The sequence below is a fragment of the Urocampus carinirostris genome, chromosome 2 (genome assembly GCF_059441175.1).
Source record: "Urocampus carinirostris isolate Australia breed hairy pipefish chromosome 2, RoL_Ucar_1.0, whole genome shotgun sequence".
NCBI lineage: Eukaryota > Metazoa > Chordata > Actinopteri > Syngnathiformes > Syngnathidae > Urocampus > Urocampus carinirostris.
Window position 1 is genome coordinate 42,862,336 of NC_142350.1, and position 72,089 is coordinate 42,934,424.

Genomic DNA, 72,089 nt, shown 5'->3' on the forward strand with positions numbered 1-72,089 from the left:
GAATATATAGACCAATATTTCAGCAATATTATTTTGTATAATGTACGATATTTTTGTGAACTGAAAAATCTGAAGTGATAACTGCTTTGTATTACCAATTAAGTGTGATGATTAAAACTGAATGAATATATAGATTTATTTATATATTTGTCGCCAATTTACAATTTCAACCTTGATAACACTACATTTTGGGGACCCATAGATCTCTGTTGGGATCCATAGATTTTTGAGCATGCGAGTCCCCGGGACCCATCACTTTTTCAGAGGTAAAATGAACACTGAGCATAGAAGGCTCACCACCACCTGAAACAATGCAGTACTGCATATTCAAGGAAACAAAAACTCAAAGATCACATTTGGAGGGTTACCTCATTATTTATTCAATTTTTTTGCAAAAACAAGACAAGATACAACAGCGTCAAGGTCCTTTGTCAGGTGGAAGATTTTCAAATGCTCAATCCTTAAGGGATATGATATGTCAAGGATTTGCTGCACATATTGTGACAGGATGATGTACTAACATATATGAATTTGTCTTTAGGGAAGCAATGGTAAATGAAGCATACATCACACACAGGTCAAATGTTGTGCTCAACCGGTATTTTTAAAAACTTGTTACATATAAATACAAATAATTCTAAGTTTCAGATACAGAAAAAACAAGATGACAATCTGTTGTTGATTCATGGTTGTTGAAGACAGATCATAATGTTACTTAGCTTTTTTTTAGTACCACGATTTTTTTAAAACCCTCAGTGTTTCAGTTGATATTAAAAAAAATGTCTTCTGATGTCACTTGCATCCACCACTAAACAAATTCTACAACAGTACGAGTCCAAAAATTGAATAACTGGCTCTATTACCAGTTGTTGCCGTGGATGTGTAACCAGCCAACACAACTATTTTAGGACTTAACTACTATGCACCAATGTGACAAAGAGAAAAAGCGAACAGAGCGAGATGGCACCAGTCAGCACAGCTTTTACCAACAACACAGTCCAGCTGCCCAACAGGAAGGCGTGGATGAACAACCTACACGCACAGACGTGCAAGAACAAGTTTACTTTACAGTCTTGAAAGGGAAAATATTCAACAGTTCATGTTACACTCTACGTGTACGTTTTAAGATGCCAAGTTCATGCAGTTTATTCTAATGCCGTCCTTATTTTGTGTAGTCTTAAATAGCCAAAAACCATGCATATAAACTCAATGTATGCTGAGACTAGAGCTGGAACTATTATTTTAATAATCGATGAATCGGTTGGGTATTTTTTCAATTCATCAAGTCAAGTCGTGTTTATTTGTATAGCCCTTAATCACAAGGAGTCTCAAAGGGTTGCAATAAATGATATTTTAAAAACACGTTTTTCATTTTCTCCTCTTTATTCAAATCTTGAAACTTTAGACGGATTAAAAATAAGGAAGTGCACAAAACAATGGATGATTCTGTTATATAAAACAATAAAAAATGTGATTTTAAGTCACCCTCTTCTGGATCAAAGTGGTAATACAAGTATCTGCCCTTAACTTCCCAACTACACTACCTTACATGGAAAATAAATGCACTCTTATTCGCATGGAATTAACGTGCTGAGTGACGCATAAAACGCAACAATTCGATGATGAATTTTATTGCCAATACTTTAATCAATCAATTTTTCACGAGTCCTTGTTGACGCCCTAGTTTAGGCTGAATTACATGAAATTAATTTAATTACGTAAAATCTGTTAAAGATCAGCTAAATGTGAGGCTGTTCAAGTTTACCTGAACACCTAAATTACCCGTGTTGGAAAATGACAAAATTCTTACTTTGATAAAAATGATGTGGGCATTATTGTTAAACTGCGGAACTGTACAACATTTTGAAAAACAGTTTTACTTCACTTCTAGTGAAATACGAGAAGACAAGAAAAATATCCCGTTTGTATAAAACATATCCAATCACACGGACCCAAATTGATCTTTAATAAGAGAATTGCACTCCAAGTCAAGCTTCAGTTGAATATCAGCTGGCACATGAGAAGGTTTAACAGAAAAGGGCGAGCGAAAAACGGCAACTTTGTTCTCAAGTTTACTGGAAATCCAAAATCTACACTTGAGTTTTCGCTTATGTTTGACGCGGAGCGAGCTGTGACATGCCTGCCATAACACTAAAGGACCTTTCAGAAATTATAAACAAAAAAAAGGTGTACTTGTTTTATTAGTTACGAGAGACCGTGGATGGTAGCAATAAAGGATAGTTGTAAGCATTGTGGTTTGAATAATCAAAATGGAGCTAGTGTGACTTCATAACTTTCTACTAGCAACTAAAACTTACCTGGGAATAGTCGTGGTTCAGAGTTAATGTGACCAAAGAAACTTCCCATGTGAGAAAATGAAATGATTTGAGAGTACTTACTCTATTAGGAAAAACTTGTAGACACAGAGAGCCAGCAAAACCGTTACAGGGAGTCTGAAGCTCTTGGGAAGGTCATAACGGGTAAACATCCACACTACTGCTGCCATGGCAATATAATGGACCTGTGTACAGATTCAAAATCCAATCAGAAGGCATGCACAGAACTTTGATTGAAAATAATGACCCTCTGGGACAGGGGTCGGGAACGTATGTCTCGCGAGCCATATCCATGGCTCTTTTCGTGAGCACATCTGGCTTGGAAATGGAATAAAACTCGTGGAAATATTTTCTATATTACAACGTGCAAAGCTGATTTTAGCAGGTGCGAAGTCAGGACAACACTGAGGTTTATGTTAGTCTGGTCCAGTATATATCTCATCTCATCTCATTAGCTGCACCGCTTATCCTCAGTAGGGTCGCGGGGGTGCTGGAGCCCATCCCAGCAATCATCGGGCAGTGGGCAGGGGACACCCTGAACTGGTTGCCAGCCAATCGCAGGGCACACGGGGACAGACAACTCACTCGCTCATTCACACCTAAGGACAATTTGGACCGGCCAATTCACCTGAAATGCATGTTTTTGGAATGTGGGAGGAAACCGGAGTGCCCAGAGGAAACCCACGCAAGCACGGGGAGAACATACAAACTCCGCACAGGAAGTCTGGAGCTGGATTTGAACCCACGCAGGAGGTTCCCATGACTTGAACTGTGCCGCACATGCGCCAACCACTGCGCCGCCGTGCTGCCTCCAGTATATATAGGTCTCAAATAGTTTACAGTCAAACAGTCACACCAAAAGACCCATTTTTGGCTGTACGTCGCTAAAGAATACTTTGTATGGAATCTCATCAAACAATGCATGTTCACTGTTGAGACACTTTATGAAGAAAAGCCATAGAACAAATTGTAAAAACCATCAAAACACCAGCAAAGCACCCAGAGCAATTTGATTGGGAGAGCGGTAGGAACGAGCAGAGCAGTACACACGCAGGCACTTCCCTCTCCTAGCGCTCCTAGGTAAATAAATCGGTATAAAATGTGCTGAAGAATTAGCATTTGTCTGGAGAGTGGGTATGTCAGTTTGCCTTACAATATAATGTGTCTCCTAAAAAAAATGTATAAATATGTATTATATATTTGCTTTTATGGCTCTTTGGGTCAGAAAGATTCCCAACCACTGTTCTATAGGATTAAAAAAACAACAACAACAATGACATGAATTGACACACTCACCAGACTAATGTTGGAGTCAAAGCTCATCTGAATATATTTCCAGTCAAACTCTATCCCTCTGGCTCCAACCCACAGGGGGAGACATCTGAGGAACCACAAGCAAAGAATTGTCCACAAGCATTCGATTGATCAAACTAAACTATTTGTTTATCTTAAATTTCAGATTAAAAGACGCTCCTTTTTTGCTACTTTTTAAACACTGCGGCTTTAACTATGGTGCCGCTTATTCTCTTTTTCCCGTTCCTGTAAATCCATCAGTTCTGCGGGGAATTCCCTGCCCAGTGCCCAAAGTGCTGAGATGGGCTCCAGTGCCCCACGACCCTATTGAGGATAAGCGTTAAAGAAACTGAACGGATCGATGAATTGAACCGCGGTTGAAGTTATCAATCAAAATGCTACATTTCTCTTTTCGTATAATAGGAGTCATTGTTAAATCGCTGGAGTTTCGTTTAATTTACAAGGGACAATGATAAGCAAATGATATTTGGTCCAATATGGCAGAAACCACCATTGAAAACGACGTAAAAAGAATTCTCGTCTCTGTGTTGCAGTCTGGAACCTTTTTCCACAGTATGGTTGCAATGTCGCTGTCATCTAGAAATATCGGGCTCACATTTTAAAGGACACAGCCATCAGTCGCATTTTTTAAGGTGCAATAGTAAATATACACTCGTCTTTCTAATTGCTCAGAAAGTCTCCATCTTTTACGTCACGTTTTTGGAATATGTGACCGTTAACAAGTGGTTGGCAACCACGGGCCATGGATGGCACTGGGTCGCACAGAAAGGAAAAATATAGTTTCCCTTGCCTATGCTTATATCGTATTAATTTGTGTATACACCCATTTTGTAGTAATTGACTGTATTAATCAGTCTACAAACACTGCTGCCTGCATTTGCAAGACAGTAAATCGCATCGTCGAGTGCACTGTTGATAACATTGGAAAAGGCATTACAATTTATCTCATCATCACACTACTTCAATATCGAAATAAATGTCTAATGTAATGGAGCATGGGCATTACAACCTTGTAATGGGGCATTATGGGCACGATGGGAATGAGTTCAGCCAAAACAAGATTAAAAAAAAAAAGATGAGACAACATGGTCCCGCGAGTACAAATACAGTGATGATGAGATGGCACAGTGGAATTTGGCTTATTATTATTATTATTATTGCTTCTAATCTAATATATGGGCTAGACCACAGGAATATTATCAGAAATTAAACCAGTCCCTGGTATAGAAAGGTTTGCGGACCAGTGACGCAAACAACTTGCAATAGAACTGAAAACTGCATAAACTTTGTTAAAGTATGGCACCGTAAGCATTCTTCAACCTTAAGATGTCGACGCCAGTTTCCCCACCCAATTTGAACCAGGTGTAAACTGGCCTAAAGCCTGCAGCTTGTACAAAGTCAAAGTTGAGTTTCGTTTTTAGATTTGAGCATCCGGCTTGTAATCGGGTATGCCGTGTAGTCCGGAACTTACGGTAATGAAATGGCAAATAAGGGGAAGAAGGGTTACCTTGACATTACAAGTTCTGCGGTTGCCCAGCCCATCGCGGCCACCATTATTTTGTACTCTCCTTTGCCGGCATTACGTGACATGACGAGGTGGAGACCCAACAAGTCTGCAAAGTCGACTGTTGATTTCATAAATTCCTGAAATAGAACAATAAACAAATACAGTATACCTATCACTGACGTCGATTTAAAACCGGATGTTCGTTCAACCATCAAGATTACATCATAAAATAAAATACCCACACTTTCCAATTGTTTCATTAAATGACATTTAAACATGAGAACCTATGAGAAGGATTCTTTCAAAAATATGAAAAATCTGTCCGGTGCCAGCCATTTTCAGCTCTCAGATATTTCCTATGCACGCACCCAAAGGAGAATTATGGGCCGAAATCGAAAATGTGAAACACTTGTCCAAATACAAAAACAGCATAATTAGCCCAAACTATTTGTTATAAACTGACTTGCTAAAAAGACAAAACATATAATTATATATAACTGACTAGAATAATATAAGCTGCATCTGTAGCTGCTCCTTTGTTTTTTTTTATTCTCATTCATTGAAAAAGGACTTCAAGCACAAAAAAATCAAGTAAGACCACATAGATGAAGTAAAACTGCTGAGCGATCTAAAATGCAAATAACATAAGCACATTTTTTTCTTTCTTTTGAAAATAGTATGTTTATCTTACCGTTACTTTTGAGTCAAGTAGCGGGTCATGATGAAAAACAAATAGCTTGTAGTCAATATTTGGGGGGCATAATATAAAAATTGGATAAGAGATTAAATGATGACAAAAAAACAGGAAACTGATGATGAAGGTGATGAGTGTGCTGCAGCTTGCGCAGTATAAATGCAATATACAAGTCACAGTCACATTTTCGCCACAGTAAAATTAAAAGAAAATCTACAATGAACCTCGGTTAATCCAGATTCGGTTTATCCGGTGTAGACTATTCAACGTTTTGGTCAGAATTACGTTTTGCAATGTCAGAAAATAATGAAAAAATGTCAAAACATGTCATGTTATGTTTTAAGTCAATCACACAGATACGTTATCTGACTGATAGTGCTGGAATGTGAGGTTGGGGAAGGGGATGCTTGCTAGCATTTGCGCATCAAAGGTTGCCATGACAACTCCCATCACAGGGGCTCCTCCCCTCCCAGGAGATCGGAACACAGAGCTGGTACACATCTTACCTTGCAAGGGCAGTCCGAATTTAGCCAGCCAGAAGGGAGGAGGGCATATCCTAACGAGAATAAATGGACCAAAATCCTGGCTGGTCCTGACCAAGTCTCAATTCAACCGCAAGCCAGAAAACCTTGCCAAGTTAGCAGGCAAGCTTGATCAAGCTCGCGGCCAAACCAGTGGGACAAAGCTAGCGACGTCAAAGAAGCCTCAAGCCACCAGAAGTCAACACTTCAACACTCTGTATCCTGTGGTCCACGTCCCAACCGTCTCTCAAGCCGACCAGGATTCCTCATCCCTTATTTTCACATGAAACCTCAAACATTGTCAGATATTCTGAAAAACGCAGATAGGTTGAAGAGTCAGCACTCAAGTGGTGTGATTTACCAGACATCAGCTAATCTGGATACTCAGATAACTCGGATAGTTTTCCCGGTCCATTTGAATCCAGAATAACGGAGTTTTACTGCATAATAAATTAACTTATTTTAGCGCAAAACTTTGCGCCAGCCAATCAATTTGGGATGAATGTATTGAATGTCTCACACACAATTAAAACGGCTTAACTGTAGATATGTAGCTCTGCAATGTTAACATAATTTGGGTAGCAGCTAACCAAGGGACACACGATCTTAGGAGAAAATGTCTTGATGGTAAAAGCTTGGCAGAGCTCCTGCTTGGATGGTGTTATCCATTTATGTCTCTCTCATGTGCAAAAGGACAAATAAGAAGCGCCATTGTGCCAAACTTTCAGTCGGAAAAACGTAAATGCACTTTTAGTAGTTCAGGGCAAAACAATTTTCAGTGCTGAAAATTTGGTCCATCTTTAGTAAAAGTAAATAGTGACGTTCAACTCTTCAGAAGATCACAATCATTTACTCAGCTTTTGTTTCAAGCCTAAACTCCTTTTTACAAATGCAGTTATTAGTGTGGCCAGTAAATTTAATGACAGTTTGATACTTACCCCCACAAAGTCATAAACTCCAGCGCCACCTTCCCAGGTGGGGAAAAAAGTTGCAAGGAACAACATCTGACAAAGAAAAAGGAAAAAAAATGTATATATTACATACAGCTGGGCAAAAAAATCATGTTATCCACGTTAATTTAGAGGAAGTACTACTACTGTATTTATATAATAACATTTTCTTAATTCACAATATAAGGGAACCCAAAAATGTAATGGTCACTTACTTTGCAGAGCTGGACAAAAAGATAGGTTGCACCCGCCTGGACACATCTCCAGAAAGCGTTGTATTCTGAACTAAAAATCAGACACAGAGGGTGAAGAACATTATGTTATAGCAGGTTTGGGGAGAAATGTAATACAATACACACAATGTTACGGTACAAAAAAAGCTTAATCGTGTAATTGTGTTCCGTTACAGAAAAAACACGTAATCAGATTAGAGGTATATTGAGTAAAAAAATGATTACTTTGCAGATTACAATTTTGTGTCTATCATCATGGCGTCTGGGTGGTTGGCACATATGGGGCACAGTTCTGAGGTCATGGGACAAATTCCAGCTACCAGCCTTCCTGTACAGAGCTTGCATGTTCTCCCTGTGCTAGTGTGGGTTTTCTTCCAGGCGCTACGGTTTTCTCCCACATTCCGAAAAACATGCATGTCAGGTTAATTGGCCGGTTAAAATTGTCCCTAGGTGTGAACGAGTGAGTTGTCCGTCTCTATGTTCTCTGCGACTGGCTGGCAACCAGTTCAGGGTGTCCCCTGCCCAATGGCCGACGATAGCTGGGAAGGGCTCCAACACCCCCCGTGACCTTACTGAGGATAAGCGGTGCAGATAATGGATGGATAGCTTGGCTTTGGGAAGAAAACTCGTGGTCTGGTATAGGGGCCCACTCCGGCCCTGTCTATAGCTATTGCACAAATTGTACAGATTGCATGTTTGTCAGACTGTATTGCACTTTTCTTTATGTCAGCATTTTATTTTAGCTCCAATGTAGCACTCATTTTAGTTGACTTGCCGCGTGCACATGTGAGCACGCGAGTGATGCTCATTTGTAGAGGAAGTTACAGTGTTGCATTTCTAGCAAAAATAAGCACATTTTCAAGTTTTCCCCCGCATAATGTACAGTTTTACTTTCCCTGCAAAGCTGTTGTGTGGTTGCATAAAATCACAAATTTATAAATACACTTACAGGCCGCTGCATTTATACGTTATGAAGTATGGGAAATATGCCAAAGCAAAGCAATTTCCAAAATGAAAAAGAGTCATGGCAGCAGGTCCGATAATCCGGTGACCTAGAGAAATAAGGAAAGAAACAAAACTGTTAATACAAAGTATTTGCAAATGCATTCCCAAATATTGCATGTTTGTGTCACTACAACAATTTTGAAGATTCAATAATTTTACACAACATGGGAAGGGTAAATCTGATTTCATTTCGAGCACCTTGACACGACAGATTACCGAGGCGGAACGAAATAAACAGCACAATTTTCGTAATTTCGTTGCGATTATGTCATGGTTATTAAAAATTCAAATGTGATGTTAAAACAAACGTAATACTGACAAAAGGGTGTTACTTACAACAGCAACAAAAAAGACAGACAGAATACAGTATGTTGAGTAGTAAACGACAACCGGAAGTAAGTGTAGTGCTACATTGAAATTCCTCCGGTAGGTCTTCCGCTGTATTCACGTGATGGAGTGGGCATGGCGTTAGAAATAAGGTTGCATGGACAGATGCTGGAAGAAGTTGAAAGTCTAGGTACTTGGGTTGTAATGTGACTGCAGTTGGTGGAATGGAGTGCGAGGTATTGCACAGAGTGAATCAAGGAAGCAAGGTTTTGGGTGCTCTGAGGAGAGTGATGAGCCACAAGAGTATGAGTATGGATGTTAAGAGGGGATTGTATGAGAGTGTGATTGTGCCAACTGTTGTATGGTGCAGAGACTTGGAGCCTGAACGCAGATTTGAGAAGGAAATTAAATGTTTTTGAGATGAAGTGTTTGAGGAGTATGTTAGGAGTGACAACATTGGATAGATTGAGAAATGAAATTGTGAGAGACAGAACTGGAGTAGTAGTGGAACCGAGCAAGCGTGTGGAAAAGAAAGTACTGGTGGTACTGTTGGTTTGGACACATGGAGAGGATGGATGAGGAGCGAATGTTGAAGAGGATCTACAGAGAATAAGTCAATGGAAGGAGACCAAGAGGAAGGCCGCGATTGACGTGGATGGATGGTGTTATGAGTGCACTGCAGGAAAGAGGTCTAAATATAGTGGAAGCTAGAGCTCTTGTTGGTCATATAAATGAGTGAAGAGGTGTTGTAGAAGGATAGTGGGGTGTTTAGACGTGTTGTAAGGGATGGACAGGGCACCTGTATGATGCGGCAGGGGCAAACCAGTGAAAGCTGTCAGGCTGTGCTGTTGAACAGAAAAGTGTGTTGTTTCTCACCCTGACCCGAGTGACATGGCTGCTTTCTTGTGTCCCGTTTCATCTGGAGGGACAAAAGCATGACTAACTTAGGTGCCGAGTTGCCTAACTTGTTTGGGTATTTTGGCATTTTGGGTTGGCAATGGACCAAAAACTTTTGTGTGTGTTTTTTTCGCTATTTTGTCACTTTTTTATTTTCTTTGTTATTGCATGTGTTTTGTTTTGCTTTCGGTCACCGCTCTTGAGGGATATGACCAAGGTAGATAGATAGATATATAGATAGTCTTCCGCTCTGCTGGGCACAGATATCTGTACAATACCGATACGTCAGCACGCTGTAGAAGCTCGCTAAGTAGTGCGTCTACGTAACGGCCATATTAGTGGGTTCAACGTCCCCGTTAAGTCAATGTACGTATCCATCCATCCATCCATTATCTGCACTGCTTATCCTCAGTAGGGTCATGGAGGTGCGGGAGCACATTCCACCATTTGGGCAGTGGGCAGGGGACACCTTAAACGGTTGCCAGCCATACACATATATATATATATATATACACATATATATATATATATATATATATACATACAGATTAAGATTGCGACACTCGTTCTGTTGGAAAGCAGCGCTCTAAGAAGCATTGGAAAAACGAGTGTGCGCTCACGTTGAGGGGTGTGAGGTACTTCTGCTGAGGAGTCGCAGCCAGCTTCAACTCTCATAAATACTAAACTACAACAAATGTATCATTAATCAAACATACCTCGTAAAATAGGCTAGCTGCAAATCCTGGAATGATTTGAGGGCAGGGTTGGGTAGGGTTACTTTAACTGGATTACTTTCAATTACTTTTGGATTACTCCAATACCAAATATGCTAATAAAAGACAAAAGAAACTAAATATGAATAAAATGACTAAATTTTGTGCAGGCTTGGGGAGTAACGGAACACATGGAACGGCAAATATGATGTTGGCAAGATGTTTGGATTTATTTTCATTTTCTTTCTGTCGCATTTTATGTTAGTTTTGCCGGAGATCAAAGCCAGGAGAGAAAGCTTACCACGTGTTGTGAGTCATCATTTTATTCATATTTAGTTTCTTTTGTCTTTTATTAGCATATTTGGTATTGGAGCAATCAAAAAGTAATTGAAAGTAATCCAGTTAAAGTAACCCTACCCAACCCTGTTTGAGGGCTGCGAGACCCTCCTTTTATCTTCAGATAAACATCGCCATCTTCTGACTCTGATCAAAATTTAAATTAGGCAAAGAACCTTGCTGGTTGGCACATCACAATTTTGAATTTGATAAAAAATGTTTGTGCACATCAGTCGATAATTACATACTCGCCCCAATCTTTTAGGGCTCATTTGAATGATGCTTTTGACCAGGGGTCTGCAAACCTTTTGAGTACCTGGCCAAATTTTGTTACAATACTTGGCCATGAGTCTGATCATGGAAACAGATCCATTTTTTTCCTAATTTACTTCCACACGTTGTGTTTCTTTTTATATTTGTTTTTAATAAAAAACAGTCTCACCCAATTGGTTATGGAGCACTCGTGATTTAAGCAAGGTAATATAATGGGTCATTTTTTTTAAGCACTAAATTTGATATTAAATTCAGTTTGCGGTATTACTGTAGTTGTGTTTTTGTATTACCTGTATATCCATTGTAGGATTTTTATAGTGTAACTAGTATTTTTGTAGTATTTCTATACTACGGTATTTCTGTAGTCGCATTACTGTAGGTTGGTTGGTTGGATCCCTTAACCACTTGGGTCGTAGGGGCATCGTTTCTTGTGGTGTGTCTTGGGCAAGTACAGCCTGGTGGCACCCATTCTTCTCCAGGCCAACATGTTTTCTGTAGTATTTCTGTATTAGTATTTTAGTTGTATTCCTGTATTCTAGTGTTACTCTAGTACTATTTGTCTTAATGTAGATGTTCAAGTAAATTATAAAATCCTGCCTCTGATACTTGTACATCTTCTGGCACACCATTATCCTCGCTGTGATGAATAGCTGGCTTCTTTACAAGTGAGACTGCAAAGCTCTCAACATACCCAAGATAGACATTCAGATCAGAAATCCTTTCTCATCCTGGTGAGAATGCATTTCTGTTTTCAATATATCTTTATATGTTTTGGTTTGTAATACTTTTGACTCGTATCCTTATGTATTTTTAATATGTATATAACTTTAATTCTGTTTTGATTAGGTAAACAAGTGTCAAAGACAAGACTGCCATCATCTGATGATGGGAGTGGGACGCCAACCAAGAAGCTATGTGCACGAACCAACAAGTCATGTGGACACCATTGGATGTCTGCAAGGACCTAATGGCATATTTCCCATTAAAAACAAATAAAGGACGCTGCAGGCATTGTGATAAAGGGTAGACCAGCCTGCAGTCTGGCAAACACAAGGTTCGCTGTGGTAACCGATCATTTCCAATAATCAGGAATGAAAAGTGTAGTTTGGTATCAAATGTTGCGGTTAAGAGAGATTTACATGCAACACACGTCAATCACAATACTGTACCTTTTACAGCACGTCTGTGCCTTCTCTTTTAACTAAAATAACATCAGGATGTTTATTTTCTCAAATATTTTCTGGTTGATTGTATTCAGCAAATGCAACTACAGTGGGTGCTTTGGGAGTGGCTCCTGGCTTTGGGGAAGTTTAAAACTCCACGTGGTTGTTTGACATGATGTGTCTTATTTTTAGTTGGGCTTCTCTTGGCATTGTCTCACGGGCCAGATCTGGTCCTTGGCTATAAATTTGACACCGTTATGTACAAATAAACACGCCAAGGAAAAAACTTCTGTTTTCAAGTTTTATTATTCGTCTCATTAAACTAGTCACTCTGCTCTTCTTCCTCCACTGGTAAAGAAGCCTTTGAAACACCAACATGGAGATGGATACAGCATTTAATGACAGTATTGAGCCATAACACATCTACAAGGGTCATGGAAAGTGCAGAGAGGGGCACATAGACACAAATACTTCCAACAGACAATCATCTCATTAAATGGAAAGAGATAAACTCATAACACGTAACACACAATTTCTTCTTTCTACTTTTGCAGAACAAGAGCTAAGGGGCTGTGATGCTATGGTAGTGTTATGTTTAAGCCTGTGTGGAAAAGAGAAAGGAGGAAATAGAAGCATGGTCTAGGTGGTCCCTTTCTGGATGTGCTCTTAACACATTCTGTTTTACTCCTTGCTGTACATGTACAACAGCAGGTCAGCAACACGGTGGCTGTACCCAAACTCATTATCATACCTGTAGTGAGAAAGAAAGATAAGAGAATGAATTAATGAAACGTTTGCGTTTTAGAAGAATTGCGTCCAAGTGGAGGACAAATGCACGCAAAACTTACCAGGAAATGAGCTTCACAAAGTTGTCATTGAGGGAGATACCAGCCCCAGCATCGAAGATGGAGGAGTGGGTGTCACCGATGAAGTCAGAGGACACCACCTGTTCAAAACAGTGAAGGCATTCAGTAAAAGCTACTATAATTTATGTTTAAAGCCCTGCACATATCTGGCGTGACGCCACTGCCGATTGGCCTTTTACTTTTGGCGTCGGGTGTGCCGGGGTACTTTTGCAGGTGTGCAAACACACGACGCTGTTGCTGTTTTGCAGCCGAAGGCGTCAACGCAAAATTCCCTACACGTTTGGCGCCAGGTGTGTGCTAGGCTTAATGTTTTTGACTTGTTTGATTTACCTGATCTTCAGTGTAACCGAGCACACCCTTCATGGGTCCATGAGCGGCCTTCCTGACAGCTTCCTTAATTTCAGCATAAGATGCAGGTTTGGTCAGGCGACATGTCAGGTCCACCACAGATACATCAGCCACAGGCACCCTGAAGGCCATGCCTGTCAGCTTGCTGGAAACAGACAACATTACAGTCCATCACTTCCCTAGGTATGTCAACAAAAGGAACAGCAAGTATAGTCATGTGATTATGCTTAGGTTTTTACCCGTTAAGAGCAGGAATGACCTTGCCCACGGCCTTAGCAGCACCAGTAGAAGCTGGAATGATGTTTTGGTGAGCCCCACGGCCATCACGCCAGGCCTTAGCGCTAGGACCATCCACGGTCTTCTGAGTAGCTGTATAAGCATGGACTGTGGTCTACCAAAAACAACATAAACACTTAACACCAGCATCAATACAAGCAGATTAATTTCCAATTTAATGGCATATTGTTTACCATGAGGGCCTCCTCGATGCCAAAGTTGTCATGAATGACTTTGGCCAGAGGGGCCAAGCAGTTGGTGGTGCAGGAGGCATTGCTGGTAACGGAAAAAAAACAAGGGATTTTTGGTGATTTGTAAGCAGTGTTGAGACCAACGCGTGAAGAAGGAACAGTTTACGGAAACGGAATTACAGTTTTTTTTTTTTTTTAGTAAAGCGTAACATTTTGTAGCTCTGCTGTTGTTACTACATGGTGCACTATTGCTTTATTCCGCTGCCTATGCTAATCGTAAATTGCAGTTTCATGCATGTCTCTGTGGTTATCTAAACAGAATGAATCAATAAAATGAAGTAACTTAACATGGGGCCAAACTACATTTATATTTGTTATTAATCAAAAAGAACCATGTTGAAATAACATTATGCCTTGAAAATGAACATGGTTTTATTTAATATATCGCTTGTTTATGAATGCTTTCTTATAAAATCATTGCTAGGTAAAATTAGGGACATTGTAGAGCTTGGAATATGAAATTATTATTGTATATGGGCATTTGAAACAGCTATTGAGAGAAATGAAAACGTCCCCTAACAGGGTGGACATTTAGCCTGTGTCATGTTTGAAATAATTGGTAAAAAAAAATGCTACAGTATTATATCTTGTGCTGGACCAATACAGTTCTCTTATTGTTTGAAAGTCCCTCTTTCAGATCAATTGACTAAAACATTGACTACTTTACATTTTTTGAGTGAATGTTACCATGCTGAAGTGGTAAAAACAGCAATTTGTAACTACATAGTTACTTTCAGTGTAACATGCTACTTTTTGGGATCAGTTTTCTGGGTGGGGTAGGGGTTAAAATGAAACACTTCTTTAATGAAGGAACAAATTTAGTTTTTTTAGTAAAGTGCCAAACACTGGTTGCAAAGAATGTAAGTAATGTAATAAGTTTACAAGAAAACAAAATATTACCTGACAATGGTCATGGAGCTATCATACTTGTCCTCGTTCACCCCCATGACAAACATGGGAGCATCAGGCGAAGGTGCAGACACCACCACACGTTCGGCGCCACCGTGGATGTGAGCCTTAATCCCGAAAAGGAAATGGCGCATGTTAGAATTTTCAGAAACAAATCATTATTGACGTGCATGAATCATTTATTTGTGTCCATACAGTTGCTTTTTCCACACTGAGGAAAACTCCGGTGGACTCCACAACATACTTGGCACCAGCCTTGCCCCAAGGGATCTCAGCTGGCTTCATACTAGTGAGAAAAAGAAAAAGGGTTTTAAAAACTGTATCTAGGAATGTTTGATACAATTCTTTTTTTTCAGACCAATACCATTACCCAAATCTTGAGCAAGAATTGATTCCGGAAATGAATATACCGTATTTTCCGCACTATAAGGCGCACCTAAAAGTCTTTATTTTTTTTCAAAAGCTGACCATGCGCCTTATAATACAGTGCGCCTTATTTATGGATCAATATTAAATCGCAAAGTCTTCCAACTAACTTGCAGCCGCCGACTAGATTTTCCCCCAAACGCCAAATAGTCAGCGGTGTATGCTGGGATTTATTTACCGCCGTTTCATTGGCTAACCAATGTGTCAATCATCATTTGAATCGATAACTATTGGCTAAAGTTATTCGAAGGTCAAGAGGCGGATCCTTTTTATCATTTACAGGCTGGCATAGGCTTAAACTGTAAAACGAAGCCTGCAATTGGCCAAAAAAGATGTGTCAATCATCAGTTGAATCGATCATTATTGGCTAAAGTTATTCGGAGGTCAAGGGGGGGATCCTTTTTATCATTTACAGGCTGGCATTGGCTGAAGCGGCAAAACAAAGCCTGCAATTGGCCGAAAAAGATGAATGCGTATAGCACGTGGCTGACGGCATACAGAAAGCATTTTTTTACTATTCTGTATTTGTAAATATTTTATTCTCCTGGATTTACTACACTCACAGATATAAGAGGACCTTGGCTGCACATTATTATGAACACAACGACTTCGGTGAGCTACTCCGGGTTTTATATTATCCCTGTATCTTGTTTCAGACCGATGTTTCTGTGATAAGCGGTGCAGATAATGGATGGAATGGAGTGTCTATTTTTAAATTAAACTCAATTCCAAGTGTTTATTGTCATATGCACAGTAAAGTTGCGAGCGAAAAAGAAAATAGAAACTAAGGAATGGTTGGCATTTCTTGAATCCCAAGCCTTTAACCTTCCGAATGATGGAACGATGCATTTGAGTGACATCGTACGGACACCGCATCCGCACGTGTTCTCGACACGTATTTGCGTCTTTGCAAGCTTTGGGAATGTTAAGTAATAAGTTTGACTGAACTATCTGACTGTTTTGTCGACGTTCCCATTGTAGCGCCTTATAATCCGGTGCGTCTTATGTATGTCAAAAATAGGACCAAAAACTATTTTTTTGGGGTGCGCCCTATAACCCGGTGCGCCTTATAGTGCGGAAAATACAGTAATTTGTAGAAAACATTTCCTTCCCTCTGCAAAGAACGACTGGTAGTGTTAGAGGTTACGTGTCAAAGTCTTTGCCCACCACATCATTTAGAGTGGCCCGTGAGCGCATCAGATGTTCAAGCGTGCTTCGACCAAAAACTAAATGTCCCACAATGCCAGTCGACTAAGATATGCGAGGTTACGGGTAAACACCACTAATTCCAGATTGATACCAATGAGTAGAATTGCAAAAGTAAAGATTCATAAAAATGTCTAAGAAGAATTTGCGCTATATACAAAATTCTTTTTCCCCGCGCATCTTGCCCGTATAGAATTGCTCGAATCTTGAGCCAATTTTCCGAATACAAAATAACTGAAAATCAATTACTTCTTTCCCCACCTCCCTAAAGAAATAGATCCGACAGTGTTTGTTTTCAGCTAATACGAACGCGAGGCAGGCGACAGCCCACCTGCTTTTGTATCACACACACAATGCGTGGCATGCTTGCGGCTTCACGATCAACTTAACGTGCATAGGATAGATTGGAACTGAAACAAAGTTATTCGTCCTACAAGAAGAGTTTTATTTTATTACGCTGCTGTTAGGTCAGGTAGTTGTCATTGAGAGAAGTTGGTAAGTAACTGCGGTCGCTTTACTCGCACTTATTATTATACAACTGAATACTCGATTATACACTGAAAGCAAAGCGCATACACTTTTTACAGGCTTAAACATTTATTTAAAAAAAGATTACTGTATAAAAATGTTTTGGTTTATTTTACAAATATTTATCGTACCATCATCTATAGATCTCATCTCTATATATTTGTCTACATATTTTTGCAGTGTATCAAGATATTGTTTTTAATTTCTGTGGTGTTGTATAGTGGCCAGTTCAATAATGATTCCAGGCCATATTTAGCCCGCCACAGGTAGTTTGGGGACCAAATGCTTACCATTGGAAGACAGAGATGGACTGGCCAGCCACATAGAGTTTGCCATCTTTTGCATGCACCTCACCAGAGTAACGGCCATGAGTGGAATCATACTTGAACATGTAGACCTAGGATGTAAGCACAAGGATATTGCTTAGTATGGACATACTCTAAGCCAAAGTCAAATGGACAGAAGTCCTAATAAAAAAGATCGACGACAAGTCGAGGCCCAGACTGATCGATAGTTGAAAAAGAAAGCTGCTATTGACACTAACAAAGATGTTATATAATGAAATTGTGAATATGTTTGATTTTCGAGAAGGTTTGTTCAAACCTCACTTTGTGTTTGCTCTTAAAAACGTAATATTGGAATATAATATTGTGAATGTGCTTAATTGCTGTTGAGATTGTCATGATTGTTTTCTGTTTTTAGTGTCAATAAATTTGTTCAAACCAAAAACAAAAACCTGGTAATAACATGATAACAACTGATTGATGACATGTAACGTTGTCATTTTAGAAATTCATATCAAACTGGGTGCCCTATGTGCTATTTAGTGACAAAAAGTAGAATAGAATAGAATATACCTTTATTGCCATTGTTACAAAATGGGTTGAACATATTGTGACAACGAAATTGGACGTGGCACTCAAGTTCACATTCAAGAGTGAGGATAAAAGAAAAAAAAAGAAGATAAAGGAACAAAGTAGATAAGGTTATAATTTACACAATATAAAGGGACAAAGAAGATAAAGGTTATAATTTAGTAGTAGCTCTCAATGTTGAAAAAGGTTGGAGACGCCTGCTGTAGAGTACGTCATTAGTGGAGATACATTCAACAAGATGACAAAAGCAATGAAACAAGTACCGTTACTTTAAACCCTAAACGTTCCTGTAAAATCCGCATAAATTTCCAGTCCAAAACGTACCCAAAGTAAATTAAATCCTTGAACCCTTTGGAGAATATGGACAGTTTTGGTCTCTTTAAAAAGGTAAGACTCTGAAGTTCAATCACTACAAATTCAACTAACATGAGTAATCCGAGAGAGAGAGAAGATTTTTATTCTCATCTGAATGTATTGCTAAATTAAACGCCTGCAGATGAGTGAAGCATGGGCATTTTAGCAGAATAACAGGGGACAGACACAATAACATGAAGCCTTACATGGTGCCTTGTCAAATTTGATCAAAATCTGAAAAACTAAACATTTTTCTAAGGGTAGACATAGGCGTTTCCAAAGGTGGCCATTTGCAGACAACCAGTTTACAACACTAAAACTTGAGCAAATGTGTATTTTACCCAAGTCATTTTCTTAGACATTGTTAAAAAGTTGCAAATGTTGACTTCTCTTTCCAGAAGTCAAATCATTGATTGTGCACACTTGCACTTAAAAAGCGGCGTAAAAATGAATCACCAGTGGCGTTACGCACACTTATTTCAAGGTGTAATTTGAATACAATAGGAACATCTTTATATCGATTTATTCAGAATTTTAGTGGCTAACCCATGTGTCAGTCATCATTTGAATCAGTAACTATTGTCTAAAGTTAAAAGAGGCATTGTCCTTTATACCAATACAGGCCCGTATAAGCTAATGTGGGCTGTGGAAGGCGAAAAAAGCCTGCAATTGGCCGCAAGTGAAGTCAATCAAAAGTTCAGAGGCTAACAGCCTATTGAAAATAATTTTACAAGTCGGGTATTTTGTTTCAGACGGATCGTGAAGTTTTCTGTGATGAGTACATTTTAAAATGATGAGCTTATTTTGAATCCCGAGAGTATAAGCTTTCCAATGATATGTGACTAGTGACATCGCACAGAAGCGTTAATAAAGCATTCTGGTCGATAATGGTATAATGCTCATTAGTGTTTAAAATATTCACCTCACAGGTTATAGCCACACGGGGAAAACCATATTTCAGAAATATCTCACCATGTACTGCAGGTCAATGAAAGGGTCATTTATGGCCACAACCTTGATTCCTTTCTGGAGGCAGGCCCTCATCACAAGGCGGCCAATACGGCCAAAGCTTTAAACAAGGACAGAGACGTACAATTACTTTGCATTGCAAAATTTCATACAACGGGTACATTTCACAGAAAAGCCATAATCATTTTAAGCTGGACACATTCAAATGATGTTAAAACTTTTATCGTGAGAATGGCTGCAAAAGGCATGAACTATTACATATGCAACCAGACCAAAACTGTTCCCATTGAACTCACCCGTTAATTCCAACGCAGAGGTCCGACATAGTTTTATGCTTTTTGGGGGGTATAGGCTTACCTGAAAAGAAGAATAAAACAACTGATGAGAATATTCTGTTTGTAATATTAGACACCTGCAGAACAGATGGCCTAGGATGCCAGTTCATTATATTTAGTGTTGTTTTTATTGTGACTATTATCCACCGTTTATTTCTTTGTCCCTATCGGCCAATGATGTTTCTGTTCAATACTACATCATAGCGTAACTGCTTACTGTAACCCCAGAGATTCATTAAAGAGAAAGGGCTGAGGGGAGGATTTGTGATCTGGCATTGTGAATTTTGGCTTGTTTTAGACAGTCCTCTCCTGTACTCCATGCAAGTTCAACATTCATGGATGTCTTCCCTCCTTGTGATCATCTACTAAGCTATAAGTTAGGGATCTTCAACGTGGGAATTAAGTAGGCCCCGAAAAACACTGGAGTAGCTCGCGGACTTGTTTTTTTTAAAATAGCTTACCAGTAACAGGTAATTGATTTTCTAGGAAATTAGATCTCTAACCCATTTTGGGTTTAACCTTACCTCCAATAATTACAACCTGGTAATAACATGATAACAACATAGTAATAACACGATAAAGTGTTTATTTTAGAAATGCATAACAAACTGGTAGCCCTTCTCGCTAAACAGTTACAAAAAAGTAGCCCTTGGCTTCAAAGAGGTTGGTAACTCTTATATAAAATGTATAATTAACATTGGTAGGCATTTTTGAAACATTTTACCATGCTGCAAATAGTAATTGCGTGTGTCTGCATGCGAGTGACTAATAAATTACCACGCAGCTGAGATTCACTAAACAAGTGCGCCATGATTCTTTTCTAGATGAAACCTGAGTAGCTTTTAGCGGTTTGTTACATTGAAAACAAATCCATCAATTAAATAGGTCTCTGTGCGAAGTCAGAAGAGTGCAACAAAATGCTTATCACCAGCAGGTGCTGTGTGGATTGTTATCACGTCTGCAAATTGACCGAGGCAGCATCGGGAAAGAAGGCTGCAGGCCCAGCCTACTGTTAACAGCCAGGGACGCTAGAGTAACAACTCTCTTTACCCACCCCTTTTGAGCCTGTATCTGATCAACGCCAGATCCATTACCCATGAAACAGATGACCTGAAGCTACAACTCGTGGGAAACTGCTACATTCATGACTCTTGAATTTTTCATCACAGAGACCTTGCTGAAGTCGCATTAAACGCGATCCTAGCTTGCAGCTAGCCAGTCGCTCTCTTCATCACTTTCTTACTGAAAAATAATAATAATATTAATAATAATAATAATAATAAAAGAAGAAGCCATCCAATTTCTGCAATTCTGTTTTTATCCGTGGATCTATAATTGTCATTCTGTTACGGTCGTATAATCCGAGCCGGGAATGACGTCATCTCCAAGTTTGCATGACATTATGATCACACGAGCTATTGGAGATGCAAGCAGAATCCTGGAACGAATTAAGCTCGTATGTGAGGTATCACTGTACTCTTTGGATTCATATCAATAAATTTTATGTGAGGGAGTGTTGAAGTGCAGTTGAGGAAAAACAGGTTTTACAGTGAACGTCTTGCAAGTGGTGGTACTGTGACATGCAACTACATGTTTAGAAAACAATGGTGACTTTGAAAAAAAGGTGGGGATAAAGAGAAAGGCTTGGGAATGGAATACTGCAATCAGGTTAGACCATTGGCTTCAGCTCTGTGCTCCTCCTTCCCCATAGTTTTTTTTTGGTCTCCTTTCATTTGTGTTGAGTTGGACCAACAATGGTCGAAGGATGTTGATGCCACGTCCTCTATTAAGTTTTGGCTTTGTCAATGCACTTAATTCGAGGAAATGTGTCGACTAACACACGGGTGGGCAAACTACGGCTCGGAGGCAACATGCGGCCCATCGAGCTTTTTAATCCGGGCGCTGAACGAAATTGGCTAAATATCTTACAATACATATAATAGCAAATACAGTACTACTAATGAAAAATATTTCTGTGCCACCTCTTTGGTCTACTAAAACTATACTTCTACAGAGATACTACAAAAATACTATGAATAACAACAACAAAAAGCTAGATATGAAATTTAGTGTTAAAAACAGGGACCAAATATATTATTTTGGTTTAATTATGGAAAAAAAAAACTTTAAAAAAATCCTACTACAGAGAAGCTACTACAACAATACAACTACAAATACTACTACAGAAATACTACTTTGACACAACAGTAATACAACTACAAAACACTACTACAGAAATACTACAAAAATACTACATACTCTACTACGAAGATACAACTACAGTAATACAAAAACACTGACAAAAATATCATAACAGAAATCCTACAGCAAAAATACTACCACAGAAATACTACTATACGGTCCTCCAAATTTAAAACTACAAAAATCCTACAGAAATACCACAACAGAAATCCTGCAAACACACTACTACAGGAAACCTGCAAAAATCCTACAAAAATACTCGATATTATCCTGCAAATATACAACTACAGTCTTACTGTAATACAAAAAATACTACTACCAAAAAAAAGCGACAGAAATACTACTACAAAAATACTAATACTAAGTACAATTCTACGAAATTACCACTACATAAATAGTACAAAAATATGACAAAATTGCAACAACAGAAATACGACAAAAAATTACTACTTCAGTTAAAACTACAAGAGTACTAAAAAACGAAATCTGAAGTGCTTAACCACGTAATATTTAATTTTGCTTTAATTTTGAATATTTAAAAAACAGTTTGATGGAACTAATCTATTTAATTCAATTGTGAAAAAATGGATAGGTCTATAAGCCGGGTGCTGCCCGTGACTCATTAAACTTGCCCACCTCTGCTCAAACATAATCAATTCAAAAAACTCATTCTTCATCCTTGAAATTTGGACCAGCTCTTTATCATGAATATTCCTTTCAGTTTCAACTTACTAAATCAACAACATTACCAAGGGATATTAGTTCAGTGTCTGAAGTTTCCTGTGCGTGTGTCTCAGGTAACTAAGGGAATGTCACTCTGTCCTTGACACTGGTTGGAGTCACTGTTATAATCTACTTAACTGTTGTAAGGCTACAGGTGGATGTGTATTTGAAAAAAAACTGTTCATCTAATCCAAGATAATCAAATTTAGTATATCAAAATTGATGAAATTGGAATGGTTTCTTAATAACATTTTACAGGGGCTTGCGAAACTATTTGGCCACCTTGAACTTTGTGACCTTTTGCCACATTTCATACTTCAGACATCAAGATATAAAACTGTAATTTCTTGTGAAGCATCAACGATAAGTGGGACACAAACATGAAGAGGAACACACTTTATTGGATATTTTAAACTTTTTTAACAAATAAAAAAACGATTGAGTTAATACTTTGTAGCGCCACCTTTTGCTGCGATTACAGCTGCAAGTCGCTTGGGGTATGTCTCGATCAGTTTTGCACATCGAGAAACTGATATTTTTGCCCATTCCTCCTTGCAAAACAGCTCAATCTCAGTGAGGTTGGACGGAAAGCGTTTGTGAACAGCAGTTTTGAGTTCTTTCCACAGATTCTCAATTTGATTTAGGTCTGGACTTTGACTTGGCCATTCTAACACCTTGATGTGTTTTTAGTGAACCATTACACTGTAGCTTTTGCTTTATGTTTTGGATCATTGGCTTGTTGGAAGACAAATCTCCGTCCCGGTCTCAGGTCTTTTGCGGACGCCATCAAGTTTTCTTCCAGAATTGTCCTGTATTTGGCTCCATCCATCTTCCTATCAATTTTAACCATCATCCCTGTGCCTGCTGAAGAAAAGCAGGCCCAAACAATGATGCCACCATGTTTGACTGTGGAGATGGTGTGTTGAGAGTGATGAGCTGTGCTGCTTTCACGCCAAACATAACGTCTTGCATTGTTCCCAAAAAGTTCGATTTTGGTCTCATCTGACCAGACCACTTTCTGTATGGTGTGTCTCCCAGGTGGCTTGTGGCAAACTTTAAACGACACTTTTTATGGATATCTTTAAGAAATGTCTTCCTTCTTGCCACTCTTCCATAAAGGCCAGATTTGTGCAGTATAGTTTTGCAAGCCACTGTATGTCAATCGAACAATGGCTAAGCAAGTATTAATTTGATTAATACACAATTTTAAAAATCAGCAAATGTCTTGAAAAGATAATTCGTGAAATTGTGGGAAGGAATTTAAAGGAACAGCGTGTGTTATTGAGCAGCGGGGTATACATCTCGATTAAACAAAACATTGTTTAAAACAATAAGGAAAAATAAATGCACTATAATATAAACGTGCAATCTTAAGAATACCATAGGTTGGAATATTAGCAATTATTTAACATTTCATGAACTTCTCCTAAAGCTGTTATTTTCTGGGAAGATGAAAACATAATGCACCCCCCCTAAGATCCCTCACCACCCCTACTGCGCGATTTAGTTTCAACAATCACGTCCCTTGGCTAGAAGTTTCCTTCCTTGGTTGCTCTGTCTAACCATTCACAATATCTCTTTCAAAGAACATCCCAATTTCCAATAAATTATATACATTTGTTTCCTTGCATCGCACAATGAGTAACAATGACCAATATTTCAGAAACGGAATTCTTCATATTAATAGTGGTTAGAGCTTAGTTTCCCAATGATATATCAACCATTGTCCTACTCACAAGCATGGGAACTGGAAGTAAGCTTTCACAGTTTGTGGTGCCAACTGCTTGATTTCCATGGAAACTTTTCAGCTTATACTAAATTGTGGCCAGCTAAAAGAGCCTTGGTGACATGGTCCAAGAGTAAAACCTTCATTTAGCCAGTCAAGATGGAGGATTACAATTTGAAACAATTGTAAACAATATTAAAAAAATATATTTTCAAAATGTTCAGACAAGAACAAGTTAATTTAGATGACCATTAAAGCAAGTTTAATGCTTATAGCCGGCACAAAACAATAACTTCTCATGATAAAATGCCACGACTCACCACCTAGCAAATAATGTTTAAAATTAATCAGTATCAGCTTTTCGTAATATTAATTTAAAATGTTGAATTCCTATACTGGATTTGTTTAGCAATGACATTTATTTTAATAGATTGCCTAGCTATACAGAAGACGGTCCTGCAGCTGAAAGAGAGAGACAGAGCGCCCTTAGGTGATGTAAGGTTAGGTGATGTAAACATTTGTTGTATACTGGTATGTGAAAATCTTAGGGTCAGAGAGGTGCATGCAGGTGGGGAACGGGGCAGCTACTTACTGTTATTACACGACTTGTTGTACACATAGGACCCTCTTACTCTACAGTCGCTGTAGTCTTGGTCATGTTATGTGTTTGAAAATCATGAGCTACACGTGCACACTGGCACTTTACATGCTTACATAAAAGTCTTATGGACAATGAGCACAACAAACAATATTTTCCCTGCCAAAAACCCAGTTTGGCTAACCAAGTTTATACTCTCCTTAAACACTAAAACACCACCTTCAGGTCAGGGGACAAGGCTCTTTACTGCACTGCCACCTTTATAGAGGCATTAAGGTTGCCAAAGCAGCCTATACGAGTAGGACTGGGGACCACTTCACTGGGAAAGACTCGTAGAAATATGTTGCAGGGATTTAAACCAACTTCAGAGGAGACATACTGGTGACTGTTGGGTCTGATGCTTTACTAGCAGAGGATTTGAGGATCGCAGGCCACCAACAGTCGCGCAACACCCAGCAACAACTATCAGCAACACACTTCAATACTCCAACGTACTTCAAGAACATGAACTAATACTTGTGCTGAGAACTGTAAACCCCAGCAAGGTGGCTAGTCCAGAGGAAGTACCAGGTAGGGTACTTAAGGACTGTACTGACCAGCTGGCTGGAGTCTTTCCCATCCTGTTCAACCAGTCCCTATCACAAACTACAATTCTATCTTGCTTCAAAACCTCCACCATCATTACTATCTTTAAGACATCAGCGATTAGCCTCCATCCTTGTTGCGTTAACACCAGTGGTCATGAAGTGCGTTGAGAAGTTGGTGTTACAGCACATCAAAGACTTCCTACCCCCCATTCTGGACCCTCATCAGTTTGCCTACAGGACATACTGCTCCTCTGATGATGCCATAAACACCGCAGTTTCTACTGCTCAAGATGTGTGCTGAGCCCTCTGCTGTTCACCCTTAACACCTCAAACTTTCCACTAACAGTTTGTCGACGTCACCAACTATGTTGACCTTGTTTCTGATGGGTAAGGGTTTGGCTAATACGGCTTGCGATACCGCAGCAGAGCCAACAGCAATATAAAGGACTTTCTTACCCAGGCCACCGCCTCTTGGACCTGCTGCCCTTTGGCAGATACGACAGATCCATTAAAACAAGGACAAACACACACAGAGACAATTTCTTCCCCCGGGCCATCACCAAACTAAACAAGCAGACGGGACTAACAAAATATCGGTATCCTGACCTTCTTTATCATCTCATCTCGTTTAAGTCTTTTATTACATTTTATCCTGGAGTTTTATGTCTAATCTCATTCTAAATAATATTAACTTACATTGTTAGCAATGACAATAAAGACAATTTGAATAAGTCTGCCTGCGGTGTAATTTCCCTTCATACCCTCCTTGATACTGCACAATGCACATTGCTGAAATGACGGGTATCTGGATCTTCATGTTTGATTGAGCATGTAGTGCACTTTTAACTTACAATAACATTTTTTTGGTATAATACTAATCTTTTTGTATTACATGTCGAGGGAGATACTGGCTGACTTCAATTCCCTAATGGTCTTTCCAACTCTCGCGGCGTTCGAAATTTATAAACACTGAAAGGCAGAACAACTACTTTACTCCTGCAAGTAATAGTCCATTTCAAAGACGCATTTTTCCTCCAAACTTAGAGCTTCCTTGACTTGCTCACAGACTTCCACAGATACTTTTAATCATTCAGTTTCAGGACCCTTCTTCCATCAACCCATTTGTTCCTTTTCAGGGGTTTTGCTGGGCCTGCCAACCCCCATTTGGTACACAGTGGACACTGCCCTCCCCCTGAGCTGTGACCTATTTTGTGAGGTAAACGGATGAGCCTTGGAGGGGCCATGGCTGGGAAAGGGTTTGATTACAAAAACAAGACTACCATTGTCTGTTTTTGTGTAGACTGAAAAAAAAAATGGAAAAAAAAAATCTACCAGTAGTTTTAGCAGCTCCTTAGGTTTATCTCAAATATTGTGGCATATTTGATTCAAACATTCATCTTGCGTTCTTTTAAGTCTGACACACCTTTCACCCAACAGTACTTTTCCATTGCAGTGCGCTTCCTGGCTGCAGGCCACGAGCAAGTTTTCACTTGTGACCAGACTTCAGAAACAACACAAAGAAATCGGTGACATTTCTACTGTTTATTTCAACATACAAGAACACTCTGTAGTCTTCTCTCCCTTTTTTCATCTGTAGCATGTCATCCTGTTGCCACATTCTTGCTAAACGCACTGCACATTCAGCAGGCTTTACACTTCCTGCAGACAGCGACGCACAATTGACACGTCTGAACTCCAGCAGTGGCGTGCTTCATCAGCAGATGCCAACAACGCATTTGTTTGGACTTTTAGCTCGCCACCCACATTTGGGTTGGCGTGTTTTTAGAGATGCACGATAACTGTTTTTTTCCTATAAATACCAGAGGAAATCATTCTTCTACAGGCAGATAGGGTCACTTTTTTCCTAGCCATATGCTATATTTAGTTAAAAAAAAAAAAAAGAATAATAATTGTATGTAAATTAGGGCTGCAGTTATTTAATGATTATCATTTATTATTTTAATAATCTATGAATTGGTCGATCAATCGATAAATCAGATTTTTTAAAACCCACATTTTTATTTTATCCTCTTTATTCAAATACTACAATTTGGGACCAATAGAAAAATAGCGCACAAACCAACAAAATATTATATAACATAAAACAATAGAAAAACCCATGTGTTTGTCAATAACTGTGACGAAGTACTTTGCATTCACGGCCTGAGAATTATTATGCATCTGTGCAATTTTTCCGCCGAGTGCTTTCTTCCTGACTGGTAGTGGCCGAGCATTGTTCACAGGAAAATACGGACAAGTTTTTAAAAATCAAAGCTTCTTTCTGCCGCTACTGGCGTGTGGTGGCGCTGTGAGAGATCACCCAGCATCCAACCCGAAGAACAAATCCGGCTTCTTATTCCAAGTTCGTGTGTAAACATACTACGTTTACTGTATTTCTAGCGCGCTAAGAACGTTGACGTTTTTATTGTTTAACATATTGTGCATCTATTCAATATGGTTGGTGTAAAGTGTAAAGAAGAGGTGAGCCATTTCTTTTGAAATTAAAGTGAAATAAGAAAGCTTGATGCGGATGAAAATGGTTTTTCCGCCCACTTTCGACCAACGAGGAGGAAGTCGCCTAACTCTTGAAGCCCATCTTCAACAGGTAAGTTAAACTTCACTTTAATTATCTTTATAAAGCATATTATTTTATTAAACGTTTATCTTTTTTTAGTACAAAACAATAAAGATTACTTCTACAGGCCTTATACATACTTATATAAACCTTAAACATTAAAAATATAGCACTGAAGCAACTTAACGAACAAATTCAACTTACGAACGATCGTCCGGAATCTCGTTCGTAAGTAGGGCAGCGTCTGTATGTCAAAACAGTATGCTTAAAATTAAAGCAGCATTAGACTAAAATACTATTCCAGATTCAATATGTTTTTGTGTTGTTGAGTAGGTTCTAAAGGTTCGTATGCTAAAACATAATACTGAAAAACAAAGCAAAAAATTGGGAGTTGACATCAGGGGCGATATTCAGAGCTTTGGGGGTGTTGAGCACACAAAGCGTCCGGCTGGTTTAAATTTTTAAGCGCCGACAATGCTATACAGTGGAACCTCGGTTTTCAAACGCCTCTCAGTTCGAACAAATCGGAGTCAGACCAAAAATTTTGAGAAATTCTTGCTTCGCTGTTCGGTCAAAAAACGGAGTTCGAACGCCGGTAATGCGTGAGTGCGTACGCTAGGGTGCGATGCTGAGCTGCGTACGGGTGTTTTAGCCCTTTTTATGCCTCCGAAGAAAGTCAGTGCAAGCAGCAAAGTTGCTACAGGTGAAAAAGGAAAAGTAGTGCGTACAACTATTGCATTTAAGAAAGAAATAATAGCCAAATATGAAGGAGGTGTGCGAGCGCCTTCTGCTGACCACCACAAAGGTAAGAAATCCTATTCATAAGATTACGATAACGCGAACGTACGATTAGCCTGGGTTGGCTTTAAATTTACGTTAAACATTCAGGGTGTTGAAACGGAGCCCAACATTGAGGGTGTTGGAACAGAGCCCCCTTTCCAATGAACCGCTTACCACTTGTTGTGGAGACCCGGGTGCTAAATGACTTGTAAGCAACCTGATTTTTTTTTTACACGTTCATGTTAGGGGAATCTTTCGTACGGAAGATAACAATAACGCGAACGTACGATTAGCATGGGTTAGCTTTATGTTTACGTTAAACATTCAAGGTAAACATTCAGGGAGTTGGAACGGATTAAAACGATTTACATTCTTTTTAATGGAAAAAAAAATCTGTGATCGAACAAATCGGTTTTCGAACAGGGTTCTAGAACGGATTATGGTCGAGAACCGAGGTTCCACTGTACAAATAAATTAGGTGGAGATTTTGTGCATTTCTTCTTAGTTACTGTGGGTAATAGACTCATTTGAACATGATGCTTTTTTTACAGGAAAAAACTGCTCATATCCATGCTACTGCTGGAAGGATGACCATGCACATAGCTTACACACGTACAACAATTAAGCTAGGCTGATCGTTGTTGCATTTGATTCAATGCAGCTAAAATGAGCACTAATCTCTCTTGATGATAACAAAGTCATGGGTTTGGGTGCTAAAATAGTAATTCAACATAACCACTGTATAATATACTCTCACCGTAATACACCAGCGCCTTAGCAGAATCTGCCGCTATGCAGCAGGTGACACTAGCCGAGCGGAAAAGGAACGGGGATGGGGGGGGAGCGGCGATAGGATTCAAATGGACTGAACTGTTCCATTTGTTTCATTTACTCCCTTTTATATTTCATTCAGTGTTATTTCATCATATTTAAGCTTATCCTGACCTTTATTAGGCCAAAGAGTTTTTTGAAAAGGCTATAATTTTGGGGGGGTGCTAAAGCACCCCCCAAAACAGGCTAGTTAAGCCCATGGTTGACATTCTTTTACTGATCCAACACGCCTGAGATTGACATCCCTAATCTCGGGAGCTTGTGGAGACTATACATTTTTAATTCAGTAACGTCCTCAATTATTGATTCAGTTTACTGATCGCATTTTATTTTAATACAAAAAATAAAGAATAAATTCACTGCTGATCTGCCTGGTAATGACGGATGCAGATCTGCACCAGGCCTTAGCCAACTATAGTGTAATGACCTTCAGCTTTCAAACTAGGCCTCACAATCCCGCATCCAAACACCACACCTTTTTTGACACAAGGAGAGTAGGATCATATCGATAAATTCTAAAATCAAACAAGGATGTGGACTAGAAATGCTAGAAGCTAAGGAGTTTGGAGCATTCTGATGAGAAAAAGGTCGTGCTATTCTGTATAATCATGAACATTTACGTCAAAAATGATAAACAGCACCCGCTTAAAAAATGCAAACGTTCTCCGTAAAGGAGGTTTAGATCTGCAAGATGCCCAAAAATTGCAATTCCGATCAACTCCACAGCATGAAAAATATGATGCGTCTGGTATGTTACGTAACAAGGAGGTAAGCTTACTTCCGCAAAAATGCAGCAAAATGAGTTAACAGTACCACGTAGCAAGACCTCTTCTGCATCAGAAGATGCGCTTTTAAACCGCGGATAAAACTCGTTCTGGTTCTCTTGAAAATACCCGTGAAGAGCAAATGGTGCGACAACGCGTGGATTACACAAGTAGCTTTCCGCCATAACCGCATCCCCTCCCATCCTCGCGTTATCCTCCATTGCAGAAGGAAGTGTGCATTACGTCGAGCAGAAAGACATTCCTTACCCTTTAAAACCATCATTTGCGCTCTTAATGTCCTCCCCTCATTATAATTATGTTCGCATTGTTGATTAAGAGTTTCAAAACGCGTGAAAATAAAAAAACAAAACCACATATGCGCTTGTGTCTTTGAGGTCACGAATTAGGAACATTTCATCTGGATCAATATAAACGTTATCGATTTAAAGATGCTTGCATGTAAATAATGTGAAAAAAATTGGGAGTTAGAGAGGGGTTTTGTAGCTTACCTCGACGACTGATGCCTGTTTGAATGGGAGTGCGCAGCCTACCAGAGCGTCTTCCGCTTATATATATATAAGACACGTGACTCGCTAAACCGGGTTTCCTTAGCAACGTGACGTCACACAGTCTTTTGCAGTTGGCGTCCATTCTGAACGAGACATAGCACACGCTCGCCTCTTCTAGTGATGGGAATTCCGGCTCTTTTTGGAGAACCGGCTCTCCCGGCTCGGCTCGCTGAAATGAACCGGTTCTTTCGGCTCCCAAACGGTTTGGAGGACCGATCCTGCCTTAAGTAGAAACACATGTAAAAATGAATGAATACCAACAACTGTATGTTGTTGTTGTATTTTGTACGAATTCAATTTGGTCTATATTGTCCTCGTTGTATTTTGTCGCGGTCTGTTTTACCTTTGGTGTTGTATTTCGCCGTGGTTGTTGTATTTTGCCTTTGTTGTTGTATTTTGTCGCCGTTTTATTTCCTAGTTGTATTTTGTCACAACAAAATGTTTATTAAATGAGGAGGCGGATCAAACTGGCTAAGCGTTTCACCTATTGGTTGATCAGAGATTGCTACTTGGCGGCCGCCAAAACTGAGGAATAAAAGGCATAAAAGTTGATCGATGCACTTGTTGATCAACCAATAGGTGAAAAGCTCAACCAGGTTAACCCGCCCCCTCATTTAAATGTCCTGCTGTGACAAACTACAACGACAAAATACATAAATGACGGCAAAATACGACCAAATTTTAAAAACGACAACAAAATATGACGCCAAAATACAATAAGTTGGTATTTATTTATTTATTTATACGTTTATTTCTATTCATAGAATGAAATGAAATGATCTGCATTTAAATAGCGCTTTTCAAGTCAAGACTTCCCAAAGCGCTTTACAGTGTGCTTCACATTTCCCAATAGCGGCCGTGCAGCCATGTAAGGCGCCAACCTGCTAATTGGGGGCATTAGGTGTTCAGTGTCTTACCCAAGGACACTTCAACATGTAACACGGAGGAGCCGGGATTCTCTTGATCCCAAGACGAGCGCTTTACCTCCTGAGCCACTGCCGCCGCCATAGAAGGATCGGTCCTCAATAATACGGCTCTTGAGATTGATTTTGTTGCTTTAATCGATATATTACCAATTATTATACTTGAGATGACTTGAAATAGGGGGTTAAATAAAGCAAAAAAAGAGAGAAAATAATAAAATACTGAAATGAAAATAGAAACAAATGAGATCAAGCATTTAAAAAAGTAAAAACGAGAAAAAAGAAGAAAATAAACAAAAACAGTTAAACAGAGATTTTAATTCATGCGTTTATTACTTCTCGGCTTGATTACTGTAATGTATCGCTTTCTGCTCTCCCGATGTCTAGCATTAAAAGTTTGCAGCTGGTTCAGAATGCTGCAGCTAGACTTTTGACTAAGACCAAAAAGTTTGAGCATATTACTCCTGTATTGGCCAACTTGCACTGGCTCCCAGTCCACTTAAGATGTGACTTTAAGGTTCTCTTATTAACATATAAATGTTTGCATGGGCTTGCACCCTCTTATCTCTCCGATTTGATTTCCCCCTATGTTCCTGCATAAAGTCTGCGCTCGGAAAATGCCGGTCTACTTGTGATTCCGAGAGCCAAGAAGTCTGCGGGCTCGAGAGCGTTCTCCATCCGGGCCCCGGTGTTATGGAACGCCCTGCCTCTGGAGATAAGATCTGCAACCTCAACGGAAGTTTTTAAATCGAGGCTTAAGACACACTTCTATTCCAAAGCATATGATTGATGCCCACCTCATATTCTGTTTTGTCCTGTCTTTTTCCGACGCCTGCCTGGCTGATACGAAGGAGAAGGATGATTTGGGATGGGTCAGCGGACCGGCGTCTGACCTGCAGCATGTCAACCCCTGCATTTACCAGCTGGCAGAGATGGGAGGCAGCGTCGTGGCCGTCATAGACTTTCTGGACTGGTTTGCAGGCTGGGGGCGTCGTTGATGTCATGCACTTTCCGGACATTTTCAACATCTTACCTTATGTTTACTATTATGTGTACAGTAATGCTAATTGTAATTCACCCAGGTCAATCCTGGAAGGGGGATTACCACATGTGAGGTCCTTTCTCAAGGTTTCTCTTTTCTCCTCACACTGAGGTTTTTGAGTTTTCCTTGCCCGCATGCTGGTTTAAGATCAGGTAATTGTGTAATTTTGTAACTGTAATCCTGTGCAGTCCTTTGAGACATTTTTGTGATTAAGGGCTATATAAATAAATTTGACTTGACTTGACTTGACTTAAAGGCTAGGTACAAAAGAACCAAAAGGGAAAAAAGTTAATAAAAAGGAAAAAAGAGGAAAAAAGATGTATGAAGCCAGGAAAAAGAAGAAGAAAAAAAAAGAATAGAAACAAGTAAAAATATAGGGAAAAGCTAACAAAAGAATAAAATAGAAAAGAAAAGAAGAGAATAAGAAAAAAAGACCAAAACAAAAGAAAACAGAAGAAAAAAATGACAAAAAAAAAAAAAAAAAAAAAAAAGGAAAAAGCTAGGAAAACAGGATTTGGGGGTCCCATAAATCAGTGTAGTATCAATAGTATGCAATTGTGCACTAAATGAATTAATGATTACAATTCCCCTTCTAAATTATTTCATGTATAGCTTTTGAATTTGGGTTACTCCAAATGAAACGTCGATGTGTCCTCGGGCAAGACACTGAACCCCTAATGCCTCCTACAGACAGGTAGGCACCTTGCGTGGCTGCCTCTTGCTATCGATGTGTGAGTGTGTGTGAATGGGTAAGTGTGAAATACATCGTAAAGCGCTTTGGGAGGTCTTCGGTGACTTGAAAAGCGGTATATAAATGCAGTCATTTCCCATTTTTTCATTCGACAGTAAACATTTAACTCATTGGAATCATACATTAAAATATTAACAGATTTACAAAAAAGATAAAATACAAAACAAATGTAAAAAAATGTATGTTCCACAAATATTAAGTCAACAACACAGAATCCCTAAAAAAAAAAGCCTATTGACAATAGAAAATCAAGCGACTCAAAGGGAACCAGCTCCTGATTGATGCAGAGCCTGTTCATAAAGCCGCTTCGTTCGCCTAGCGACACATCATCTTCAGTCCGCCATTGCGACTTTCCATCATCCTCAAGTTTAAATCAAGTTCTGCAACTAGAAGGCAAAATATATTGTGGAAATTACCAACAAAAAAGAGGAAGAATTGCTACAATTGATCAGAATCAAGGGCAATTTTGTCAATGTTTAAATATACTGAAATACTGTACCACAAAAACACAACACCAGTAATACAAATGCATCAATCCATTTCCTCCACCGTTTATTCTCACTAGATCACTGGTACAGTGTAACTAAAACACAAAATTACTACTACGGAAATACTAAAGAACTACACTTACTAAAATAAGAGAACACAACAAAAAAAATTGTCATGGACCAGGAACGGAGACGGGAACCCAATTGCGTTAGTTTCTTAGTTTTATCTGAAAAGAGACGTAAGCTGGCACCCACGATCCAGTGATCGTAGATTGTGGGGAGCAGGTCGCTCGGGACGCGGAAGTGGCACTTCTCTGGTGAGCAATAGCGAAGAAGGAAAAGCAGGTCGGGTTACCGGGGCACAGGAGCAGAGACGTGATCAAAGTTCGTAATAGTGGTCGTAGGAAGGCGGCAGGCAAAACAGGCGTAGTCAGGTTCGGAAACGGGTCGAAAAACGGGAATCACGCAGGAAACAGGTTTTAACAGGGACAAAGTCGGACGGGAACGCTCACTGAGAGAAACACAACAGCTCGCAACGATCTGACAAAGTTTGAACTAAAGTCGGGGCTCGAGAAGGGTTTGGCCACCAATCAGCTTGTCCGGGATGTTGGCGCCAATCAAGCTGCCACAGGTGTTCCAAATCAGGCAATTATGACATCAATACCGAAATATTGCGTAAAGTTGATTGCAAAAATACCAAAAAATACAACTACAGTAATATTACAAAACAAAATATCAAATTTACTGCAATAATTTTTATTTTTATTGAATGTCCACTTTGTCCCCTCAAAATACTACTACAGAAACACTACACAAATATTACAATTCTAAAAAAAATAAGTATCAATTTTAGTGCTTGAATACAGGAACCTAATATGTTATTTTGCTTTAGTTGTGAGACTTTCAAAACCAGTTTTATGAAACTAATTTAGTTAAAAACAAATGTAAAGATATAGGATATTTAAATATCTGTGTTTATATTTTTTCATAAATGAAAAAAATGGATACGTTTCCAGGATTGGCCCCTGGACTAAACTCTTTCAACCCAATGTGGCTCCAAACTCCAAAGAGTTGCCTACCGGGTCTATTGTGAGAAAAATGAATGGGGTTTATAGCATTTTAATAGAGTTTCTTGATATATTGCATTATTTGAACAATCCTCCATTAAAATTAAACATGCCATTCAGGGCCGGCCTCAGCCTTCATTGGGCCCTAAGTAAAATTAGATTTGGGGCCCCTTATGACTTGATCATTTTCATTCCTACCAGAACTCATTCCATGTTTTAATCAAGGGATGGGCAACTATTTGGAGGCGGGGGCCGCATCCGATCTTGGAAAAAGAATAGATATATATGAAAACATTCACACGGCATAGTTCTCTTGAACTAGATTAATTCCATCAAATTGGGTTTTGAAGCGATCACAATTGAATATTATAAAAATAGTCTGCATTTATATAGCGCTTTTTAAGTCAATGAAGACCTCCCAAAGCGCTTTACACTGTACTTCACACTTACCCATTCACACACTGACCACTGATAACACCATCAGCCATGCAAGGCAACTACCTGCTTATTGGGGGCATTAGGGATTCAGTGTCATGCCCAAGGACACTTCAACATATAGAACGGAGGAGCCGGGAATCAAACCTGCGACCCATTGATCCCAAGACAAGCGCTTTATCTCCTGAGCTAATGCCGCCAATAACAAACAGAATAATGCCAGCTGCTGTTAACCGCGAGGGAAGAAGAACAGCAGTGGGAAATTGAACCCAGCAGAGAGCAGTGTTGGCGTCATTTTTAAAAAGACTTGTGAAACATGGCACCAATTTCAAACATTTACAAGCATGTCATCCACATTAAAGCACTTTCCAATCATTGAAAACACAACATTAAAATTCTAGCATTTTCAAGGATTTTAGGCTCCCTCACGAAACCTGCATCTAGTGGTCCGATATTACACACTGGTGCTTTAATTTCGATTGTATTATGGTAGTAGTTTTTATGTTGTTGTGGGGCTGTAGTATTTGTGTCGTGATTTGGGTGTTTTTTTAGAAATACTCTATTATTATTTTTTCGTATGTTTGTACTATTTCTGTTGTAGAATTTTTTTTATGTACATCTGTAGTATTTCTGTGTGAAAATATTACTGTAGTTTTATTTTTGTTCTATTTCTGCAGTAGTTTTCTCGTTAGTTTTCCCATAGTAGCAAATTCTTAGCATTTCTGTAGTGTTTTTGTCGTATAACGATAGTAGATTTTTTTTTTGAATGTCTGTAGTATTTTTCTAGTACTACAGTACTTTAATGATTTCGGTGTTTTTGTAGAAATACTATATATATATATTATAATTTATTAAGAGTTTTGTACTATTTCTGGTGTATTTTGTAGTATTTATATTGTAGAATTTTTGATGTACATCTGTAGTATTTCTGTGTTAAAATATTACTGTAGTTTTATTTTTGTACTATTTCTGCAGTAAATTGTTAATATTTCTGTAGGATTTTGTTGTATTATGGTAGATTTTTTGTTGTATGTCTGTAGTATTTTTGTAGTAACAGAGTACTTTAATGATTTCTGTGTTTTTGCAGAAATACTCTATTCTCATTTTTTTTTCGTATTTTTGTACTATTTCTGTTGTATTTTGTAGTACTTCTATTGTAGAATTTTTTATGTACATAGAATAGAATAGAATATACCTTTATTGTCATTGTTACAAATGGGCTAACATATTGTGACAACGAAATTGGGCATGACACTCCAGTTTTACACATAGTGAGGGTATGAGCAAGAAGATAAAGGAACAGAGAAGATAATGTTATAAAACAAGGGGAATAAGGCTATAGTTATAATTTACATGGTATTTGGTATTTACACAACAATGTCAGCATGTGGGATGTTACATACAGGGTTGTCGTGATAACGTTGTATCGTAACGGTTGTGCAATATTGCATTTGGTGCAAAGTCATCATGGTGCAAAAATAGTCCGCATATACATTGGTGCAAGCATAGACATCATAGTGCAAAAAAAGGAATGGTCAGACATTGTGCAATTTGAGCATTAAACGTAGTGCAGTCGACATGTGCAAGAACAAGACTTGAGTAACATTATTTTCGTATGAGGTAGTGTTGGCACGAGTTTTCAGTTTTTGTGCGGTGTCTGTTGAGCAGTGAACAAACATAGTGCAGACAGCATGTACGTGAGTACCATTTTACATACGTGTGAGGTATTTTTTTTTTTTTTTTTTTTTTTTTTTTTTGCAACAGTTTTCAGTTGTTTGTGCGGTGTCTGTTTAGGGTGGTAATGGCTGTGGGGAAGAAACTGTCTCTGAGTCTGTTCGTTTTTGCTTTGTGTGACCTGTAGCGCTTGCCGGAAGGCAGCAGGTCGAAGAGATGGTGGCCGGGGTGAGAAAAGTCCTTGACGATGTTTTCTGCTCTGCTGAGGTAGCGAGAGCAGGCAATGTCCTCCAGACTGGGCAGAGAGCAGCCGACGATTCTCTGGGCTGTTTTTATGATCCTCTGGAGCTTTTTCCTGTCTGCTGCTGTGCACCCCGCATACCACACCGTGATGCAGTATGTTAGGATGCTCTCCACTGTGGCTTTGTAGAAAGACACCTGCAGCTGCTGTTTTAGGTTATTTTTCCTGAGCAATCTCAGGAAGTGCAGTCGCTGCTGGGCCTTCCCTACCACCGCTCTGGTGTTTGCAGACCAGGAGAGGTCGTCGGCGATGTGCACGCCCAGAAATTTGAACGAGTGGACTCTCTCTACGCAGTCTCCTTTTATGATGAGTGGTGCTGGATTCCTGCTATTCCTTCTGAAATCCAGAATCAGTTCTTTTGTTTTTGTTGTGTTCAATATGAGGTGGTTTTCCGAGCACCACGTTGAAATTGACATCTGTAGTGTTTCTGTGTTAAAATATTACTGTAGTTTTATTCTAATACTATTTCTGCAGTAGTTTTCCTTGTAGTTTTCCCTTCGTAGTAAATTCTTAGTATTCCTGTAGTATTTTTGTTGTATTACGGTAGTAGATTTTTTGTTGTATGTCTGTAGTGTTTTTGTAGTGTCAGAGTACTTTAATGATTTCTGTGTTTTTGTAGAAATACTCTGTTATTATTAGTTCATATTTTTGTACTATTTCTGTTGTATTTTGTAGTATTTATATTGTAGATTTTTTTTATGCACATCTGTAGTATTTCTGTAGTAAAATATTACTGTAGTTTTATTTTTGTTCTATTTCTGCAGTAAATTCTGAAGGATTTTGTTGTATTATGGTAGATTTGTTGTTGTGTGTCTGTAATATTCTAGTAGTATCAGAGTACTTTAATGATTTCGGTGTTTTTGTAGAAATACTCTATTATTATTTTTTCGTATGTTTGTATTATTTCTGTTGTATTTTGTAGTATTTCTATTGTAGAATTTATTATGTATATCCGTAGGATTTCTGTAGTTAAGTATTACTGTAGTTTTATTTTTGTAGTTTTTTTGTCGTAGTTCCGTAGTAGAATTTTTGTAGTAGAACTTTAGTTGTATTTTTGCAGTATTTCTGTAGTAATATTTCTGTCGTAGTGTTTCTGTAGTAATATTTTTCTGGTAGTGTTTTGTAGTATAGTATTATGAAGTGGTATTTTTGAAGTATTTCTGTAGAAGTATTTTTGATATATTTCCAAAGCAGTATTTTATAAGTATTCATATAGTATCGTTTTTGTCATATTTCTTTAAATCTTTTGTAATTTTATTGTAGGCGTTTTTATTTTTTGTTGTATTTTGTATCATAGTATTTTCGTGGTATTTCTATACTATTTATTTATTTTCCGAATGCAAGTTAGATAATATAAGGTCTCTGTTTTTAAGCACTTTGTGATATTTAGTTTTGTAGTGCTTTTGGAGTACTTCTGTAAAAGTTTTTTGTTGTAGATACACGAAAGTGAATAGAGGGACAAAGTTGGCTCCAAAAGTTTACCGCTCTCTGGTTTCCCCTAGTGGTCGCAGGGCCCGAAGCAGCCGCTTGGTTCGCTTATGCCATTTAATTAAACTCTGACGATCCATCATTGCCTCAGCTATTTTATAGCCATTCATGTAATAAATGCATTGCTTTCAAGCCACGTGTTTTATTGCTATACCTATTAAGAATGTTTGTCGAACAGCCTTCAGAATTGTTATGAAAACACAGTATATACCATAGCTGTTTTTAAGATTCTAAAAAGTGAGGGCTCAGGGTTCGTACACCTTAATGGCAAAATTCAAGCACTTTCAAAGGGCTTTTCAAAGCCAGTTCTGCAATTTTCTCCAAACAAAGAAATTTGGTGAAAATCTTGTGTTTTGCAGAGCAACAAATATATCGATTTACATTTATCAAGACATGACTTTTTGGTCGAGTCAATCGCAAATCTATGTTTTTGAGACAAATCTTTCCTCACATAGGTGTCGGGTAAAAATCACTAATATGTCGCTTACATTTACTCATAGGACCATGTTGTACAAACAAATGCCCAAGAGAGCAGAAGAAACAATAGCAGGCAAAGCCACCCGAGAGCAGTGTTTGTGTTATATTCAAGCAGTTTGTTCAGAAACATGGCAACAATTTCTAGCATGTCCGAGCACGTCACCTCAAATTCAAGCTCTTTTTCATCTTTAAAAACACAACGTTAAAATTCAAGCATTTTTAAGGATTTCAAGCAACTGTAACAAGCAACTCCAAAGATTGTATAAATAAAGGGTACTATAGTATTTGTAGATCCAATTCCCATTCATTTGAGAGGGAAACATTTTCCTCATAAAGGATTCCATGAAATAAAAACAAAAGAAAAAAACACAGGACTAAAATTAGACCTGGCAAATTTACAATCGATTAAGCCAGAATCTGCCGGCTGGGCTTAATTCAGTTAGCCTGGATTTCTTAAGTCTGCTTTCGTGCAATAGCCCCCTGGGCAACTCATAGCCAACTCACTCAGGTTGCTATTGTTAAGTTATTAGTATTAAGAGGAGGCCGATAACCGATATTAATTTGCTGTAAAAGCTTAGAAATTGGTGTGAGACATTTTTAATAAATAGCAAAAAAGGGATGATGAAACACAGAATACTTTGTATAATTTCAAATGAAACTTTAATAGCTCTCCAAAACATTTTTATAGAGAAACAAGAAGACTTTTAACACAACCAACATGACAAATATTTCACTTAAACCAAAAACTAACAGTGCAGGAAATCAAATTAGGCTTTGCAGCAAGACATATGAAGGTACATAAGAACTTAAATATTTTTCCGATATTTTTTACAATAAATACATAACAATGTTAATACAACCAACATGACTTGAGGCATTGTAAAAAGAAAAATGTTATGGTAACAGCTAATTACTCAGCCTTCCAGTTTAGCGTGCTTTTTATGTAATCACAAACACACACACTTGATTGACCAGCTAATGTTATGATAAGAGCTAATATATCACTCTACACCTAAATGTGCTTCCCTAAAACAAGTTACCAACAGTTTTTATGAAATGTCTTAATCACTTACACACCTTTCTACAAGAGACTTTTTATAATGTCAATATTATGAACGATTTTGATCCAAAGGTATGACAGGACTTAGGGGTTAGCAGTGCTGCTGCTGTTTACTCCACTCTAATGTTGTTCCCCCTGCTTATTGTGAAGTTAGTAATTGTCGTAAGATGTAGAGCACTGGAAAGTTTATGACATTTTCGGGGGAGTCTACCTTCTACACCTCTGTACTCTCGCTCCGGTCTGCAGTCTGTGACTACGGAATCCGGAAAGCATCTGCTTCAGTAGCTCCGCCCCTGCTCGCATATCCAATCCGAAGACAGAAGGCAGGAGAGTGCAAGAGAGAGGCTCGGCTTCATCTGAGCTTAATGATCAACCCGTCGAATAAATAAAAATGCAGATACTGATATCTGTCAAATTCCAAAATATGAGTGCTGATAATCGGACCGCCCGATAATCGGTCGACCTAGTTTAAAAAAAAAAAAATCAATAAAGTTGTGTTGGCGTTGTAGTTCTAGATGTCAGGGGTCAATGAACTACAAACATGGATCTTAGCAATTAGCATCCTTCTAGTTTGTTTACGATCCACGTATCATGTTTCACCCTGATTGGCTAGAAACTGGCGGTGGTCCTCGCATTTAATGTAACCGATTTGAATTTAAACTTATTGCCTCAAATGCCCGGTTCACTGCCTGCAAAATCTCACGAACCCCGATTCTCCTTCCTTCAAAACAATTTCTCCTTGGATCTACACCATTCACATGAGTCACAATTTTGGACTTCACAATGGTGGGTTTCTCTCAAAAGTGAGAGGTTTTTATGATCCGGTGCAAAATAGGAAAGGCTTTACCATATTAATGTAATTCTTGATCAGTCGATCCATTTTGTCACGGACCACAATCGCATAACAATGGTGCCAACAAGGATCGAACCCGACGACAACGGTAAGAGCATGGAAACTACAGACAAGGAAGGTTGTTCACAATAGCGTAACATTGAATTGCGATGGGATAAGAAACTTGGTACGCAGCCGGGAGAGTTCCGTATCCTACCCGCTGGACCATCAGGAATACAGACATGTGAGAAGGCATTCAGTCTTTTCTTATTATCACTGGATTTTTAGACACAGTATCAGATTTGGAAGTGAAATGAGATAACAAAAGGGATAAACTCATTCTGTGCCAGAGCGCATAAATGTGTTTTCTGAAGCATTGACCCATTATTGTTTTTTTTATTTTATATTAAAATATTACGTTTCCAAAGGCTTTGGTGCTGCTAAACATTAAGTATCAAGCCTCTGGGAATGATTTTAGTATAATATATCACCACTAGATACCAGGAAAGGATCGGATATTTGGGAACACAGCGAGGAGGCCTCACTTTAATGTTGCCTTCTCTATCCAGTGAATAAGAATGTGTGGGAACGTCCTCAGTGACCAAGGTTGAGTGATCACGTCACCGGAAAGACAAGGTGCTGAAAAGTTGTGCAAAGTTCATGCACAAGTTAAGTGCTCTTCCCCAAATATTTCTTGGCAATGGAGAAAAAATAACCCTAAATGGCATGAAAATATGTCTATGGCACTGAATGACTTGAAAATTGGTTATCAAACTAGACATCCTAAGTGACAAACGTTTTGAACACCTGTGGCCATGTGTTTATTTACATCTTTCAGGATGACCAAAGTTCTTCCAATGCCTTTCTCTTCATTCAGTTCAGAATGGCCATTTTACTTCCCACAATGCCTTTACCTTCATTCGTGCGCTCCGTAAAGACTCAGCGACCGTTTTAACATCTGACAATATTCTCGCGACCCGGCTCAATAATAACATCAACAAGTTGTTACCGAGACTAAAAATAATGCAATAAGATAAAACGTAATGCCTTTTCATTTGTCTTCTGTAGCCCTAGTGGCCTAGAGCAGTGTTTTTCAACCCTTTTTGAACCAAGGCACACTTTTATTTATAAAAAAGTTCCGAGGCACACCGTCCGTCGAAAATGTTTGAAAATTAAGTTATGTCAAATATTTCACTGTACTACCTCATATGCAGGTAATTAGTATATAAAAAGAAGAAAACAACACTTAAAATAAAGAAGAATGATGTGCTTTATTTATGTTTTTATTTCTTACAGTGCAATCTTAAACCGCTTTGTTAAACAAATTAAGTTATTAAATGTACTGTGCTACCTCATGAGCAGATTAGTATATTAAAAAGTGTATACAGATCTACTGCCCCCTACTGATATGGATGACTATTACAGTTCCTCGTCTGAAGATACTGAATAATGGCCTGATTTTTTGGAAAGATAAAATCGGGCCAATTCCAGCGGCACACTAGACAAGATCTCACGGCACACTAGTGTGCCCCGGCACACTGGTTGAAAAACACTGGCCAAGAGGATGGCATTTAGTGTGCTCCTGCCGTTGCCTCAAATGTTATGCAATTATGATCAGTAATATATTCTTACTTATACAAGAAAAAATATCACAAGACTATTTTTGGAGGTGCGACTTATAATCCGGTGCGCCTATTAGTACAGGAAATACGGTACCCAGCTCACAGACAAAAATGGGTCGGGACTTAAAAAAAAAAAAAAAAAAAAAAAAAGAGTAGCAAATACTTCCCTTATTCATGTATAACACGCAGAGTTGTGTATAACGCGTACGCCATAAGTATTTCTTCAAAATTGCTATAAAAAGTTGTTTTACTTTTTCTAAGTTCAAACTAAGCTTTGAAGTGACATTCTTGAATAGGTGCAGCTAATTATAATCATTTATTGGCATTGTAAACTATGAATACAATGCCAATATAAACTTTATCAAGTATTTAATTAATGTCCTTCAAATTCCAAATGATCATCACATACACCAAAGATCGTGCGTTTTTGCCTTTATATTTTTCAGGATTACTTTCAGTTTTCTTCATTCTCTAACATTTGTCTCTGGTACCTTGAATAAATATAGTGATAATGAGATCAAATCTAATACCTTGTCTTATGTTATCTACAGGGTTCGTACACCTCTGTCAAGCAGATTTTAAGGATTTTTACAGCCAATTCTACAATTTCCCCAGTACTACTAAAAAAACCTCTGGTGTGAATCATCTATTTTGCAAAGCTACAAATGTATATAAGATTTACGTACGCCATTTTAAGCTTGTGTGTGCGCTTATCAAGACATAAGATTTTTAGATCTCGAGTTAACTGCAAATGTATTTGTGACTCCAAACAATCCATGTGTAAATATTTTTGAGACAAATCTCTCCCCATATTAGGTGTAAAAATAATAGTAATATGTAGTTTACATTTTCAGTTGCGGGAAGTTCTTCCAATATAATTTACAACTGGGGATGCTCTATAATAAAAGTCAATAAGTGATTTGCACTAATACACATTTCATAGTGTATTGACGCTTTAGAGGACAATACTGACAAACTAATTTTAAGCAGACTTGTTGAGAAAAATTGCAACAAATTCAAGCATTTACAAGCACTTCACCTAATATTCGAACACTCCAATCTTTGAAACACAACATTAAAATTCAAGCATTTTCAAGGATTTCAAGCCCCTCTACAAACCCTGCATCTACATCACTGTAGGTCAAGTGGTTAAAATTCAGAGCTCTCACCACCACCACCCAGGTTCGATTCCCATTGCAATGTTTCGTAATTGTGGTAAGCAATATTTTTTGACTGATCAATCATTGCACAAATATGGCAATGTATTTCTGTAAAACCTCATGGATAACACACACCCAAACTTTGAGTTCTTAATAAGGTTTATATACAAATGGGTATGGTACTCCTGCTCGTGCAAACTACACTGATTTTGATTCAAACGCACCACCTTAAACACACAATTCCCTCTGGGAAATTTCACAATACCCTCTTCCTTGCCCTCTAAACAATTTCTCTTTGGATCTACACAATTCGCATTGGTCACTTTTTTTATTTTAAACCTGAAAATTTTGCCAAAAAGTGAAACATTTTCATGCCTGGTAACTCAATAATATAGATAAAAAATTCCAACTTGAAAAAGATATTATGTGCGTCATAGGCAGAGAAAATTTTCACGGGTGACTATTACTTCTCTGGTTGTTTTTTGTTTGAGCAGGTCGAGCCAAGGGGTGCATTTGGTCCATTTCGGCGTCGACTGCTTCCCAAGGCTGCATCGGCGCCCGAGAAACGATTAATTGTGAAGGAGGCTGCAGTAAGGGGGGAGGATGTGGCAGGAAGTAGTGTACAAACATCTGATTGGGTGGGGCTGAAGGTCGGGGAGGGGCGACAACTGGTGTGAGGAACACCGGGGCACTGCTCTTGCAGTGGGACCAGACTGGGACAGGCGGGCAGAAGTATTGCAGGTTCACCGGAACCTAAACATCAGAAAGAAACCAACACATGAACTCTGAATTAAAGCCACCCACTTCAGAGTTAATGCAATCTCCCACTTGAAAATATTAGAAAGGCCTGTAATTGTCAACATGGGTAAACCTCCACCAGGAGAGAGATAATGTGGAAAAAGACAAAAACAGAAAATAAAATTGTTTGATTTTTAAATAACATTTTTTGTAACTCTTTTTCTTTCACACACAATTGATGGTATTTTGGCCCATTCCTCCATGCAGACCACCTCAAGAGCAGTGATGTTTTGGAGCTGTCATTGACAACACGGACTTTCAACTCCATCCACAGATTTTCTAAGGGGTTGAGATCTGGAGACTGGCTAGGCCACTTCAGGACCTTGAAATGCGTCTTACAAATCCACTCCTTTGTTGCCCTGTGTGTTTGAGATCAGTGTCATGCAGTAAGACCCAATCACGTCTCATCTTCAATGCTCTTGCTTTTTTTGTGCAAAACAAAACCAGAAAAATCAGCAGTATCTACTTATGATTGGCATTTAAAAGGTTTAAGGACTGATTCGACTTCTTCTGTGACTAATAGACAATGCACTCTGAGCGGAGCCACCAGTAGCATTTAAAGGAATCCAAATTTGGCTCCTTTCATGTTGACTCATTTTTTTAATGTACAGGGCTTTATTTTTGACCCTGTCCTGGACCCCTCGAGACCAAAGATCTCATACTCAATTGACTTCTGGGCCTCTAGAGTTGGGGTCCTGGTGAAACACGCTAAATCATGTTTTCCACAAGAAAAATTCTGATTTAAAAACATTCCACTATTTTCAAATATAAGTATAGAATGTGAAAAAGTATTAATGAATCTGTAACTCGCATGAGCTTTACATACATTAAAGGGACACTGTGTATTATTTGAACTTTAGACGGCCCCAGGCTTGATCCAAATATTGACATTATTGATACTAAGTAAGTAATTGCATTGGATCGATATTATTGTTCTGATACTTTGTGCTGTTCCACCATTTTTTTCACCACTTCTCTGTGTAATTAGTGTCCGTCTTTCTCTCTCTAACAGACTCTCTCTCGCTCTCTCGCTCTCTCTCTCTCTCTCTCTCTCTCTCTCTCTCTCTCCCAACCATACCAAAAATCCAGGTATCGCCCCGCCTACCCCCACTTACCAAGTTTTTGCAGTACTTGAATTTACTTGCTCCATGGCGCTTCCGAATTCGGGGTATCATGGCTATCTTGAACGATTTGTCCTGATCAGGCGGCAAAACCTTGCTTGCTGCCTTTTTTTCCTGCTGGGTCTCGATCTCTCTGTCCTTTGCCACCTCCTCCTCAGCGTCGCTGGACACGGCCGAACCGCAATCGGATGACGTGGCCGAGTGATAGTCGGATGTATCGTGGTTCGCGGAGTTTGAGTAATCTTCCGGAACTTTGGTCTCCGGGTCCACGCCCTCATTTTCTCCGTCTTTGAAACGTGCTACCGAGAATGGGTAGCTATTCTCTCTGGTTCTGTAAAGGATGACGAAACACAAATTTATATTTACTTACCTCTCTCACAAATACTACTATATAATTATACACAAACTACTATATTATCACATATATTACAAAATTTTCATACACACTACTAAACTCTCACATGTATTACTATTCTTCCGCACACATACCATATTGCTGTAGGATTTTTTTCATATTCAGTGTAATGATCACCCTACTTTCAGTGTTGTTTTACTTTGGGTACCTTTGGTAACCAAGGCGATGCATATTAATCTGTGCGTATATATTGTACAGTTAAACTTTAAACGTGAAACAGTAATATGTGAATGAGTATAGTAGTGTGTGTGTGAGAGAGTACAGTCGTGTGCATGTGGGAGAGTATAGTTACGTGAGTGAGAGAGTATAGTAGGGTGTGTATGAGCATGTGTATTAGTTTGTGTATGAAAATATAGTAATATATTTGAGAGAATGGAGCAGTGAGCGTATGAAAATATATTAGTGTGTGTATGAAAGTACACTAGTGTTTGTATGACAGCATAGTGGTGTGTGTGAGTATATAGTAGTGTGTATGCGACTATAGTAGTAAAAGGTTAGTGTAGTGTGTGTATGATGGTATAGTAGTATGCATGAGAGAAAATAGTAGTGCGTACGAAAGTATAGCAGTATGTATGAGAGTATAGAAGTGATTTTGTATGGCTATGACTGTCTCTGTATGGGAGTACAGTTGTGCATGTGTGAGTGTATGACGTTATTTGTGAGAGCAAGTATATTTTTTGTCAAACTGCCTCTCATTCTGATCTGTGTATATGGTTGACGTCAAACTGGAGTTGCTCCCATTATAATAGTATGTGTGCAACAGCATAGTAGTGTGTGTGTATGAGAGTATAGTGGTAAGGTGAGAGAGTATAGTAGTGTGCGTATGAGAGTATAGTAGTCTTTGAGAGAGAATAAAGTAGTATGTGTGAGAGTATAGTAGTTTGGATAAGAGAGTATAGTAGTGTTCGTCTATGGGTATAACTGTGTTGTATGAGAGTAGCGTTGTGCATGTATGAGTATGATGTTATATGTGAGAGCAAGTATGATTTACTTTAGGGCCTCTCATATCGGAGGGCCGGATGACACAGCCAAACACAGACTCACCTGGCGCTCACCTCCAGCGGGTCGATCCACAAGGTGACTTCTGGGGGTAGGCAAAGAATGCCGGGCGTGAGCTCGCTCTCTTCACAGGCCTTTAAAATCAGCTCATTATTGGGCATTCCATTATTGATCCGGATGCATCTGCAAAATAAACGCAACAGTGACGTTTTAGAATTCAGCTACAAATCCATATAGTTTTGGATTTCACCTCCATTATTTGCACGTAGATGTTAGCTCGGGCCTCAGGCTCACGGGTACTAAAGTCCGACTCAGCCCGGGCTAACAAATGAACCGGATTGGAGGGACTGAGCCCAAAGTAAACCCGAGTTTTCATTTTGTGTTTGTAAGGACTCGGGAAGAGGAGTGATTTTGGCCGACTGCGCCAGCCCTCACTTCTCTAAGTCGGATGGTGCACCTGATGAGCGCGCTCGTCGACACGGACTGCGCTGCGTGAGATGGGGTCGGAAACCATTGTGCGGATCACCCCAATTAAAAAAGAGAGAACAATAACCGGTGAAAAATTAAAAAAAAAAAAAAAAAGTAAGAGAGAGAAGCCCGGCCGGTACCCGAACGTAATGATCGTCATTTTAGCCTTTCTGTTCAAGCTCGGGCTTAGGATATCACGTCTAATGACTACTATGATCACAGATTGTTTTATTAAAAGAAAATACAAAGAAATCATATATGTTAAAACTGAAGATGTATTGAAACTAAAATCTTTATTACAATACACAAATAAAGTAAGCATCAAACCCCAACAAATATAATCATCAACAGTCAGGGTTTGTACACCTTTTTCATGGCCACATTCAAGCACGTTTTAAAGACCTTAAAACCCAATTTTCCAATTTCTCCAACACCATTGCATGTGTAAATATGCAATTTACATATGAGTTTTTTAATCTTGCCTGTGTATCTCAAGACCTACGATTTTTCGATCTTGAGTAACTCTCTAATATATCCGTGGATCTCAACAACACGTGTGTAAATGATTTTTGAGACAAATCTCTTCCCATACAAGTGTTGGGTAAAGATAACAGTAATATGTAGCTTACATTTAAGTTGCAGGACGTTCTTCCCATTACAATTTACTAATGGGGAAACGCTGTATACCTTGGGCGTGATGTCGCTTAATAGGACAATGCCATACAAACTAATGATAGCTGTGGTTAATCACGAGGGAAGAAATGCAAAAGTGAAGCCGAGAGCAGTATTAGCAGCCTATTTAAGCAGGCTTGTTGAGAAACCATTCCAAGCATTTACAAGCACTTCACGCAAAATTCAAAAATGTTTCAATCTTCGAACATACAACAACGGAGTTCAAACATTTTCAAGGATTTCGAGCGGCCGTTATCTTAGTTCGATGTAACACAATGTTGCAAAAAGAGTTCTCACTAACCTAAAGGCCTGGCCTTTGCTCGGGCAGTCGGGGTACCAGTGGCCTTCATACTTATCGCACAAAAGCTGCTCGAGCTTCTCAGCAAACAGTTGCGCTTTGGATTGGTCCAGTTTGCCCCGCGTCAACGCCAGACGCTTCAAGAAGTTGACTCCGGCCTTCACTTCTCTTTTCATGCTCCCTGTGGGGACAAAAGTGGGGGAAATTACCGTATTTTCCGCACCCTAAGGGCACACCGGATTATAGGGCGCACCCCGAAAATATATAGAAAGATGTTGAATAAAGTTGGAGAGAGAATGCAGCCTTGTCTCAAACAGACTGGTTTTTAACCATGCTCCAATAGCAGCATTGACCAGTACCTGTTGACATTAGCATACGGTTGTTCAATGGTAAGGCAGCACGGCAGCGCAGTGGTTAGCACGTGTGCGGCACAGTTCTGAGGTCATAAGATCGAACCTCCTGTGTGGAGTTTGCATGTTCTCCCCGTGCTTGCGTGGGTTTCCTCCGGGCACTCCGGTTTCCTCCGACATTCCAAAAACATGCATATCAGGTTAATTGGCCGGTTCAAATTGTCCCTAGGTGTGAATGAGCGAGTGAATTATCTGTCTCCGTGTGTCCTGCGACTGGCTGGCAACCAGTTCAGGGTGTCCCCTGCCCACTGCTGAAGACTTCTGCGATGGGGTCCAGCACTCCCGCGACCCTATTGAGGATAAGCGGTGCAGATAATGGATGGATGAATGGATGGATGAATGTTCAATGGTCTGAACTAGTTTCCAGGCCCATGCTGTACTTCCACATGGTGGCCCAGAAGGCGGCTTGCCATACTCGGTCAAACGCCGTTTTGAAATCCACAAAGAGGCTATAGAGGTTTCTCTGGTGTTCTTGAAATCTATCGCGTAGGATTCACAGATGACAAAAATGTTCTGTGGTGTTCCTACCCTCCCTGAAACTTTACTGGTCTTGGCTTAGGATGTTTTCAGCCTGTGGTGTCAGTCTGATCAGTTGGACCTCGAGTATAACTTTACTTGCATGGCTACGGTTCTGTAGCTTGAGCATAGTTGGAAGTTTCCTTTCTTTGATAGCATAATTACTAACATTTGTCTTCTTGTCTATTGTGTTATGTCTACTTGTTCTTGTCAACCAATCAGATTCCTCAGCCACTTATATCATGAATAGGCGTCTGTTGTTGACTAATAATTTCAGATGAATTTTAGTCTGCTTCATTTCATTCTGTTCTTGGCGAAGTATTTGATTGCCTTGCTTTTTTGCTAAGTCACATATTCCTTGTTTTGCCAGTTTTAGGTCTTTGTCGAACATTGACATCTAGTCAAGTCATGTCTTAAAAACATTATTTTAAAGCTATGACATTTGATTTTTTTTTTAGCCTTAATAAATGGAATAACATTTGAAAACCGTATTTTGTATTTCCTTGGGTTGTTTGATAATGTGAAAACTATGAGAGTGGTGAATATGCAAAAAACAGAAATCAGGGAGAGGGCAAATGCTTTTTCACGGCACTGTACGTACTTAAAAGAACTGAATGAATTTACAATCTTATCCACCGTTTTCCATAGTATATAAGGCGCACCTTTTAATTTCAGGCCAATTTTGGGGTTTTAGGAGCGCCTTACTGTACGGAAAGTTATAAAAAGATCTCATGACTGAAAATGCAAAAATCAAGCTGCACCTCTTACAGATGCCAGAAAAAGCTTTTTAAAGAATGTCAGGAAAAAGTAAAAAAAAAATACACTCTGCAAACAAGCTCACGAGTACTATGACCTGCACATTGAGCCAGTTATTTATCTCTACTGTGTCAGTGTGAAGAGGTTGCCGATGTCAGCCTGACCAGGGGAGAGGACGAGGATTTGGCAACCCCAGATGAGCGACCTAGGTGCCTAAATCTACAGGTTGTGAAAAGGAAAATCGAAGAACCTTATCGCAAATGCTTCAAATGTGATATGATTTGGAGTTTTTCCGTCTTGATTGTCTCACGCAAGCCTTAAGTGTGTTTTAAGAGGAACAACATAATTTGCTTTACTTTGGGATTTTTTTTTCCCCACCATAAACGATTGGAAAGAAGAATAAATCCTTAAAAATGTACGATACTTTGTATAATGAGCACAGGTGGGAAGTAGAGGAGCAAAAAACTTGTCGAATACAAAATGTATCACAATTGTGACAATGTCTCAAAATGTCAGCTTCTCAACATCAAACATGTATCAATTTCTATTTTCAATGACTGAACACTGATTATATTTTTGTTGAATCCAAATGAAGCTGCTGATGTCTGAATTAGTGTGCATTTTTATATTATATTTCTTATATGTTTGACAACACACATTTTTAACCAAACTATAACTCGAGGAAAACCTTCTTTGCCATTCGATAAGTGACACAGTGTGAAATCACGACAAAGAATACAGACAAGATAAAAAAACATTTTGGACTAAATAAAGTCTGGATAATTAGTATTTTAGTTGACCATGATAAACTTGACAAAATAATACGCTTCAGTTCAAATATTGTCTTGGAATCTATGACAAAATGGCATTTGTTAATGCTACATACTTGGTCATCCTTTTTATTTATTTATTTTATACTATACTTTAATTATTTTATATTTAATTCTTAATATGGAGATGTGTGGAGACAGGAGAGTCTTCAAGAAATCCTACAATCCAGGGTGTCGCCATATGCAGGCAATACACAAAGAGGTAAGTATTAGTTTCAGGAGCGAGCAGCAGCAAGTCAACTGCAGGAGAGAGAGTGGGAAAGGTGAGATGGCACAACATTCAGGTAACTTAAAATTAGTTTTACCTGGTTATTTCAGTATGAGAAATTATTTTCCCCCCATTTTCCACTTATTGAAACATAAATATTTTGTTTGTTTGTTTGTACATGATTCAAATTGAATCGTTTCTTCCGCCGCCGTCACGAATGGCAGCCACTCCAGCAGCTCCCGTGTTATTTTCGATTGTTCTCGATTGTTTGTTCTCAGCTCAGGGATGCTGCTGGAAATGTGAATTTCCCTTCGGGGATGAACAAAGTATCTATCTATCTATCTATCTAATTGTATTGTTTGTTAATGCAACATCTACGGCACCCTGGTCATCCTGGAAGAGGGATTACCTCATGTGTGGTCCCTTCTCAAGGCTTCTTCATTTTCCTCATGTTGAGGTTTTGAATTTTTTCTTGCCTTCATGTAGGTTTTAGATCAGGGGATGGTGTAATAATAGTGTATGGACCCCTTTAAGACTCCTTGTGATTAATGGCTATACAAAAAAAAACATGACTTGACATTTTCTAGATGTATTCATCAACAATCTTTTGCCCCGAAAGGAGGGGAATTGTATAGGGAACTTTGTGATTTAATTTATTAATTAATATGCACTAAAATCATTGTCCAGGCTTATATGTTGTTCAGTTTGTGTTGACTAAAACTAGTATTATATTGATTCAGAAAATAAAAAAATGGACTAATCCCCTAAGCAAGCATGTGGTTGACTAAACATGACAATCACTAATAAGTGCGACTGAAACTGGACAAACACGGGCACGATTTCAAAATGCAGGAATGAATGAATCTTCAGGTTACGATTTAGACATGGATAGACAGCCAACGTGTTCTCCCAGCTGATTTTGAATGTTCAAAACACAAATGAACACATTGGCTACTGTAGTTTGCAAATCTTTTCCAGACATTTTTCCTTCCATATCACTGACAAGGTCTTTTTCTTCAAGAAACTAAATGATCCCATTCCTCTTTCTGGCTTCACCAGTTGCAGATAAATACAACTTTGTACTTGGGCTTTATCCTTTTTATAGAACCGAAAGCAGATAAAGTGTGCTGACTATGTACGGGGGTGGGGGGGATCAGCAGCTTGAATTTGAATATTTCCTAGAAAAAAAATCATTGTAGCTCACATATAAATGGTTGAGGTCTCAGATGAAGTAAAACTTTTGCTTTTCCTGTGAAAAAAATAACGGTTTCTACATTATGATTTCAATGTTCAGTTTTGGAATGTGGTGATTTCAATGGCAACATTGTATTTGGTTTGATTCTTTGTTTAATCAACAAGTGATTCTAGTAACAAAATACTTGTTTGTTGTAGGCCAAAGTTACTTGGATCGAACTACTAACAAGTTCCGGCGAAGAGGATCGCATTAATGAATACACAAAATACGATTTTAGAAAAATTATGTTTACAGAAAAGGAATCAGATTTGGATCATGTACAGAAACAGACCAAAAGAAATGTGAGGATATTCAGAATTTAAAGACATCAAAACTACTCTAACAAAGATTTGACTATGCATCCTTGCAACATAATTTGGATCTAAATGAGCAATACCTGAAATAAAGCAGAAGTAGGATATGCTAGAATACCAACTGAATCTATCTACAAAACATGAACGCGTGGATGGAACAACTATATGATGTTTCAACACCAACCAACTCTAATAGAAAAAAAATACAGAAATATGTTATAACTCAAGGTAAAATCGTGCCTAAAAAATACAGCCCAACCCAACCTTTGGGTATAAAAGCCCGAACCAGGCTGAACTCGACCGGTTAACTTGATTTGAGGGACCGGGCCCAATGTAAACCTGAAGCGCACACTTCGACTTAGAAGTCTTCAAAGCCAATTTTTCAATTTTTTCCAGATTCAGAATCCAGACCCACAAATATATCTTCGATTTACATATGTGATTTGTAGTCTTGCTTGCGCATTTTACCAAGACATATGTTTTTGCTTGAGTAAATAGCTAATATATCTGTGGATTCTTAAAATACGTGTGTAAATATTTGTGAAACAAATATCTCCTGTTGGGTAAAAGTGAGTAATATGTTACCTACATTTTCAGTTACAGGAAGTTTTTCCCATTACAATTCGCCAATGAAAAAGAACCCTAAATTTTGCATGGCCCATAATCTCATCTCATCTCATCTCATTAGCTGTACCGCTTATCCTCAGTAGGGTCGCGGGGGGCTGGAGCCCATCCCAGCAATCATCGGGCAGTGGGCCATAATAACTGTCCATAATTGATATGTAATTCTTGCACTAATACAGACGCTCCCCTACTCACGACCATTCGACTTACGAAAAACGGTGGATACGATCATTTTTTTCACGGGATGTCGAAAAATAGGGAAGATTTTTGTATTGTGTGCACCTTTTTCCGAGTACTGGACATTACTGTAGTGCTTCTTTCCGCCGCTACCGGCGTATCAAGTGAAAGCTCACTCAGCATCCACCCCGAAAAAAAAATCCGGCTGCCTCTTCATGTGTAAAAATTCTATACTGAATCTCCAGCGCGCTAAGAACTTTGTTGTTTTTATGGTTTAATATCTCGTGCATCCATTTAATATGGTTGGTTAAGAAGAAGCGAGACGTTTCTTTTGAAATGAAAGTGGAATAAGATGGCTTGATGCGGTTGAGAAAATGGTTGGATCGCTTTTTTTACCACAGAGGAGAAAGTCGCCTAACTCTTAAAGCCCATCTTCCAAAAGTAAGTTAAACTTAACTTTATAGAGCATATTATTTTATGAAATGTTTATTTTTTTAGTACAAAACAATACAGGTTACTTATACAAGCCTTAAACATAATTATATAAGTTTTAAACATACAAAATATAGCACTGAAGCAACTTACAAACACATTTAACTTACGAACGAACATCCGTAACCTATCGCGTTCGTTAATAGGGCATTGTCTGTACACATTTCATAGTGCCCTGTTTGGGTGTGGCAGGCACCTCTCCACTTGGGCGCTATCCGTAGGGGGCAATTACACTTTCTAGGACAATGCCATACAAACTAATGCCAGCTGCTGTTAACCACGAGGGAAGAGGGCAGCAATGGGAAATTGAAGCCAGCAGAGATCAGTGTCGGCGTCATTTTTAAAAAGACAAAACACTGCAACAATTTTGCACATTTACAAGCACTTGATCCAAATGAAAGCACTTACCAATCCTCGAAAACACAACATTAAAATACTAGCATTTTCAAAGATTTGAAGCATCCTTACAAACGCTGCATCTAGTGGGCAAATATTACACACAAGTGCATCAAGTTCCCGACCCAATTATGTACACTGACATAAAGAGCCATTGCCAGACATGAGGGTCAGTAGGGTGGGGGGGGGGGGCACAATTATTATAACCCCCATTCAAATATTGGCAGCACAGCATTGTTTTGAGTGTTTTCAGGGATGTGTTTCACAATTTGCGTTTTTAAAAATGTATAGTTCATTCTTGTGTTTTGTTGAAAAGTGATTATTTTAATATTTTTTTAGGTTATGCAGAGATTTCAGTTTAAAGTTGCTAAGCATAAAAATGTTTAAGTGAGTTAAAAGTTCAAGGAAGAGTGACAAAATAATTGTTTTTATAATTAGGTAGTAGAATGGATTTTTCAAAAATGTATCAATTTGTTTTGTGGAGAATATTATATTCTTATTAGTAATACACTGAGCAGAGACCACCAAAACTTTTTTCTTTTTAAGTCTTTTTTCCCAACTTTTTTCTTCTTTTCTATATCTTTTTTCCATTTTTTATATTTATTTTTCTCTTCTTTTGTTTCATTTTTACTAGCTTTCTTATTCTTTTTTTTCTTGCCGTTTTACCTTGTTTTCTTCTTGCTTGCTTTCTTCTTCTTTTCTCTTTTTATTCGTGTTTCCATTCTTAGCTTTTTACTTCCTTAATTATTCTTCTTCTTTTCTGTGCTTATGTGTTATTTTTTCATTATTTGTTTCTTTTTCTCTTAGCTTTTTCTTTTTTTTCACATATTTTCCCTGCTTTTTTCTTCGTTTTAAAATCTTTTTTTCATTTTTTACATTTATTTTTCTCTTCTTTTGTTTCTTTTTTTTCCTAGCTTTTCAATTCTTTTTTCTTGTTGTTTCCCTTTTTTATTGCTTGCTTTCTTCTTCCTTTGTCTTTTTATCCGTGTTTCCTTTCTTAGGTTTTTACTTCCTTAATTATTTTTCAACTTTTTTGTGTGCTTATGGGTTATTTTTTTCATCTTTTGTACCTTTTTTTCCTAGCTTTTTTGTTTTTCTCATATTTTACCCCGATTTCCCCCCTCTTCTTTTAATGGTGTTGTTTTCTTTTCCCCAGCTTTTTACTTTTTTCTTGCTCCATTATTTTATTTTAATTATTTATTCTTGTGTTGGTCTTTTCCCCCCCATACTGCTCTCCCCACTACATCCAGTTTTCCTTAGGTGGGCACACTGTGTCCGTGGGTGGGCACTGACCACCAACAGACAACATAACGCCCCTGCCGACATATGTCGAGTCACAAAAGAAAAGGCACGCCACAAGAGTTAACAACGTAATCCAAAGCAGTTACTAGTAGCCTGTTGGAAAATGTAGGGTTAAAGTAACCCATCCGTCTCAAACCTGGTAATCCCCCAAAACACAATTGGTTAAGAGTTCACCGAAGACATCAACTTACCGTCAGGTACTTGGAAAGTTGGATTTCACTGCCTCGCCAGTCGGCTTGTAATATGAAAATTGTCGGTTAGTGTACTCTTTTGCCTGCTTCGCGGAGTTTGTCGGGCTGGGAAGAGGATGACGCTTCGGCGTTTTGCCTCCTTATTCTTTAGTCGCTCGTTTGTGTGTGGTCGGTGCAATCGACGCGCAACGTTCCCGTCACTTGTGTGTGTGACTCACTTCCTGTAAAGCAGCGCGAGCTGACGAACCCCGCGCGACAGGCCACGCCCCCGCCACTCCATATAAGGACAAACAGGTAACCAGGGCAGGTCGTCAGTAGATAACAGACGAAGGGAAGTGTGTCAAAGCAGCGATCCGAGGGCTGGATCAGGCCCGCCAAAGGTTTTATTATGTGCACGTGATGCTGCCAAAACCAGGCGACACTCACAAACCAACTGCCGCTGTATTTCTTTCTTTCGCGCGCTCTCCCTCTCTCCCTCTCTCGCTTCCTACACCGCCTGTCCTCAGTAGGGTCGCAGGGGTGCTGGAGCCCATCCCAGCTATCTTCGGGCAGTGGGCAGGGGACACCCTGAACTGGTTACCAGTCAGTCGCAGGTGTAACAGAGTTGAAATTTGATTGTTTTGAATGTTTTTTTGAATTCTCACAAAATCTGTGTTTTTGTTGTATTACTGTTAATATTCCGGTACCTCATTCAGTTGTTAAGTCATGGGCGTCTGCGACTTTCTTTTTCGTTTGGCACTTTATGGGCTTCAGCGCTTGCCGTAGCTTCAGCCAATTTGTATGGCGCTGAAGGTAAGATGTGCCCAATATCAGTTGGATAAAAAATGCATATTTTGCTAGATATATGAGCTGCTTTCACAAACTATTTTTGTATATAAAGATATATAAGTTGTGCTAAATGATGTATATTTAAAAAAGCTCTAAATAAAAAGTAAAGTAATACAGCTTGAAACGATGATGCAACATGTTTTGATGCAAACACGCCACGAGGTGCGGCCTGTTGAGTGATGACCCGTATTTTTGTATCTTTAATGTTTTAGATAATTGCAGTCGTGAACAGAGGCCCCTGACTTTTGTATTGTTTTGTTTACTGAATGCAGGTACGTGGGAAAGTTATGTTCATTGTTATTATTGAAGTTTCACTATTAATGTGCTCGCATGTTGTCTGCTGTCAGCCAATTTGTATCACGCTGAAGATAATTGCAGTCTTGAACAGATGCCCTGACTTTTGTATTGTTTTGTTTACTGAATGCAGGCAATAAACCGAGTGACTGTGTAACCTTGTGTCGTGCATGAAAGAGGGTCGTTACACAGGGCACATGGGGACAGACAACTTGCTCGCTCAGTGACACTTAGGGACTATTTCAACCGGCCAATTCACCTGAAATGCATGTTTTTGGCATGTGGGAGGAAACCAGAGTGCCCGGAAGAAACCCACGCAAGCATGGGGAGAACATGCAAACTCCACACAAGAGGTTCGATCATGACATCAGAACTGTGCCGCTCACGGGCTAACCACTGTGCCGCCGTGATGCCCTTCTTTCAGTCTTTCAGTCTTTTGGTCTTTATTTCCTTTTTTCTTTCTTTTTTTCTTTCTTTCCCTCTTTCTTTCTCTCTTTCTTTCTTTCTTTCTTTCTTTGTATCTATATATTGTCAGTGGCAATTTTAGGCACGGGGGAGGCAGCCAGCCGCCCAGGGCGGCAATTTTACCAGGTCACATTGGGGGCAGCACTAGAACTTAATAAATAATAAAATAATAATAAAATAATAATAATAAAATAAACTGCCAACTGGGGGGGGGTGCTTGGAGGGTCTTGCCCAGGAAGTAATTTAGTGTAGAACCGTCACTGTATAGAGTGCTTTGAGGTCCTAAGATTACCCACAATGCATTGCTGGCGGGCATTTTGGAAGTCAACAAAGCATTTCACTTCATTCTTATTGTTTAGCGAACCAGTTAGATTCTACATTGTAATGCCGAATACGTGCGTTATTGTTGGCTGTTGTAGCCGAGGGGAAAAGGGTGGGAAGGGCTTCTTTAGACTTCCGAAGTGTGTTTACGATCAGGGGATTGAAGCTCAGGAGAAAAGTGAACGGCGAAGACGAATGTGGCTGGCAGCTATCAACCGGTCGAATTTGCCAAAGCTTGACTGTGTTCGTGTTTGTTCTGACCACTTTCTGACAGGTAAATTGAATTATTTATGATGTAGAAATACATTTTAAAAAGGTTATGGGACATGTGTACTTCATGTACATCTGTCGACACCATTCAAGTATGGCTAGGTTAAATACTGTGTGCACAGACACATACCGAACCCAACCAGACACAAATCTGTCGTAGGCTTCCATACTTTTGTAATTTTGAAAATCCTTCAGTTCACAAAAGGGACTTGGGTGGAAAATAAGATAGTTGACAAGTTCGATGTAAGTCACACACGGCAACAAATCGGGATCAGACTTCCAGTCCTTGTTTTTAATTTTGTAGGGATCCAATTTTCCAATAAAATGCAACTTCGCAGCGTACCGCACACGTGCTTCCTTGTCTAAACTCTCAACGTAGTTTTCCATAGTGTTGACAAAATCCGTACACAAAGCTAGTTGAGTAAATAAATAGACAAACTGAGTAAATATTTGCTCCTCTCGCTATCGCCGCTTGTAATCGACAGACTTCCAAGATGGCGGCACGAAGCCGTGTTACTATTTTTAGCACAGAGCTCGGAGCCCTCTATAGCGTAAAGAGAGCACGCAATAACCAATATATTTTTCTGAATGTATACATCACAGGGCAGCACGGCGGCGCAGTGGTTAGCGCATGTGCGGCACAGTTCATGTCTTGGGAACCTCCTGCGTGGGTTCAAATCCAGCTCCAGACTTCCTGTGTGGAGTTTGTATGTTCTCCCCGTGCTTGCGTGGGTTTCCTCCGGGCACTCTGCTTTCCTCCCACATTCCAAAAACATTCATTTCAGGTAAATTGGCCGGTCCTAGGTGTGAATGAGTGAGTGAGTTGTCTGTCCCCGTGTGCCCTGCGATTGGCTGGCAACCAGTTCAGGGTGTCCCCTGCCCACTGCCAGATGATTGCTGGGATGGGCTCCAGCACCCCCGCGACCCTACTGAGGATAAGTGGTGCAGCTGATGAGATGAGATGAGATGAGTATACATCACACTTAAATGGGCTGAGTTATTATCCCCTTTTACAAAAGTTTTTCCTCCTAAAGACTTAGCAGCGGTACTGCAAGTCCCCTTGAATTGTCAATGGAAGTCCACTGACTTCCATGTTGTTAAGGCCAAATAAGCGCTATCTAGTGGCCGAGCAGCGATACTGCATGTTTCATGGCTGATTTTGCCAAAGCTTTCGTGATGCATTTCTTATTATGTCCACTAGAGAGCAGCATGCGTCTTGAAATGCGATTCTAAATTAGGTCACATTTAGGACGTATAAATATTACTCTTTTTTTTTAACAAGTTAAAATCTATATTAAGGCTTTATATTTTAGTAATGGTTGCTATCATATTTATTTTTGAGAATCATGTACGTTTCTCTTAAAGCGTTTGTGTGAATTGATTATTTAGAGAGAGAGAGAGAGAGAGAGAGAGAGAGAGAGAGAGAGAGAGAGAGAGAGAGAGAGAGAGAGAGAGAGAGAGAGAGAGAGATATGGATGGATGGGTTTCTTTTGAAGTGCAGTTGCCTAGTCAATATTTGCACACAGTACATATAATATCCAAAAGCCTGTGCAGAAAGGTCAGATTTTTTCTCACTAATATACAAATAAACTTGACTTGACTTGAATTATTTCTACTTGACCAGTTGTCTCAGGTTGTCTGAGTTTGATTTATTTATTTTACACTGCAGTGGTAAACGCACTTCATATTGTTAAACTATTTGCCTATGTTGTGTAAAAATACTTGAAGTACAGTAGCATATGTCTACTTGAGGAGTCTGCCTAGAGATTATGTTTCATTCTATAGAGTTAATTTCACTTTACGTTGTTTTACGATTAAATCTTGTGAACAAAATACTTGAAGTGCAGTAGGCTATGTCTACATGACCAGTGGTCTCGGGTTGTGAGAGTTAGATTTGATTGATTAAACTCACTTTTTATTGTTTACTGCTGATTGCTATTCTATTTCACCTCAAGTGTAGAATAAATATGTTGCTGGTGAGGTGCAATAAATATTACAACGTTCCATAGTACCTCTCTTTTCAACTGACTCAAATACTGCTTGGAAAATTTCAAATTTTGATGTACTTATTTTTAAAGTAACGGAAATAGTTAGGGTAATCTAAATGGTCTGTATTTATATAGCGCTTTTCAGGACAATGAAGACCTCCCAGAGCTCTTTACAATGTGCTTCACACTTACCCATTCACACTCTTATATCGATAACAGCGTAAGCCATGCCAGGCAACTACCTGCTTATCTGCGGCATTAGGGATTCAGTGTCTTGCTCAAAGACACTAATCAAGGGGAGTGTGCATTGTTGAAGCAGAAAGGCAGAATTCATGTCAGTTTATAGCTGCTCATTGAAACTAAGATTGTAGATCATAGATAGGAACAGAAAAGCTCAATGTACGTGTTATTAGCAAGACTTAAAACAAGGGTGCCAAACCTATGTGAGCTCAGGGGCCACATATTAAATAAGGTACTACCACGGGGGCCGTACTTCAAAGCAAATTTTTGAAGGTATCGGAAAAATTGAAAAATTCCCCTTGAAAGTGCTTGAAAATTGCTTGAATTTGGCCATGAAAAACGTGAGAGAACCATGGCCTTTGCTAGTTTTTGTATTTGGTTAATCATAATTGTGATTCATATTTTTTTGCATTTCTGGGCAGAAAAAAACCTTTTTATGAGTCAAGATTAATTTATAGAAGCCTTTAGATTTTTTTAAAAATTATTATAATCTTTTATTTTGGAACACTTGGACTCTCGTTCCATCGGCATGGACGTTAAAGCCTGTGTGGGTATGACACCGAGTGCCTGGCTGGTCCCGTGCTAGCATCAGTGTTAGCTTAGCCATAGCAGTAGGCCGGACATGCGGCCAGGCGCTGCTTGCCTTCGGACGCCGCCTCAGTCGGTTCTCAACAATAACAATCCGCGCTGCACCCACTGGTGATCAGCATTTTTTTGCGTTCCTCTGACTTTCCTTTCAATTTAATTAAAAAACTTTTTTAAATGTAATGAGCCGCTAAAAGCTAGCAGCTAGTATCGCTCCAATTTTGATTGGGTGATGTTGACTGCGCATGCCCCGGGTGTTTGACTGACAGCATACAGCAGCCTATCAAAGTCGCCCACACAGACAGTCACATCCACCCAACACGGAGCGCCCTCCCTAATCTGTTCCACGCTATCAGCTGTCTATTAGAAACACAACTCACGTTACATTGATATCAATGACAATAAAGCAATTAAAATCCGCGAATGAATGAACCAGCGATAACCGAAGCGCTAAGTAGCAAGGGGTTTCTGTATAAAGTAATTTATTTCTAGATAGTTACTTTGAGAGGATCACGGGACTTTTGGGTGCCCGACACGGGTTCCCATATCTTCTAAATCATTTTTAGGTGCCACTCAGTAGGCTCTGACTTCATTATTACGAGGTTAACATATATAAAGACTATTTTAAGGTGCAGATGCATTATGTGTGTGTTTTTATATTCCACACATACGAACCAGTACAAAAAACAAGGCGGTATTTTTTAAAAGACTTAACTGTCTGCCCTTTGACCCCTTTAAGAGGGGTGCTGCGATCTATCAGGAATTACATATGAGGAGTAAATAGCTGGGAGGATATGGAGGGTGACGGCTTTCCTCTGTAAAATTGAGGTCCAAAAGGTTCTTCTGTACCAGGGGGGAGAAAGAGAAAGAGAGAAGAGAGGGAATGGGATACAGAGGGAGAGACAATGAGAGGGATCGAGAGAGAGAGAAAGAGAGAAAAAGAGAGGGACCAAAAGAGAAGCAGAAGCAGATTGAGAGAGCCTGGGAGCGATAAAGAGAGGGAATAAGAGAGGAAGAAATAGAGAGGAAGATTTAAAGAGCCAGAGTGATATGAAGAAAGAGAGAACACGAGAGGGAGAAAAAAAGAAAAAGAGAGACTAAAAGAGAAGCAGAAGCAGATTGAGAGAGCCTGGGAGAGATAAAGAGAGGGAACAAGAGAGGAAGAAAGAGAGAGAGAAAGGAGAGAAAGAAATAGTACAGTTGAGCAAAAAAAGAAAAAGTAAGACGAACAAAGAAAGAGTGGCCAGATAAAAAGTATGAAAACTAATGAAAGACAGAAGGACAGAGAGAAAATTCAAAGTAGAGAGAGACAGAGAGAGAGCTAGAGAGAAAGAGAGAATGAAAGGAAAAGGGGAAGAAAGAGAGAGAGAAAAAAAGTAAATAAGAGGAAAGAGAGATAAAGAAAAAAAAGATAGAACAAGACTGAGAGGGAAAGATAAAGAAAGGGAGGAAAAAAGAGTAAAAACAAAGATCCGAAGAACGAAAGGAAAAAAAGAGCGAATGAAAGTAAGAGAGAGAATGTGATTGAAAGACAAAACAAATGTGGAAAAAGGAAGAAAGATCAAGACAGGAAGAATAAGATAAAGAGAAAGCTAAATCAAAAGATTAAAAAAAAAGGGAAAAGAAAGTGAAATAGAAAGACAGAGACAGAAAGACAGATAGAAAGATGGAAAGAAAAAGAAAGACAAAGAGAGAAGCATGGTTAAAATAAAGAGAAAAAATTGAGAAACAAATACACTGACAGTTGTCGTCTGGCTTTGGCGGCATGAATTGGACATATCAGTACTTAAAACTGCATGTCGTCGTTTGCTTGTCTTTTTTTTTCTTGCACTTCTCTCACTGTTGTCTTGTGGGCTGGATGTTCAACACCCCAGTGGTTTTCATCCGCTTTGTAGTTGGCCATTAGGTGGCGTGCCTGGCCCTCAAACAAAGACACATGCTATGCCCCACAATAGCAGGAGAGGTTATGCTCATTGAGTAGTCGGACTGATAAAAAGCGGTTGGGCTTCTTCCTTTCAAGTTCTATTTGTCGGCCTGAAGCGGACGGCTTAGTGCTTTTCCCTCATTTAAGATTTGTTGCAGACAGTGTAGGGACTCTTACTTCAAACATTTAATCCCATTCATTCAATAGTTACCTGTTAGAAATGTAGTCAGTAACATAATCCGAATATCATCGTATTGCATTTATGTAATGTGATTACTTTAGATTACTTTTGTATTACTCTAGTTCCAAACATGTTAATAAAAGACAAAATAAACATCCATCCATCCATTTTCCGCGCCGCTTATCCTCACTAGAGTTGCGGGGGTGCTGGAGCAAATATCACCCTTCCTCCTCAGAGATAAAATGTAAAAATTCTGGTTATTCTGGTCCCTCAAATCAGGTTTATTGGTTGGGCTCGAGCTGGTTCGGTCTCTTATAACCACAGGTCGGGTCGGGTTGGATTTTTTTAGGCCTGATCTTACCTCTAGTTGTCACGAGGCGTGGTGGAGTGGAAGGGGTGACCGGACCAGAACGGAGGCAGGAGGCAGGAAGGGAGAACTCAATTGCGTGACGATCCATAAGTTTTATTTAACAAAATAAAAGTCGCCCAATACTCCGGGACAAAACTGAACAGTACAGAGTTCCTCCGGCACGAACTCAACAGGACAGGGCATAACAGACGGAAAATGTTTAAAACTAAAACAGGACAAGGCATAACAGACCGGGGAATGTGTAATGAGCCAGCGCCCGCAAACCCACAACCCAGCCTTAAGTAGCAGACCAGCAATCAGCTGATCTGCTACAGCTTGAGTTCGGGGGGGCGGCAGACTGGTCGCCACGGCGACCGTGACACTAGTTTGCATTAACATACCATTAGAGGCACATAATGTAAAAAAAAATAAAAAAGCATCAATGAAATAATAAAGATATCCCTTTACCTTTTTGCCTCTCGTTTTTTCAAAAACTGATCCAATGACGTCTCTTTTTGCCGGCTCGTAACGATAGCCCGACTCGTTAACACTTTTCCTGGTGATTCCTTTCCAAGAATTCCGAGTAACTGTCTTTATTTTGGGGCTGATTAAATGATGGCTGCGTTCTCTTTCCCGCTATTTTGCCAGAACCCTTCCTTCTCTTTGTCTCTGAAGTCTTAACTGTGACGGTAACACGAAGAGCATGCTGAGAGCACGCATTTGCACTGGGTTTCCAGGCATATTTGAAGCAATAGCCAGTTTGTTTACTTTTGGGAAACATGGGAGCGACTAATAATTTGTACTTTGTATCCTGAAACGCCTTTGTACCTAGAGGCAATATTTTCCCGTTCAGGTACTTCGTAACCTGAAACTTTTGTACGTAGATACATTTGTAAGTAGAGGTACCACTGTATTTCTATTATAGACTTTTCCCGACAACGTCAACTCATCGTTTCAGCTCTAGTAGCATCGCAATGTGAGAGTCCCGCCTCTCTGTTACTGTAGTGAACACTCAAATCAACTTCCAGGATCTTTATGTCCCACCATTTAAATCACCATCACAAACCTTAAGCTTCAAAGCAAGGCGCATCATTTACTATGTAATTCCTTTAGGTCTTTGAAGGGCCATGGCCATAATTAGGTATAAAGAGAATCAGGCCAATTCGTGTCAAAGCCAGAGCACGATAATAGAATAGAATAGCGGAGTTTGGGCTCCAGCACCCCCGCGACCCTACTGAGGATGAGCAGTGCAGCTAATGAGATGAGATGACAATAGAATAGAATATACCTTTATTGTCATTGTTACAAAATGGGTTGAACATATTGTGATAACGAAATTGGACGTGGCACTCCAGTTTCACATTTTTACAGTGAGGATAAAAGAAAACAAAGGAGATAAAGGAACAAAAAAGATGTTTGTATTGTCCCTGTTGCAGACTTTGTTTTTCTCTGGAGGGGGTTGTATGAGGAGGGTTTTTAAATCGAGGCTTAAGACACACTTCTATTCCAAAGCTTATGATTGATGCCCACCTCATAGTCTTTTTCCGACTGCCTGCCTGGTGGTGATACGAAGGTGAAGGACGATTTGGAGATGAGTCAGCGGACCAGCGTTTGACCTAAAGCATGTGAAAGCCTGCATGGACCAGCTGGCAGAGATGGGAAACTGCGTTGTGGCCGTCATAGACTTTCTGGACTAGTTTACAGGCTGGGGGCGTCGCTGCTGTCATGCACTTTCCGGACAAATTTTCAACATGTTACCTAGTGTTTACTATGCTTGTGTATAGGAATGCTAATTGTGATTCACCCTGGTCATCCTGGATGGGGAATTACCACTTGTGAGGTCCTTTCTCAAGGTTTCTCTTTTTCCTCACGCTGAGGTTTTGAGTTGTTCCTTGCCCGCATGTTGGTTTAAGATCAGGTAATTGTGTAATTGTAATCCTGTGCAGTTCTTTGAGACATTTTTTTATTAAGGGCTATATAAATAAATGTGACTTGACTTGGGGGTGAGGGACAGACAGAGATGGCCGGATCCTACTAGGTGTTTGATATTACTGTACACACGGTCCAGTGTTTTTCCCCCTGGTTGCTCAGTGCACGTATTGAATGAATTTGGGAGGTACAGTCCTTAAGCATGCCTGATTAAAGTCGCCGGCGACGATAAAAGCTCCGTCGGGGAGTGCAAGCTGCTGTTTATTGATAGCAGCGAGCAGGAGATTTAGCGCTATGCTAACGTTAGCCTCCGGTGGAACGTAAACAGCAATCACAATGACCACAGTTAGCTCTCTCGGTAGATAGAAGGGTCTACACGATACTGCTAGAAACTCTATATCGCTGTTATTGCAACGCATAGTCCCCCACCCCTGTTTTTACCAGAGTCTCCGTCTCCGTCGTGCCCGTGTAGCGTGCGTCCTGGTAGTTGGACTGCGGCGTCGGGGAAGCCAAGACTCCGTGATGACAAAAATACTGCAATTTCGGAATAAGCTGTTGGTGGCGATCCGCAGCTCAAATTCACTCATTTTGTCGACGATGGATCTGGTATCGGTCAGGAACATGCTCGGAAGCGCTGGTCTGTGTGGTAGACTTCTTAGCCTAGGCCACACTTTTACTTTTGCTCCCTCCGCCGTTTCCGTCGTTTGTCGGGTAGGCAGATCACCCAGGGAGATCCCGGTGGTCTCTGTACATCCATCAGGATGTTGTGGATGTTATTGTAGTCGTGAAAGGAGTTGAAGAGAAAATATAAAGGATAAAATAACATTAAAAACAAAAAGACGAACTGGAGAGTCTGTAGCCGCTGCACTTGCGCGCGCCACCATCTTGACCATAATTCAGTGAAACCTTGAAATGAAGCCTCATCAATGGATCCCCCCCTAAGACAATTTCCACAGCGTTTTGCTTTTTTCTGCAACCAGTTGAGGTGGCTCGGGCATCTGATGAGGATTCCTCCTGGTCGCCTCCCTCGGGAGGTGTTACGGGCAGGTCCCACCGACAGGAGGCCTCGGGACAACCAGGACACGCTGGAGAGACTGTGTCTTTGGGCTGGCCTGGGAACACCTCGGGATCCCGTCGCATAAGCTGGATGAAGCGGCTGGGGATAAGGAGGTCTGGGCTTCCCTGTTGAGTCTGCTGCCTCCACGGCCTGACCCTAAATAAGCGAAAGATAGTGGATGGATGGAGGTTGAACACCAACCTTTCTGGGGTCATCCATACGATGTGTCCTTCTCCAAGGCTTTCCAACACTGCTCCAGATACTCACATTCATTATTTCTTTCTTGCACTTATGAGATGTACTCCTGTTCTCTTTCAATGCATACAGGCTATATGTCCTGGCATTCTTATCCAAATCCAAAGTTAATCAAGTATAAATCATAGCTTATTAATATGAGGAGAAAACAACAGATAGAATGCCATCAATTCTGAAAACCTACATTTTATTGTTACATTTTATTTGTTACTTGCTTCATAAACAGGCGCATTAAATGCTTTTTGTTTGTTCTTCTGAAAACACTCAAGTTCAGCTGTTAATCTAGTTTTTACATGCAGACACACGGGAGCATAAATTATACAGCTATCAATTCCTGCAATTATCATACAAAATGATCATCTGTACTATTTATCCTGAAAGTCACTGTATTTGAATGAATAAAATTGACTAAAACTGGTTCCATTTTGCCACATTTATCACATACTTTCACACACACAAATTACTGTCATATGAAGTCCAATAAGATCTAGATTGCCGTATTTGGCAGGGTCTTTTTCATAGTTTGGCCGTGGGGTGCGACGTATACTCAGTGAAATTTTTAACACTTTATTACTGGGTAAAAAAATCATGTCATTCTCACACTGAACCACAAGAGGGAACTCTAGGCCTGTGTTGATGATTTCAAAATCATCAGTGTTTTTACGCCCCCAGCGTAAAATCCCCCCCCCCCCCCCAATAGAATATGTCACACGGGGAAATGTCACTAAAAGGACTTTGGGGAAAATGTAAAAGAACAGTAAGCACAGAGAATTTGCACCGTGTACCATATTTTCACGACCATAAGGCACACGTACAAGTCTCAGATTGACTTCAAATTGTGCAGCAAGCCCTATCTTGTAGTGCGCCTTGTGTGTCGTGTAAAGCAGCCGATGTACACCAGCTCGGTGGCCTTAGGGTTTGGGCGCCCACCCTGAGATTGCGAGGTCACAGGTTAGAGCCTTGGCCGAGTCATAGACTTACAACCTTTTGGGTTGAAATCCGTTGTTTTTGTGAGATCGTTCACATTTCCAACTAAATGCGTCAGTTGTGTGAACATCTCCATATCCTGCTTGCACATAAGAGGATACGTGATGTCACACGCAATGCGTCCATTGTTTGCGGAAGTACTCATGGATGGTGACGCGCTAGCGTGTCAAGCCATTTGAAAGTAATTGTTATCGTCTTGGTGCTTTTGTTTCATGAAACAGTGTCTTTTAAGCCATCCAAACCAGGACTACAGTGGTCCAGAAACGTTCAGCGGATTGTATTGAAAAGAATGGATTTTTGACGCTTGGTTTGACGCGTTTACTGGGAATGTTGTTTGAGCTTTCGCGAAAGCCGGCATCATTTCCGAGGAGCCACAGGATACTGAAAGTGACTCTTAAAGTGAAAAAAGTGAACTTATACATGGAAATTAATTGTCCTGGTCAAAAACAGAGGACAAGGATTTTGACGGTTTTGTATGATATGCATTACCGGTATAAAATGTGAGTACAAAACTGTTTTGCACCAGCTTTTTTAAAAAAGAATTTGTAATTAACGGCAGCTGGCATTAGTGGGTATGTCATTGTCCTATGTCATTATCCGGGTCGGTTCCAAAAAGACAGGTGCAAGTTACGCCTAAAAAGGGTGCTATGAAATGTTATGAAATATTAGTGCAAGGACTACATATTAAGTATGGACATTTATTATGGGCCATGCGATAAATAAATGTAGTGTTTCCCAGTGGTAAATTCTAATAGGAAGAACTTCCTGTAACTCAAAATGTAAGCTAACATTTTTACCCAACACCTTGGTACAAAATGCTGCAGCGAGGCTTTTAACGAGGACAAAAAAGTCCGATCACATCACGCCGATCTTGGATAACCTGCATTGGCTCCCTGTTAGCCTAAGATGTGATTTCAAGGTTCTCTTAGTACAAAATCATACATGGACTTGTTCCCTCATATCTTTCAGATCTGATTTCCCCCTATGTTCCGGTCCGATGCCTTCGTTCTGAAAGCGCCGGTCTTCTGGTGATCCCAAGAGCCAAAAAGTGTTCCGCTGGTTCGAGAGTGTTCTCCATCCGGGCACCGGTGCTGTGGAATGCTCTCCCCCCTGAGATCTGATCTGCAACCTCAGTGGAAATGTTTAAATCTAAGCTTAAAACACACTTCTACTCTATAGCATATGAATAACCTATACTTTTCGTGGACAATATCTATGTATTATTTGTGATTGCAACATCCTTTGCTGTCTGTTAATCCTGAAAGGGGGGTGCTCCATGTGAGGTCCCGTCTCAAGGTTTCTTCATTTTCCTCATGTTGAGGTTTTTTAGTTTTTCCTTGCCCTCATGTTGGTTCCAGGTCAGGGGATGATGTAATAATAGTCTGAAAAATAGTCTGCGTAATAACCTGTGCAGCCCTTTGAGACTCTTTGTGATTAAGGGCTATACAAATTAAAATGACTTGACTTGACCTATCTGCGGAGAGCTTACCTTTGCCGGGCTGGTCGGCTCTTCCTTTGTTGTATTTCCGCCTAAAATAAACGGCACTTGTGCAGCCATGATCCATTATACCCAATTTTATATTGCGAGTGGGGATTAGCGTATGGCACTTTTGCCGAGAGGCGTACAGTTCTGGCCTGTTCAAAATTGACAATTATGGCCACGATCCATTATCCGCAATGGACTATTGCATTTTATTCAAATCAATGTGTTTGTTTTTTTTTTTTATAACAAATGACGTTTTTTACCACTAGAAGGTGCTAATCATCACACAATGTTTCTTTAACTTACCGTATTTTCCGCACTATAAGGCGCACCGGGTTATAGGGCGCACCCCGAAAAAATAGTTTTTGGTCCTATTTTTGACATACATAAGACGCACCGGATTATAAGGCGCTACAATGGGAACGTCGACAAAACAGTCAGATAGTTCAGTCCAACTTATTACCCCCTTAACATTCCGAAAGCTTGCAAAGACACAAATACGTGTCGAGAACGCGTTCAGATGCAATGTCCTCTTATATCCGTGAGGGTAGTAAATCCAGGAGAATACAATATTTACAAACACAGAATAGAAAAAAATGCTTTCTCTATGCCGTCAGCCACATGCTATACGCATTCATCTTTTTCGGCCAATTGCAGGCTTTGTTTCGCCGTTTAAGCCAATAGCAGCCTGTAAATGATAAAAAGGATCCGCCCCTTGACCTCCGAATAACTTTAGCCAATAGTGATCGATTCAACTGATGATTGACACATCTTTTTCGGCCAATTGCAGGCTTTGTTTGCCGTTCAAGCCAATGCCAGCCTGTAAATGATAAAAAGGATCCGCCCCTTGACCTCCGAATAACTTTAGCCAATAGTGATCGGTTCAAATGATGATTGACACATTGGTTAGCCAATGAAACGCCGGTAAATAAATCACAGCATACACCGCGTACTGCTTGGCGTTCGAGGGAAAATCTATTCGGCGGCTGCAAGTTAGTTGGAAAACTTTGCAATTTTAAAATTGATCCATAAGTAAGGCGCACTGTATTATAAGGCGCATGGTCAGCTTTTGAAAAAAATAAAGGCTTTTAGGTGCGCCTTATAGTGCGGAAAATACGGTACTTTGTAGAAGGTTGAGTATTTCTACAATCTGGCCTCATGTCTTGAGGGTGCACTTTGACCATCTGTGCTCCGCAGCGTGAGGTAGTTGGTTGTATTGTTTGGCATATTAAATAGGACGGAGATAACCGTATAACCCTCTAGCTTTCCCTGCGATGTCACTTCTTGCCACCTCTAATGTACCCTGGCTTAAAAGTAAGTATGTTTTTACTCTGCGAGCACACCAGTTGAGTAGAAATAGGTGACTCGATTCTTTCTAATATCATGCCGATCATCCCTTGCAAGTCTGAGAGGCTGTTGAAGAAATCATTTTCTCAACCGTATAAAGCTTTCTTATTCCATTTTCATTTCAAAAGAAACGGCTCGCCTCTTGTTTACACTTTACACCAATAAGTTTATATTAATCAATACAAATTTCAAAGTTCTTAGCGCGCTAGAGATACAATATAGTATGTTTGCACACAAACAAGGAAGAGGAAGCGGATTTCTTCTTCGGGGTGGATGCTGGGTGACCTCTCACAGCGGCGCATGCCGGTAGCGGCTGAAAGATGCACTACAGTAATATCCTGTACAGTGGAACCTCGGTTTTCGAACGCCTCTCAGTTTGAACAAATCGGAGTCCAACCAAAAATTTTGAGAAATTCTTGCTTCGCTGTTCGGTCAAAAAATCGGAGTTCGAACGCCGGTAATGCGTGAGTGTGTACGCTAGGGTGCGATGCTGAGCAGCGTACGGGTGTTTTAACTCCTTATTATGCCTCCGAAGAAAGTCAGTGCAAGCAGCAAAGTTGCTACAGGTGAAAAAGAAAGTAGTGCGTACAACTATTGCATTTAAGAAAGAAATAATAGCAAAATATGATGGAAGTGTGCGAGTTTCGGATCTTGCTAGGGAATCTACTATCAGTACAATACTAAAGAATAAGGAGGCTGTGAAATCTAGTGATGTGGCTAAGGGAGTGAGTGCTATAAGCAAGCAATGACCGTCCACCTGCGCCTTCTGCTGACCACCACAAAGGTAAGAAATCCTATCCACAATTATTTTCGTTACCCTTTTTTTACTTTTACACGTTCATGTTAGCGTAATCTTTCGTACGGAAGATTGCAATAACGCGAATGTACGATTAGCCTGGGTTAGCATTATGTTTACGTTGTACATTCAGGTAAACATTCAGGGTGTTGGAACGGAGCCCCCTTACCAATGAACTGCTCACCACTTATTGTGGAGACCTGGGTGCTAAATGATTTGTAAACGACCTGATTTTTTTTTTATTTTTACACGTTCATGTTAGCGTAATCTTTCGTACGGAAG

General features: G+C 39.5%; 3 protein-coding genes and 1 long non-coding RNA gene across 5 annotated transcripts; 1 reads left to right on the forward strand and 3 right to left on the reverse strand.

The window, feature by feature from the left end:
- Window positions 1-350: 350 nt before the first annotated feature.
- Window positions 351-9,050, reverse strand: tmem147 (transmembrane protein 147). Its single transcript, XM_088326574.1, has 8 exons — window positions 8,897-9,050; window positions 8,505-8,607; window positions 7,538-7,607; window positions 7,311-7,376; window positions 5,158-5,294; window positions 3,633-3,717; window positions 2,400-2,521; window positions 351-1,032 (listed from the first exon to the last, which is right to left on the reverse strand). The coding sequence occupies exons 2-8, from the start codon at window positions 8,579-8,581 to the stop codon at window positions 912-914; spliced, it is 678 nt and encodes a 225-aa protein (XP_088182700.1). The 5' UTR covers window positions 8,582-8,607; window positions 8,897-9,050; the 3' UTR covers window positions 351-911.
- On the forward strand, window positions 9,011-12,405 carry LOC148371943 (uncharacterized). 2 transcript variants are annotated; one of them, XR_015849502.1, is made up of 3 exons: window positions 9,011-9,077; window positions 11,677-11,837; window positions 11,953-12,405. It is a non-coding gene; the product is annotated as an uncharacterized LOC148371943 (long non-coding RNA). The 2 variants fall into 2 exon arrangements; XR_015849503.1 differs by having other exon boundaries at window positions 9,051-9,123.
- A 151-nt stretch (window positions 12,406-12,556) lies between these two features.
- Window positions 12,557-31,011, reverse strand: gapdhs (glyceraldehyde-3-phosphate dehydrogenase, spermatogenic). Its single transcript, XM_088326573.1, has 11 exons — window positions 30,908-31,011; window positions 19,574-19,634; window positions 19,281-19,377; window positions 17,370-17,476; window positions 15,115-15,205; window positions 14,911-15,026; window positions 13,954-14,035; window positions 13,723-13,874; window positions 13,466-13,628; window positions 13,118-13,215; window positions 12,557-13,020 (listed from the first exon to the last, which is right to left on the reverse strand). The coding sequence occupies exons 2-11, from the start codon at window positions 19,600-19,602 to the stop codon at window positions 12,951-12,953; spliced, it is 1,005 nt and encodes a 334-aa protein (XP_088182699.1). The 5' UTR covers window positions 19,603-19,634; window positions 30,908-31,011; the 3' UTR covers window positions 12,557-12,950.
- A 13,585-nt stretch (window positions 31,012-44,596) lies between these two features.
- On the reverse strand, window positions 44,597-56,715 carry LOC148371945 (uncharacterized). Its single transcript, XM_088326576.1, has 5 exons — window positions 56,509-56,715; window positions 49,062-49,239; window positions 47,666-47,803; window positions 46,201-46,537; window positions 44,597-45,040 (listed from the first exon to the last, which is right to left on the reverse strand). Exons 2-5 carry the CDS (start codon window positions 49,232-49,234, stop codon window positions 44,738-44,740), a joined length of 951 nt encoding a protein of 316 aa, XP_088182702.1. The 5' UTR covers window positions 49,235-49,239; window positions 56,509-56,715; the 3' UTR covers window positions 44,597-44,737.
- Between the last annotated feature and the right edge of the window lie 15,374 nt (window positions 56,716-72,089).

Excerpts from the sequence above, each read along its gene's own strand:
- LOC148371945 (XM_088326576.1), bottom strand. The coding sequence starts at position 49,234 with ATGAAAAGAGAAGTGAAGGCCGGAGTCAACTTCTTGAAGCGTCTGGCG. Across the intron at positions 47,804-49,061 it reads AGCAAAGGCCAGGCCTTTAG|ATGCATCCGGATCAATAATG; the intron begins GTTAGTGAGAAC and ends TTTATTTTGCAG. Across the intron at positions 46,538-47,665 it reads CCGCTGGAGGTGAGCGCCAG|AACCAGAGAGAATAGCTACC; the intron begins GTGAGTCTGTGT and ends CATCCTTTACAG.
- gapdhs (XM_088326573.1), bottom strand. The coding sequence starts at position 19,602 with ATGTCGGACCTCTGCGTTGGAATTAACGG. Across the intron at positions 19,378-19,573 it reads CTCTGCGTTGGAATTAACGG|CTTTGGCCGTATTGGCCGCC; the intron begins GTGAGTTCAATG and ends CCTTGTTTAAAG. Across the intron at positions 17,477-19,280 it reads TCATTGACCTGCAGTACATG|GTCTACATGTTCAAGTATGA; the intron begins GTGAGATATTTC and ends CTTACATCCTAG.
- tmem147 (XM_088326574.1), bottom strand. The coding sequence starts at position 8,581 with ATGACTCTTTTTCATTTTGGAAATTGCTTTGCTTTGGCATATTTCCCA. Across the intron at positions 7,377-7,537 it reads TTTTTGTCCAGCTCTGCAAA|ATGTTGTTCCTTGCAACTTT; the intron begins GTAAGTGACCAT and ends TTTCTTTGTCAG. Across the intron at positions 2,522-3,632 it reads TTGACTCCAACATTAGTCTG|GTCCATTATATTGCCATGGC; the intron begins GTGAGTGTGTCA and ends ATCTGTACACAG.